The sequence below is a fragment of the Siniperca chuatsi genome, linkage group LG3 (assembly GCF_020085105.1).
Source record: "Siniperca chuatsi isolate FFG_IHB_CAS linkage group LG3, ASM2008510v1, whole genome shotgun sequence".
Taxonomy (NCBI): Eukaryota; Metazoa; Chordata; class Actinopteri; order Centrarchiformes; family Sinipercidae; genus Siniperca; species Siniperca chuatsi.
This window is the reverse complement of record NC_058044.1, coordinates 6,966,165-7,036,881: the sequence shown is the minus strand read 5'-3', so window position 1 is coordinate 7,036,881 and position 70,717 is coordinate 6,966,165. Positions and strand designations below refer to the sequence as shown.

Sequence of the window (70,717 nt, the reverse complement as noted above, 5' to 3'; positions counted from 1 at the left end):
ACTTCTCATTCAGTCATTTCATACAAAAATATGGGGAAAATAGAGACAGGGTTTAATTGGTACACTTGCAATAAATTGCTACTGTAACCTCTTTCTGTACACGGCAGTTCAACTCAACATGCAAAAATGTAAATTTGTCTACAAGAAAACACAATTTAACATGTATTAAGAATAAAGTTAAAAGTAATAAATTAATATTTAATAACATTTTCTCTGGTAATTACCAAATTACATAGTTCTCTCCAGGAAATCCAAGAAATTATCAGGAAATTACAAACCCATAAAATAAAGTAGGCCTGAAACAATTACTAGATTGACAGAAAAGTAATTATTTTGATTATCAAATAATCAATTTGTTAAGCAAAAATGTCAATTATTCTCAGGTTCCAGCGACTCAAATGTGAGGAATTGCTGCTTTTCTTCAGCTTATCTGATAGTAAACTCAATTTGTTTAAGTTTTAGACAAAACAGTTTCATGACATCATCTTGGTCTTTTGGGAACTGTGATGGCATTTTTTATCTATTTTCCAACTTTTTTTGTAGATTCAATGATTAATCAAGAAAATAATCTGCAGATTAGTCGATAATGAAAATAACTGTAAATTGCAGCCCTAAAATAAAGTTTTACTGAACATTTTGCTGCTATAAATACTTCTGTAGTGCTTCACTCTTTGTCCTACATTTTCTACAGTCAGGGACATGCGACTAACCTTCATCTACTTTTTAAATAGAAATCTGTGGGTCGACTACAACATTAGCTGAAGCGTTTTACTCCCTGCAGCATCTCTTTCACTTACAGTCAGCTGATCTCTGTTGGTGATTTAATTGTTACCAAATGTGTCCTCACTTGATGCTGTTTTCTTCAGAGCTGAAATGATTAGTCTATTGACTGATTAGTCAAGCGACAGAAAATCAATTGGTAACAACTGTGATAATTAATCTTCTACGTAATTTTTAAGTAAAAATTCCAGTTCATGTGAATATTTGCTGTTTTTCTTTGTCTTCTATGATTGTACACTGAATATATTTGAGTTTTGCACTGTTGGACTGATTAAACAAGCAGTTTAAATAAGTCATCTTGGTGCTTTAGGAAATTGTTGATTGTTGAATTGATGGGCATTTTTCACTATTTTCTGACATTTTATGGATCACATTGTTAATCAGTTAACGGAGAAAATCAATCGATAACAAAAACAATAGTTAGTTTCAGTCTGTCCCAACATTGTCAGCAAATTGCTCTGAATGTCAGCATCTAACAAAAAATATATTAAATAAATATGTATATAGAAAATGTAAAGATCTCGAGAGTCTTTGTGGCATCTGAAGGGCTGAAACTGGGTCACTTCAGATTGAACTATAATGAGACTTAAGGGTGACTGTATTATCATAAAAGCCTCTTTTTGTTTCTGGATTAGGATGATGTGGTGAGACAGAATTTAAGCTTTTGTTGTGCACTTTGTTACAGATTGCATTTGTATTTATTGATGACATTTGACAGAGCAACACACTGTTGGACTGACAGACAATAGGCAGACAAGCATTCAAATAAAACATTCAAATTGGCTTTAAGTCAAGTGGCTTTGAAATCTTCTGACAAAGTGCAGCCTGTTTTGAACTTGTTTAAAGCTGACACTTAGAAATGATTAAGCACTGGATTTGTTGCGCTGGGCTCATATTAATAATTTTCATAGTATAAAACAACTCATGAGAAAACACTGATCTGGTCGTGAAATTAACAGTAACTTAGATCGAGTTAACAACAGTCTCAAATCTACGGTGGCTGAGAGAGCTCAACACACTGAAACTTGATGAAAACACAAGCAACTTAATAAATTATCTTCATGACTGAAAAAAATAAAACAAGCAAATTAGAAAGTCACAAACAACAGAAGTTTCTGGGGGGTATTAAATGTTAATATGCTTATATAATATAATAATATTTTAATACTGGTTGCATTATATTCAGTTAGCCAAATAACTTCCTGTGTAAGGGTTTACATGTTCTCATGTATTGGGGAGGAAGTGTGAAAATACCAATGTTATTCGACAGGAAGAGAACCTTTTGAAGTTATCCAACAACTACTTTATTGGCGACTGCCATGTTCACAACAACAAAACTTCCTGTTTTTTCACAATAAGAGCCCCCACTTCCTCCCACTACATGATAACATGCAGGCAGTTATATTGCAAACTGAATATAATGCAACCAGTAAACACTGATGAACATAGTACTAATTAGTAAAAGGCAACAAATAGGTGAAGTGGGTATCTGTTGTTAAAACTAAAATAAACATTCTTTGCTAGTTTTTGAACATCATTATTGAGCAGTCGATGTAATTCATCAGTTTTTACTGTCCTGTGTAAATTTCTGTTGTGTTGGAAGTCGTAGCATTTCTGTATTTGCTTGTGTTTTCTGTATCTGCAGCGCATTTCTTTTAGGCCACATGTGTTGTCAAATTTGAAAAAGTGTTTTTTAAATTTGCTTGTGCTTATAATATATATATATTTACATTTGTTTCCCTTTTTTTTTTTTAATGCTGCCTATGTTTTTGCCATAGTGGTGAAGATCTTTCTTTCATTTGCTTGTGTTTTAAGTTGCAGTGCTTAGAGCTGTCAGGCCACCAACTTGTATAAAATGTGACATCAGAGTAATGGTACCATTACATTTATCAGCAATTTTACAACCTAAAAAAAAAAGCACAGCAAAATACACACAAATACAAATCCTTCAAAAAGGTTTCTCACGCATACATACATTCCTTAAGGGAACCTCATTCTTAAAATAAATACATATTAAAAGCACAAACATCTTCCATCTTAAGGCACTTTGGGAATTTTGAATGTCACAAATGCACAAAAGCAAATAAATACCAAATTTCATATTCAGTCATGTAACAAGCTACATGTCAGCATACTACACATGGTTACAGTAAACAAACTGTCTTATCAAACTGCAGTTTAACAACAGGCAGGAGGCAGCGGTCATAAGACAACAGCAGAACATCTGAATCAGGTTCAATCAGGGATGTACCGAACCCACCTGAACTGTTAACATTTTTATGTGAAATAGAGTTTACTCACCTTTTTAGAGTAATATAAATCTTAAATGATTATTGAATCATTATTGCATCATGTTACTATGTTATAAAATGCAGAAAGGATAGACTTGACTTGAATATTTGATTGTTGTGGTGTTTGTTTACCTCATGAGGATCGACTGCAGGCACCTTGTGTTGTTGAGTTTTTCTTTCTGGATTCACTTTAAAACTTCAAAATCGAGATTTCAGGTCCCGTGCAGACCAGGTCCAGAGTTTTTGTTTGTTTGTTTTTTTTTTAAATCCGAGTCTAAAGAGGTTTTTAGTAGCCAATCAAAGAGGTCCAGTCAGGAAAGTTGTGAATCTCTGCGGTCTCGCTCAGCTGTTGGTCTCCATGTGTCAGAGTCAACTTGTAGCGTAGACGCACCTTTCGCTACAGGAAAGAAGGAAAAATGTCAGATTCTTAAGGGACAAATGAGACAAAAGGAGAAAGTGTATACTAAGTCAACTGCGGAGTAAAACAACACGGCACCACAATAAATGTAAATAAAATCATAATTATAAAAACAAACACACTGTGTGTAAGTAATTATTCTTATATACAAGTACTTAAGTTCTTTTGTTTTATGTATTATAAGTGTCAGTGAAGTAGGGCGTTATACCAGTCACTAACATGTAAATGTTTCATGATCATGTAAATCAACAGCTCTCCCCAAACTCACCTTCTGAGGATTAGCCAATAGGAGGATTTGGGAGATGGCAGGCGGAGACAGAAGAGGGTTGTAAGGAGGTAGGTGTGTCCCTGAGGCAGGCTGAAGTTTCACTAACATGGTCTGCAGGAGGTTTAAGACTGACAATTAACTGGATATTCAACTCATTAATGAAAAACAGGTCATTACAGCTCCAATTGCTGAATGCTGGAACAGACCGGGGGAGGGGGGGAATGTGCATAAAACATCAAAAAACAAAGAAAAGTGTTAAAAAATATATATATATTAATAGAGGGAGTCTGACAAATCTGAAGTGGATGTCTGGTTCCAGGAGGGGGCGCCAGTAACACGATTAACTTAAAACACACAATCTGTATAAAGGAGCATCGACACATCAGCACTGGGCAGCTTTATAACTGAGACACTACCGGCGGGCCAAAGGTCAAATAAGGTACTTAAATGTGAAAACTGATATCATCATGGATTATTTTCCAATTGAAAGAACGTACAAGAGACTAAATTCAAGCGACAATAAGACCACAATAGACAAATTATTTGCATGGTTGATTATTTTTCCAATTCATCTGTTGTTTAATCTAGAGGATGTCAAAAAGTACTAAAAATACCTATATTCTTCATATACGTTTACAGCCTATCTACAATTTTGTCATCCTGATTGGCCATACTGTAATTTTAATATGTTGGTCTATTCTGTACATACGACATCTATTGCATGTCTGTCCATCCTGGGAGAGGGATCCCTCCTCTGTTGCTCTTCCTGAGGTTTCATCCATTTTTTTCCCATTAAAAAGTTTTTTTGGGGAGATTTTTTCCTTATCTGAACCGAAGGGTCTAAGGACAGAGGGTGTAGTATGCTCTGTAGATTGTAAAGTCCCTTGGAGGCAAATGTGTGATTTGCGATATTGGGCTGTATAAATAAAATTGACTTGACCTACCACAAGGTTCTCAGGTTGTTAAAATCTTTAAATTGCTTGTTTTGTCCAACAAACAGTTCAAAACCTAAAACGTATTTAATTCACAATGATATAAAACGTGGAAAAGCTGCACATTCTCACATTTGAGAACCAGAGAATGTTTTACTTTTTTGGTTGTTCAATGACTTAAACGAAAAAAATGTCAGTCATACATCAGACAGTGCAGTGAGTTTGAGATCCCATCCAACTTTTAAAAATTTCACTAGGTTAAATCTCTACCACTGTCTGGTACAGACGACACTCACCCCCACTTTGTTAAAAAACAAAAACTCATTCTATATGTTATTTTGATAACAGATTCTGAATACATGTTTGGAGTTTATTACCTTTGGGACAGCAGCTTGAAACAGGAAGTCTTTCACGTCAAAGGCAGATGTGTTCACTGTGGAGATGACGACCACAGCAACACCTGGATGACCCGGTGGAGAGTCTTTGGCAAAATGGAGGGAGACATGGATACCGCCCTGATCATATAAAGTGATTGGCTCAAGATTACCTACAAACAAACAAGAAAAAGACATTTAGACAGGATCTGGAGGGCAATAAACACATAACAGTGGAATAGTTGTCAATAAATCATTAGTAGTAAAATAGCACTATGATACACAAAGTTAACACAGCTGTTTCTCCATATAAACTGTAGTTTCAGGAACATACTGGATTTGATGGTCTCCATTGGAACAAAGATGTTTTTCAGGACTTGTGGGGGACACAAGCTCTCCTGCAATTTCTCTGGAGATCCCAACACTTCGTTGAGTGATCCGGACCCTGGAAACTGCTGATTGTGAGGAAGTGACCTGGCAGAAGAAAAGGCATAGTGATTTTACTAATAATAAGGGTACTGAATGGTGCCAGAGAACATCTCCATACAGTAATAACAGAATGTATTGTATATCTTTGCATGTTCCCTTAATGCAATAACACATCCTGGACTAGAGCCTGACTGATGATGGATTCTTGAGGCAGAAACCAGAACTTGAGAATAACAAAATAAGTAAAACAAATGTGTCCTTTTTGTTTACACAAACACACAACACAAACAAAAATTATGTGAACAATTAACTTTATTATCCAAGATGGCAGTCCATGTAAAGATAACACTAGATTTTGAACAGTAAACATAATTGAAAATTAAATTATTTTAAATAAAAACACTGAAAACTATATGAGACCTGCATTGAGAAAAATGTGAGTCAAATATACGGATAAAAGCTGCCAATAAACATTCTTTGTTACGGTTTAATGCTCTGCAATTACTTTTTGCATATTCGCCAACACACATCGGCAGTCTGATATTATTATTATTATTATTATTATTATTATTATCATCATCATCATCAATTCTGGCAGACTACTTTCACATGTATTAATGTTAAGCAGAGTTTTCAGCTCTGAACTAACTAATAAGCATTTACACCCACAGTATGATCACTATCTACCTTCCTCTTAAAAAAATCCTTCTTACAAAATCATTAGAAATGTTAATGATTCACTGGCACATTCTATAGATTAAACTTTGCATAGGAAAACATTTTTTAAACTGGTCTTATGCTATTTCTAAATATCTATATGCTACATCCAAAGCAGTCTACAATGGTTTTTGATCTACCTAATGTCATGTAGAATGTAGGGGTCTGCTCCTTTCTTTTCTCCATCCTTACCAAATGTTAGTCCCATTTGATGTAGCACCGTTCCCCCCACATCCACGGGCTCTCAACAACAGGCCTCTCCCTCCATTCTGCTCAGCATTCTTCATCTGAATGTCTCCATTAAGCTGTCAGAAAAAATAAACTGTGTTAAACACTCTTCTTCCAAATAAAATCCCCCTTAAACCTTCATCTTAAACTGTACATCCAAGACTCACCTGCAACAGTTCTTCATAATACGACCTTGAAGTCTCCTGAGTCTGTTTTGGGACCAGATTATCTAACTCTGTAATTACAGGACGCCACATCATTACATTATGAAACATATTCATCACTGTCAGAGAGAACATACTAGAAATATGAACAAATGCAGGCCTACCTAATCCATTAAAGTCCTGGTCAGCCACTGAGTGGAAGGTACTTTCCAGAAGAGAGGAAAACATGGGTGAAGAGGACAGTGGTGAATCAGCTTTTCTGTGTGTCTGTGGAGAGTCCAGTGCTGACAGGTCGATGAGGTGGTAACTTTTAATCTCTCTGGGACTCCTTGGAGCTGGAGGAAAAAGAAGAAACAGGTTCAAAAAACAAGCAGAGCCAAACACAAGGTCAAGGTGTTTTCCACAGAGACTACTAACAGGGGGGAAAAAAGGTGTACAAAATGAGGCCTACCATTATTTTTACCCTCCATTTCTTCCTCACTTTTACTTCTTTCTCTTCCACCGTTACACTCTCTCCTCCCCACTTTCTCTTTGTAGGCATTTACTACAAGTGTTAACTCGTCGTTGGCCGCCAGGATCTGTGCCAGACCTGCGTCATCGTCCATCGTGTCGCTGGCCAGGCGGAACAAGCTGGGCCTCAGCCGATCACAGCGCTCGAACAGGGTCTGCAGTGGGCAGAGGGAAGGATCAAATCTTACACTTCCCCACACACACACACACACACACACTCCTCTGCAGTGAGGGGATATTGGTGGGAAACATGCATTGCTCAGAGAAAATATTTGCATCTTGTTGGGCAATCTGGTTTTGTTAACGTTTGTTAAAAAATGGATATGAATTAGACAGCATTCACTAAAAATACGAATCTCTCTCTCGCTCTCTCTAATGAACTCTTCACACAAGAGAGAGAACAGCATTTATCAGTTGTACTAAAAGATAAGTGATAAGTTGTGTTACACCAGATTCACATACGGTAGATGATAATGTGGATAACGTGTGTTGAAACTCTGATGAAAACTACCAGACTTTGGAATGGTATTTATTCATCAAGGTGTTTGAATGTGAACATTGAATGTTCCTAGTTACTATGATGCATCAATCAGCCAACGATAGTGAGCATGAATGAGACAGCTGACATGAGCGTGACTTCAGTGCTCTGCCTGAACAAAACCTAAGCTTCATTAGTCCTTAAAACCATAGTATTATTGTTAATGGGAATAATAAAAACTAGCCACAGGCTGAATGTATTCACTGCGAAGAACACAGGATGTGCAATCCTTCCTGAAATGAATGCAAACATCTTCATAAAGGCACAACTATTTCAAAAATCGTTATGAAGGTATAAGGTATAAAGGAAAAAGCAAATTGGCCTCTGCATCTAACACAACTTGTAAAAACTGCTGATATCCCAGTAAGCCTTGATTTGGTGAAATACGAGCTAAATTTGTCTGAAAAGTGGAAGTTCTTTAGATATGTAGGTTACATATAACTGTTGTTTCAACAGCATTTACTATGTTTCAATGTAAAGCAAGACCTAACTGCACCTTTTGACCTGAAAATCAGCAAATCAGTGCTTACTGATTTTATGTTTTCACAGAGAAGAAATTTGCAGTTAGCCAGTAGAGGGGGATAGAAGGAAAACCATCACATGCCTTCCCCACTGGCCTCCAAAACCATCTAGCTTTGCGGTCAGCTGGGTGATTGTTTGTATAACGTCCAGCATACCTTCATGTCATCACTCGGCTGTAACAAGGTTCCAGTGATTGTGTGCTGGTCCAGTTGTTTTCTGAGCTGTTTGGTGCTGCTCTCCACCTCCTTCAGAGTAGATTCACGCTTTGACACTTTCTCTGCCTTCTCCTGCTCCTAAAACACACACACACACACACAAACAAACAAATGAATACCAAATTTTTACAAATGCATGCATTGCAAATATGACCATCACCACCACAGCACTCCTCACCTCTTGGATGGTACTTTTAATGAGTCTGTTGGCAGTTTCCAGGTCTTCAGGACGGGCACTTTTCAATAATCTTGCTAATAGCTGATGATACAGAAACACATTTTAGCAGAATGAAACTTAATGTTACATTAGCAGATGTCCTATTAAACACAAACACTCACCTTGGCCTTGTCCTCCTGGTCAAAAACAGATTCTGTGGTTCTTTGTGGTGGAGGCGCCATTATAACTGTGTCTGGCAGTTTGGGATCTTTCTTCACAATACCTAAAATAACAGAAAGAAGCAGAAGATGGTTTTATTCTTGAGAGAAGGACATAATGCTAAGCAACAAATTCATTTATATCACACCTATATTTTTACATTCTATGCTATATTGCTGTACTATATTACTACATTATCTCTCATACTATATTATACTATATTATGTTAATATGTTATGCTGTTGTATTACATTATATACTATATTATATTTTCTATTATATTTCTATATCAAAACAGACAAACGTGTCATTACTTAATCATATTATGGTATCATGTCATCATCATGTCACTTCACTTGCGATATTACTGCACTGTTAGTTTAAGTACATCACTGGTCGTGGGTACTGTATGTGTACTGCTTGCCTTGTAATTTTGAGTTTAATTGCTTTAATATAGTTTCTATTGTTATTTCTATTCTTATTTTTGTTTTATATACTTGTAATTATTTATTTATTTTACTATCTGTACTCTGTATTTAAGTCCTTGTGCTGCTGCAAGACCTGAATTTCCCCTCTGGGGATCAATAAAGGCTTATCTTATCTTATCTATCTGTAAACTCCTAACATATCATGTGCATACCCAGTTTTAATTAAAGTGTTGATCAGGCTAGTCTCAGAGTTTTGTTGGTGTTTTGTGTGTATGTTGCATCCAGACCTTGTTTCTTGAGCATGCAGTAGGCTTCCTGAATCTTGGGTTCTTCTTTAAGCCAAAGAGTCCAGCCGTAGAGGACCTCCGTCACTCTGTCTTTAACTTTCTGCGGAGTCCACGCACCAAAGTACTGCTCAGAGAAGATCAACCAGGTCAGTCACATCAGTGTCATTCCTCAGAAAGCAACTTTAACAATCTTTTATTAGTCTTTAACTCTGAGTTTATAACAGGTTTAAATAAGTTCCTTGTCCACATTCTATGATGTTGATCTCATTAAGTTTTCTGTTGTATTTCTTTGTAAAATTCAAACTATCTAGTTTGATCTTGATTCTAGAGTATACACTTGGATTATTCAGATTCTTTATTGACTTGTCTTGTTTTTAACCTATACTTATAGCTATAACTATTTTCAAAAATATAAAACTAATAATTCTTGTAATTTACTATCGTAGGATATTTATCCATCCATTGAAATTTATGTTCCTATTGTATGATGTGTACCTTTTGGGTTAATCGTTTTATCTGTATTTTTCTATTATATTTGTATCTATTTGATTTGGCCCTGTACATGTATTTATATGATACATATGTAGTTTATTTGGTTATTTGTAAATGTTAAGGTTTTCAACTGGAAGAGTTCTGTATGGTTTGGTTCACATTCAGAAGAACTCATTGACTTTCATTTGTTTATTTGTATGAATTTACCTGATGAAGGTCTGAAACGTTAATATACTGAGTAGGAGCGATCGATAGCGTGCAGGATTTTTTCACGGGTCATTGATTAAAATTGGTGTTTGGAGCTTTAGCTTTGCATTTATGGTTGCCGTCTTGCTTCTTTTTTTAACACTTGTTTTGTATTTTCCCCAATGACTTCTTAAAACATATTTTTTTCCGAGGGATTATCTTTTTTATTATTATTTATTTTATTTGAGTTTTCTGATTTTATTCCAATTGTCTTATTTCTTTTATCTTTCTTTTTATCTATTTTATTATAAAATGAAACACCATTTGATTAGATTTTATATTTAATTTTACAATTTTACTTTGCTGCCTTGTGCGACTCACTTTATAACTCGCTTACCCTAACCTTAACCATCACAACTAAATGGCTAACCTTAACCCTTACCCTCACCTAATTCTAACTTAAAACCCAGTCTTAACCTTAAAACAACCCTTTGAACTTGTGAGGACCGGCCAAAATGTCCTCACTTCCCAAAAATGTCCTCACTCTGTAGGTAAAAAAAACGTGTTTCAGTCTTCACTATGTAGCAAATACACGCACACACACACACACACACACACACAGACAAGTCTCAAGTATAAAACACACAAAAATATGATAATTTAGATAAATCTAGCCTGATGAAATCTACTCAGCTGAAACATTGCCAGTAAAGTCAAATGATAAAGAGGAGAGATTTCTATTTTGTAAGACAAGAATATGTGTGCTATCATTGCCTTTTGGCCAATTAACTCAAGGCAGATAAATACTCAGGCTCACACAATTCATTACCTTTGATTTTAGATTTTATAATGACAGCAATGAAATGGGATAAAAGAAGAAAAAAAAAAAGACTAAATTTGCTGAATTTTTGAATTTGCTTCCAGCTACTGAGGACACCTCTGTCTCTTTGATTTGCAATACCTTTGGTGTTAAGACTTTGATGAGCTCATTGAGAAAGCGAAACTTGGCAACCTCGCTGTGAAACCTCTTTCCACAGTTGTTCATACATGCCTCGAGAACCTGGAAAGCACCAAATCAGAATAAATAATTACCAACAGATGCTTTTTCAACACATGAAAATGAAAGAAAAAAAGTATTTTAGTCTTACACAACATAAAAGAGAGAGAGAGCAGATTTGTCACTGCATGTTCGTGGTTAACCACCTTTAAATGTTACATGACATGAGGTATGTGAACCTCGAGAAGTTTCACTGAGTTACATTTTATAGTGAAACACTGCAGCTCTCTTTAATAGTATGGACGGCAAACTGTGTGGTGTCACAGCAGATTCAATCCCTCCCGTCCTCCCATAAGGTTAAAAGAAAGACATTTGTTTTTCAATGAATGGTCTGCACCTTTTGAAGGATGCTGTGATAAATGCTGAGTATGCCCATGAGAAATGGCATTAAATAAAAACAGGTGTATACTGCATGTCCACACAGATACCATACTAGGGAGATATTGCTTCTTCTTGCAGCTGACTTGTTAAAGGATAAAAAGTAGGGCAAAATGAGTTGCTTGTTGCTTCTAAACTTCACAGATGAATACAATGAAAACAGATAATAAATAGACTGTGTATCATCTGTGTTATATATGTAGAGATGAAGAACCTGATTACTTACAGTAAGAGCCTGCAGAGCCTCTTTCTCCTGTGGCGATTGGATTTTATGGGCAAGAAGACGAATGGCTTCTTGTGGGCTGAAAGCAGAAAATGACGATTTAAGGCACATTAAAATGCCTGAGTAGACCGGGAGCAAAGAACATGTTACGCCAACATTAAAAGAAGTATTCACATAGCCTGCACACATTACCGTGCTTGAGTAAAGTAAAAAGAAATGGATGAAAACCTAAAAAAAGTTGGAACAAAAGAAAATAGATTTTTTTTCCCTCATCCATGCTGGCTTTACAATTTACATTACATTTTACAATTTAATTTAATAATTTTGAAAATAGGAAAAGGGTCCAAAGGGGAAAAGGTGAAGCAGAGTTCCTCCTAACTCTTGCACAATGGTGAAACTGAGATGCTGTGATCGCAACATGGATGTGAAGCAACTCTTTCTCAAATGCCACAATTGCAGAAGCAATTGGACTCCCCTGAAAACTTCAGCTCAGGTTCAAAGCTTGAAGATGATCTGAAAATCCACGCAGGGTTGTGTGAGAGCACATACAGTAATGTAAGTAAAAATAAGGGAAACCTTTGATGAGGTGCACAGACTGTGTTCAGCTTACCCGTCAGCCTCTTGGTTGACGAGCTGGTAGAAGCGCTGGATGCAGTCCCATCTGTCCTCCTGATTGTTTGGGTCTGTGGCCTGGACTGGAACAAGTACACCAAAAAAAAAACAAAAAAAAAAAAACGGTTAAACGTCCAAAAACTATTTTTATAACGTGCCACAGTTAGATCAAATACATGCAAAAATATGCAAACAATTACAAAACAAATCTTCAATTTAATGAAGAAGTGAAAATAAAAGACAGACCTACACAGAAAAATAGGGAAACACTGCCTATGTTGTACAGAGTATACTTGTAAGGTGTGGAGAGTAGCTATTGAACATATTCAAGTACAGCATACACTACAGTACGTGTGTATGAGTAGTGTTTTTTACAATTACGAATAATGTTAATTGTTTTTTCCAATCGTAATTTCCAAGATCCCAAGGTGACCTCTTCAAATTGTTTGTTTTGTTCGACCAATGGTCCACAGACCAAACTTTTTGTTGCTGTTTTGCTTAAATAATGACTTAAATTATTTATTAAATTGTAATTTTCTGCCAATCTACTAACTGATTATTAACCCATCACTTCAACACTAAAGTAGTATACTTTCACTGCTATTTTACTGGTACTTAAGTATTTCTATTTTGGCTGACTTTACACTTTTCTCCACTACATTTATCTGTTGATTGGAGTAACTATTTACTTTGAATATTCAGATGATGCATTGAACATGATAAACTCATTGGGCCACCTTGAAAACAAGCATTTTGACATTATCTACAGAGTTTACAAAAAGCAAAGAGGATGATGATGTCTTTCATACTTCCTAGGAGTTTGAAACTTGAACTCATCTGAAGGAAACTACCCAAAATTTTGGATGAGGCTTTCACAAGAGAGCAAATTACTGCAGCACTTGTAGTTTTAACTCCTCAGCTGAAAAGCCAAGTATTCACAATACTTTTAGCTTTCATATTTAGGTGCATTTTACTGCTTATACTTGTTTACTTTTCAGTATATTTTTAAATGCAGGTCTTTAACGTGTCACTGTGTATTTCTCTATCGTGGTATTGGTACTTTCCTCATAATATATCTGCAAACTTAATCCAACAAGTGAAGAAATGATAAAAAATCCTCTGCCACAGTGCGCGCGCACAGCGGGGGCGCAGACAAAGCATAACGCACGCTCGTCAGGCACGCGCACGGTCTAACCAACTTCCTGTTCCAACTAACACTCTCTGCATAATGCCAAACTTTACTTTTTTAAAGTTAAAATAAATCGACGCATTCAGAATTTATTCGCAAATATAACGTCTTATTACAGTAATTAAGCCCAATTGATGCCACGAGCCGAACGTTAATGTGACGTTAGCAAACAAAGCAGCGACAGTTATGTCAGACACGGGATGAGGAGATAACGTTAGCTAATTTAGCGTTATGTCGGATCTAAAAGTTAGCAAACACAAGCAGCTAAAACAACAAACAAACATTTCTATATTCCCCGTTTACTTACTGAGCAATGAGTCCAAAGTTGCCTGGCTGTCACCGGTCGCCATTGCCGTCCGTCTCATGCAGGTCCAGAGATATTTACAGGCTGATTTGTGTGCGTCTTTCTGGGTGAAGCGAAGGTGTCAAACTGCCGCCTGTCACAGTGGCGACATGTGACAGTCACGCCCAGGCACCCTCCTGACACACCAGCCAATGCACACACCTCCGCCCCTCACTCAATACATCAGCGCTCCACTCAGGGGTGGAGGAAGTATTCACAGCTTTTAGTCATGTAAAAGGAGCAATACCACAGTATTTAAACACTTTGTCAAAGTAGAAGTCATGAATTCAAAATTTTACTTTAAAAGTACAAAAGTATTACCATCAAAATATACTTAAAGTACCAAAAGTAAAAAAAAAAAAAACTAATTATGCAAAATGGTCCATTTCAGAATAATGTGTATTATGATATTGGATTATAATCCCTGATGCATTAATGCTTACATCACTTTAATGTTACAGCTGGTAAAAGTGGAAGTTTAACTACTTTATACACTGCTTCTTTTCCTTTCGGCTGTTCCCTTTCAGGGGTCGCCACAGCGAATCATGTGCCTCCATCTAACCCTGTCCTCGGCATCCTCTTCACTCACACCAATTAACTTCATGTCCTCTCTCACTACATCCATAAATCTCCTCTTTGGTCTTCTTCTAGACCTCCTGCCTGGCAGCTCCAACCTCAGCATCCTTCTACCAATATATTCACAGTCTCTCCTCTGAACATGTCCAAACCACCTCAATCTGGCCTCTCTGACTTTATCTCCGAAACATCTAACATGAGCTGTCCCTCTGATGTACTCATTCCTGATCCTGTCCGAGAACCTCAGCATCTTAAGCTCTGCTACCTCCAGCTCTGCCTCTTGTCTTTTCTTCAGCGCCACTGTCTCTAAGCTGTACAACATCGCTGGTCTCACCACCGAATTTCATTCTTGCTGATACTCTTTTATCACACAACACACCTGACACTTTTCTCCACCTGTTCCAACCTGCTTGCACTCGCCTCTTCACCTCTTTTCCAGTCTCCATTGCTCTGCACCGTTGACCCTAAGTACTTAAAGTCCTGCACCTTCTTCACCTCTATTACTTTATACACTGCTAAACTTGGGAATGTCCCCCATTATCTTATCTTAACCTAAAATAATGCATCATATTTGTTAATCATATTTTGTATTATTAATCTGAATCTGCAAAGTAACCAGTAACTAAAGTATCAAATACATGTGGTGGAGTAGAAGTATAAAGTAGCAGAAAATGGAAAGTGAAGTACAAGTACCTCAAAATTGTACTTAAGTACAGCAGTTGAGAGTAAATGTATGTAGGTACTTTCCACCACTGCTTACATGTTAATGAAATAGTAGTAATATTTAAATATTATATAACTCACTGAGGCCATTCTGCTGCATTTTTAGACTTTGAGTACATTTAGCTGATAATGCTTCAGTACTTTTACTTTGTTTTAAGTGGTACTTAAGGAGTATTTCTACAGTTTGGTATTGCTACTTAAGTAAAGGATTTCAATACATCCTTCACCACTGCAAGTTACACTTGAAGCAAACCTACTGCTTACAATATATTGCACAGATAAAATCAGTAGTAAAGTATCCTTTTCTTAAGTAAAATTGTGTTTTGGACACTGTAAAAATACTCCAAAATACTGTTGGTATTTTCCAATACAATGATCTAAAAAGAATCCATTACAAGTAAAAAAAAAAAAAAAAAAACTTAAAAAAACAAAAACAAATATACTTATCAAAATTAAAACTGACGCCTGGGACTGTGGAATTATTATATCATCATATTATTGAATTCTTAATACTGATGCATTCATGCGTAAGTAGCTTTTGACTGTTGTAGCTGGTTGAGGTGGAGCCAGTTTGAACAAATTTCAAAAACTGTTTAATTTTGGATGTAAAATCGTAAACAGTAAAGAAATCACCAACTATAGCTGTCAAACTAATGTAGTGGAGTAAAAACTACTATATTTCTTTGGAATTGTACATCAAAACTGCACTTCAGTACAGTGAGTTACTTTCCTCCACTGAATGGATCTACTTCATGAGGGTATCAATGTTTACATTAGACCACATGTTGTTACATGAATAATGATCAGTATTAAATGCACAAAGCAAAAATTACACAAAGCAATTATTTAAAGTGATACCAGTGATAATAACTACTGGTATTTGATATTATCTACAAAAAAAGAAGTGTTTTGACAAAATTCAACACAACAAAGCTTCCAATCCTCAATATGATATCCTGTGACAAGACAGTGAAACAGCTGGGTTTAAATTCAGTGTTACATATATATTGGTTAATTAAATAGAGCTATTACGCCAATCAAAATAATTTATGACTGATACTTTTCTCAAATGTATTAGAGCTACTTAGTGGAATGTTTTTGTGTCCTAAAGCAAAACTGTTTGGTATTTATGACTTGAGTGAGTGAGTGTGCATTAAATGTGTGCGTTGAAAGTTCGTTACAAATGATTTGCCGGAGAAAGCACAAGAACATTTGCATAAAAATCCCGAGGTACTTCCCATCGTTGGTGGCATGTCACCTGCACCTGTAAAGTCTCACAGTACTGAATAAAAACAGACAATGTGTGTAAAATTGTTTTTTTTAACTCTTTTATAAAATATTTGTAATAATTCAAGTATTATTTAACTTTTATCAGTGTGGTGCAGTTCATTTTAAATGTGTCCCAGTTCGCTTTGGCAGAGTCACCAGGTGGTTGCATGGAACTCTCAACATACAGGCCGCGTCTTTGACAGCAGCCTCTTGTCTTCATCAGGTTCCCATCAGTCTGTGAGGTGACAGGCTGTCCAGCCTTTAACTAGTCTCTGAAAGCAGCACAAGTTTCTGGAATCGATGCCTGATCTCTGCAGGCCCCAAAGACACCATCATCTCAGCTACACTGGGCCCCTGCTGCAGGTCAGAGGAGAGGAGAAGAGAAGATCAGGGGTCAGGGAAGTAATGCAATCAAACCAGACAGTAAGAAAACAGACAGTAACCTCTGTGAAAAGCAATCAGAATCTACTTCCTCTTTCCATATTCCCTCTCTGAATATCTGCAGGGTTCCTGTGGTGAATGAGTCACTGTAGGTTTTCCTGAGGCTGTAATCATTGCAATCATTTTAAACACGCTATTTCAGAGTTTAGCTTAGTCATGCTGTGGACAGAAATAAAAAGACATGCAATTGTAACAAGGATCTATGAGTCTTTCTTTTTGATTATTACAGCCAAAAATGATTGAATTTGCTGAGGTGGAGTTTAATAATAAAATTGCAGAATTGAAAATTGCAAGTGAGCTGTAAAAACTGATGAAGGATGTTATTAGTTCCTCTGAGAGTCAAAATGATCTTAAAATAGCATAGTGCAGGTGGTGTTCTTGAGGTAGACAAAACAAAACTTAACATAAGAAAACAAACAAGACTCAGAACTCTGTCTGCACAGAATCCGCACTCAAAGGGTCGTCTAGTCCGATGAGACGCATCTTGACCCTGTTGTGAGCTGTCCCAGACACCATGACTCTTTTCAAACGTGTTAGATTCTATATTAGCCAAAAACAAGATGCGCATGTAGTTGGAGCACCTTGGAGATAAGTCTGAGATGGGAGATGAGCAGTATCCAGTTAGAGCACAAAAGGAAACTTGGAGCAGGAAATGGGGGAAGCAATGGACACACACATTTCTTCAACTGTAGTAGTCTGGTAATTAATACACATTGTCAAAGATTAGCTGCGTGACAACAGTCTGGAATAAAAAATGTCTTGTTGTGTGAGCATAACAGCAATTCTGAGATTTGGAAACTAGTAATCTGCACTAGTATATATACTAGTATGCACCAAAATACCAAAGCAAATTCCTTGTATGTGAAAACCTACTTGCCAATAAACCTGATTCTGAAAACCTGGCGCCTACATTACCAACAATGCAACTCAACCACCGACAGATCATTTCAAAGATTCGGGTGTGTTATGCTAGTGTCAGCTAATGTAGCCTCAAGCCGCTAGCCTCAAGCAGAGATGAGGAGTGGACTACAGAGGTCTGTTAAGCTCACTTCTTTCTAACTCCACACCCCCAGATTCTTTTTCATTTCCAAACTTAGTAGTTTGCTGACATGAGTCAATGTATCAGACTTCACACAGCTCCCTCTGGAGCCACAAAAATCTTTATACAACTGCAGTAGTACAATGTGCAGTAGTACTCCCCAAGACCTGTAAACAAACTTTGATGTGTAAAATCGGTGGCGTTTCCCTATAAATAAAAACCTTCAAGAAAAAAAGGTAGAGGAGAGAGGCCACTGTTTGGACGATCACTTCTTAGCTAAAATATTCACAAAAGGCTAGATGCCGTCAGCATTTGTCAGACTTAGTTCAGCAGGCTTACACATCATAGATTTTCTTAATCTGTAGGTAATGAAAGCAGTAGGTTGTCATGTAGAAAAAGCCTTCTGAGTTTTCTGTGATCAGGAAACATTGAAGGCTCAGTCAGTCACACACAGCTGGGGATGTGTGAGGAATGACTCAACACACAAACAGAGCTGCTGGTGAAGCTCTGGGTTAAAGTTAGTTTGAAGTTAAGTTCAACATTTCCTCTACCAAACCAATTTCAGGTAGGAATTACTATCAATCATAAAAATGAACATGAGGTCTTCAGGTACCTGCAGACCACTGAGAGCCAGACGCAACAGCTTCATCACTTCTCTGTATTTGGTGGCTTTAGTCTGCTTAGCCAGAGTCTTCAGATCTTTACTGAGTCGGTCCACTGCCAGCTCCTCACCTCGCTCAGCTATTAATCTATAATGCACAGACACAGAAATGTTCATAATCCTACTAAAAACAGTGTAGTTGTAAGGTTTAGTGAAATGTTCCATTGTTAATACTACATACCTCAGCACTAATGAAGCAATGTGCTGGGCTTCTGCAGAGAGTGCTGCCACCTGCTGGCTGGAGAAGGAAGGACGCACCCACAGGTAAGCGTAAGCAGGACTTAAAAGCTCCTTAATGGAGGATATGTGACCCTGTAGAGAAGGGAAGAGAATAGTTTCAGTATTACTGAAGAGACATGGGAGCAGCAGTATTGAGAAATAAGAGTAGAAGTCACATCTGATTGTCTGTATAAAGAGACAAATTGGTAAAAGTCTAAAAAGAAAGTTACTGGGCTAGTAATAAAACAAAAGGTCGGAAACTGAAACTAAAAACATTTATCACTTTCTCCCAGCAATTACGGTTTCTTTATTTACATATGGGCCGGTTTCCATGGCAAACAGTGTCTAAATCCCCTAAAGTCTTTGAAGGATAACCCAGATGATGTTCTGCAAATTGAAACTATTTGCAAAATACATTTTGTCAAGACCATGTAAATGTCCAGGGCAAGAACTCAGTTAACCCACTGATATCAATTAATTTTATGGCTTCCACATACCAGAACATTTAAAGTAATCTATCAGCCTGACTTACAAATCCTCCCATGTTTCCTTTTTGCTCTGAACTGTTTCATACATCCCCTTGTTTGAGATGATAATATTAAACATACAGTAAATGCAGTTAGTTATTGTACAGAGATTTCTGGCTGGAAGCTGAAACATGCCGTTGTTTCCTAAATCCTCCGTACAGTGGTTACGCTATGCTTAGGTTCTGCAACTTTCAGTCTAAGCTATACAGTTACCATATACACATACTAAGAAACTTTAAACATCTAACATTTAGCATGTTGAAAATATGGTATGAACACATGGTAACATGTTATGAATACATATTCGTAAGTATGCGGTTATGGTTACCTTACGAAGATGTAGCACCCGCCTGATATAATCCTCATGCAGTACTTCTTTATCCTGGATCTCTGCTGTATAGATCTGCTGGATCTGTTCCTGCAGATCTTTTATCAGCAAATGACACTGCTCCTCATCTTCAATACGGTGTTGCAGGTGAATTCTGCCACAGTTAGAGAGATTATTGATATATGAACTATGACCTGTATAACTTAGAGGTAAAAAAGAATAGCCATTATAGCAGCCCTGTGAGGCTGTACATTAACTACCAGAATAAAACATGATGGATGAAAAAAAAGACAACTTTGCCAGTTTTACATTGTACCACAATCAGGTAAAAGGTTTAGGTTTGGCCAAAGGGTGGCAGCAGAGGAAGGCCACGTTGATACCAAAGGGTTTATCATCTGTACGGTAGACATTTAAAGCAACAGTTCAGCATTTTGGGAAATGCACATATTTACTTTTTTGCAGAAGAGAGGTAGATGAGTAGATTGATACCACTCTAATACCTGTCTGGCAAATATGAAGCTACAGCCAGCAGCCGATTAGCTTAGCTTAGCATAAAGAGTGAAGGAAACAGCTAGCCTGGGTCGATCACAAACCAAAGTGTAAAAACGACAGTTTGTGGTTTTGGGGGGTTAAGTGCTGGAGTATTTCTTGGCTGACACAGTGACTTCCTGAAGTCTCTGCTGGTGGCCTAGCAATCTCACCACAAAGAAAAAGTCAAGCACATAACCCCCTGTAAATCCACAACGAGTTGTTTTTACATGTTTTTGTACGGATGAAACAAACGACATGTAACATATAAAAATAGTGAGCTTCAGAGGTGCTGGTAGGCGGATTCTGTTGCCCTTAGACAGAGACAGTATAGATGTTTCCCCTTGTTTCTATTTTCTTTGCTAAGATAAGCTAAGCTAACCGTGTGCTGGCTGTAGCATCATATTTAGCACACAGATATGAGTGGTATTGATCTTCTCATTTAACTGTTTGCAAGAAAGTGAATAAGCCTATTTACCAAAAAGTTGAATTGTTCCTTTAAAGTCAATGTAGAGCTGAGATTGATGTATTTGACCTGGTGGTGGCTCTAGATGAGAAGTCCAGGGGAACATCAGTCATTACGACTCATCCTCTGAGTATGATTTTCTGCATCAAATTTCACGGTGATTCATTGAATATAACTGGCAAGATATTTCACTCTGTAACAAAGTATTGGACCAACAGACATCCCCATATGCACAGAGCAACACTGCTAGCATGGCTGAAAATCCAATATATCCAAGTCACTGATAAGCTCAGAAAAGGGGAGCAGTAAGAAGCTTTTATGTCCTGTCATTATGAGAAACATGGCAACACAATAGAAAAGAGAAAGAAGAAAGACACGGAGGGCGGGTTCTGACTTACCTGTTGAACTCTGGTAGTTTTTCCAGGTCTAACAGAGCAGAATGTGTTGTGATCTTTGAGGGATTAAACTCAGAGATTAGTTCATCTATCCTCCGCCCCATTTGATTGGCTGTAAACCAACATAAGTAATTTAGAAGCATGAAATTGTTCTCATTATATTAATCCTTTCAGAACTGATCAACATTTTTTTTTTTTACTGTTTAAAGATGTAATTTTAAATACAACATATGCGTGAAACTAAATGCAGTTTCTTTACATTACTTGGTTTACTGGTAACTAATTTTTCTCTTTATTCCCTTTCTGAAAACTCTTCCATCACTCACTGTTGAATCCAGATCCACAGTTGGTTGTGATGTCCAGCAGAGCCTCTGGCAGGACTCCGTCTCTCTGGAAGCTTTGAATGAATATATCCCCCTGCCTTTTGGACAGTTTACTGCCATCTTTGTTCATCAGAAGCGGCAGATGTCCAAACGTGGGCGGCTGCCATCCAAGAGCACGGTACATGAGGAGATGTTTGGAGGTGGAGATGAGCCACTCAGACCCCCGCAGCACATGACTGATCCTCATGTAATGATCATCTACTATGTTAGCAAGGTGATACGTGGGAAAACCATCTGCTTTTATCACTACAGGGTCTCCCTCCACCTAAAAAAAAAAAAAAGAGGACAGAGGGTATGAAAAGCAAAAGTTATTCAATCCCATCAGACATTTGAGTTTGTTTTTTAGAAACTAAAATTGTTGTTAAGCCATGTTTGCAATGTCAGTGAAATCAAATGAGTACATTTAAATTTAATGTCAAAAATTGTATAAAAACAGCCATTTGCTTGCTGAGAAAGTGATAATTGATGGTCCTCACACCTAAAATGATGTGTGACTCTGAAACAGAGCGTGTAATCACTACAAATCTGACCTGGGCCACCTCATGATGATTCCATCCAAAGATCAGATCCTGAAAAGGCTCGACACCTGCATCCAGACGAAACCTGATCACATGTGGCACTCCCTGAGCCAGTTTCTCCTGGACCTGATTGGCCCGAAGATGACGACACCTGTTATCATACCTGGGGAGTGAGGGGAAACACAGCCAATGCCTTAAAGCTTACAAAAACATCCTGAAGTCTGGTTTTATGTTATCTTCAAGTCTGTGAGAATATGATTTAGGTGAAACTGTAAATTCATGTGCGCATTCATGTTATCTAGTCACCTAGGTGTCTGTCCCGTCCTTAAGGCCTCTTTTTTGAGCAGGTCAAGTCTCTGAGCGCTGCAGAAACAGTAGTAGGCGTGATCACTCTCGACAAGATGCTGGGCTGTCTGACTGTAGAGGTCTAGTCTCTGAGACTGCAGGTACGGCCCCACTGACCCACCTCGACGAGGACTCTCATCTGGAGGTACACCTGGAGGTGAAAGTGAAAGTGTAAATGGGGACATAATAAACCATTTCAACATATCATTTTATTGTAATATTATTCAGTCATTTTGCTTTAACTGTTACTGTACTAATAATATTAATCCATGAACTAAATAACCCATTAACCGCGTTTCTTACCAGCCCACTCCAGCATGTCCTCTATGGACTCTGCAGCTCCTGGTACCAGCCTGCTCTGATCAGTGTCCTCCAGTCGCAAGATGAACGAGCCTCCATACTTCTTGGCAAAGATGTAATTGTAGAGAGCAGTTCGGAGGCCTCCAAGGTGCAAGAAACCTGCAGCACAGCACAATATATTGTTAGAACATCAGATGCAGGACAGAGAATGTTAATAAAGTGAAACACTTTATGAACTGAACAGGCCTTTTTCACAGCAGACATTTTGACTTGTCAAAGTAGGAAAAACACAGCTGTACAATACAGGCGCTGAGGGTCACTGAATTGACTGGACTAAAATGGCAATATTTAATCCATGTTTTACACAAGGCTTTTGAAACAAAAGTGTGGTTGAAAGCTACAAAACTACAATAAAATAATACTTTTTTTGTTTCTTATGTACATAGTGAGAATGACAACTGCTGTAGAAGACAAACTGGAGCAAGCAGGGACATACAGCCATTTGGCTAGAAGTTGGCTGAGCATACTAAAGCACAACTGTCATCCAAAGACAGACTCTGGACACGGGACTGCTTTTCAAAATGCTGCCAGTTAAATTAATAACTAAACCTGTGTAAAATGTATCTAATCTTCCTTGGAATATGACTTAGTAAAATATAAACTGGATCACATATCAGTTTAGCACCCAAACCCATATTTTCAATCAAGGACGTATAATTATTTCTCAGATAAATGACTCAAAAAATGTTAATGAGGAGTGTTTGATTTGTTGATCTCTGATCGAAAAATTGGTGCTGTGGTAAAGAGAGGAAACTGCAGAGGGTATATAAACAGAGCCCACAGTTCCTTGCCATTTCTAAAGGTCATTTTAACACTAAGTATTTCGGTGAGGACCTTACCTGTGGGACTGGGTGCAAACCTGACCCTCACTTCACCCTGAACCGTGGAGCAACATCTTATAACGGCGGCTGTCAGCTGCAGTTTAACCCGTGTGTTTCTGACCGCTGTCAGCCGCTGAACACAGCTCTGAGTAAACAGCATCATATGAAGTTTTATAGTCGCCTAGCTAGCTAGCTAGCTAGGTAGGTAGCTAGGTAAGTTAGCAGTCCAGCTTCGTGAAGGTTTACGACCGTCACTGAAACTGCATTTCGATAGACGATAGCAAGACGATCACACGAAACACTATAATCCTAAAGGTTGTCCCTCACATGTGTGAGTGTTGAGCGGCGTTTGTTTTGGTCAAACATGATGTGAGTCCATTGAGGAAGTTTCTTCTTCGTCGACAAAGGACCGGAAGACGAATTGAGCGTCCTCAAAGCGCACACTGTCACCCAGCGGTCATCTCTTCTTCTTCAATTCTTCAATTCTTCAATTTGACCCATACTTGGGATTAAAAGTCAGGATATTTTGGCTTCTGACGAATCAGTTTTGACCATATATATTTTTAATGAGTCAACTTTATGTAACTTTATGCTAAATTGCTGAACAACACCTTTAAGCCTAAATTCATTCATTCTTTCAGTGTGGAGCTGTTTAATCACGTTTTGGTTTATGAAATCAAAAAACCCCAAATACTGTACATGTTCATTATTACCTTAATTTCGAGTGGATAAAATCCTCTATCACTGTATATGTAATTATAATGCAATTGTTCTGAAAAATCAATTTAGATACTGTTTATGTAAAAAATAATAACAAGACAATAACTTCTGTTTTCTGGCTGAATCAGCAAAGAAAATACCAGACCAATCAAGGTTTCATCACATTGATGCAAAAATGATATAAAAATCCATATTGCCATAAAGCAGTCTTGCTTATTTATGTGTAACTTTATGAAAGGGAGGGCTACCATGGTATAAACAGAAACTCTGACGGTTGACAAATTTATATCACCTGACTGTATATATTGTCATATTGCCCAACACTGACCTTCATAGTAAAATCCTTAATTCCAGCATTTCTAAATTTAATTTGCTGTCTGTCCTCCTCATACCTGCTCACACTATATGATTACAGGTTTAACAGACTGTTAAACCACATACTGTAGGGATTAAAGTTAACATCCTCTCTGTTTTCATCTGGCTTTTCCTAAATGTTTCACTGACCTTGTTGTTGTGAAAATGATACAGAAATCTTCCCCTTAACTTAGAGTGCCACTTTCAACACCTCTAAACCTCACTAATCAACAAGTTATATCTCCTTTTTAATCTGCTCAAAAAACCTAAACCTCATGGTCACTCTTTGGTGTCTATGTGGATTAAACAAATTAAATATAACATGTTAATTAGTGAACTTGATAGGTGCTGGTACAGGTGGATTTTATTAACTGTGGACAGAGCCAGGCTAGCTGTTTCCCCATGTTTCCAGTCTTTTTATGCTAAACTAAACTAACCAGCTGCTAGTGGTAGCGTCGTACTTAGAGTACAAACACGAGAGTGGTGTCGCTCTTCTCATCTAACGCTCCGCCAGAAAGCAAATAAGCACATTTCCCAAAATGTCGAACTTTTCTTTGACATAAAAATACTAATTTGTGCAGCTTTAAAAAATGAAAAGCTAAACATTAGTTTATATACATTTGTTCAATATTCTTTCAAGTACAATATCTCTGCCATGTAATTCTTAAAGAGTTATAATAAATCAGATGGACTCTGACTGAAATTCTGATATATTGTGACACTGTCATAATCTGTGAGTTATATCAGTAACAAAGTGTCTGTGGCGGTTGTGTTCTGTTCACACTTTACTGTAAGAGTGAGTCAACCTTTATACTGGATGAATCACTTCCTACAATACTGAATTAAGTTTGTTTGAAGCCTCATCCTGTCTGATCAACAAACCAGTTTAACTTGATCTGTGTGTGCATGCCATAGCGTAAGTGTGTGTGTGTGTGTGTGTGTGTGTCTGTGTGTGAGCACATACACATGAATAACAAAGAACAGAACGGCTTGTCTGTCACTGTGATGTTTACAGTCCACATTTTGATTTTACAATGACTACTTGTTTAGTATTTGCTTGTTATTTAGGCATTTAAGCAAACTGACAGACAACCCTGAAATAAATTCTGGAAATGTATCACATTTAAAGCCTTAAAAGAGATCTCTTTTAATGGCAGAACTGTTTCTGGTCAACCCTTATTTTGGTTTCTACACATGACGGCTTGGTTGGGTGCAGTATAACCACAGAAAAGAAGAAGACTTCCCTTGACAAGCTGTTTAAAATTCAAAATAAATCCATATTAATGTAACTTTTATGTTAATAATCTCTCTACATGCTAGGGGAGCGTGCCGGAAGGAGAAGAGCCAACCTTGCCCTGCCCCCATGTGAAGCAAGGAGGAATCACCCATCATCACCTGTGTAATTGCCACAAGACAACACACCCTTCAGCTACTGGTACACCTGTGTCTCAGGTGTCAGGAGAGAGAGAGAGTGCTGAACACTTGAACAGCTCTACAAACAAGATTTGGTAAGCGATTCGGCTTTGATTTCATGTCATTTTATGTCTGTCACTGCAACCTAAAGGATCCTATCATCAATTTTGAATCTTATGTCTATGTGTACTTGTACTTGTCTATGTCTGTTATGATTGATATTTATTCTTATTTAAAGAAAGATTAGAAAATGAAGAGCAATAGGGCTAAATTTCTTATATACTGGCAGGTCATACAGTAACAGGTGAATGCCGATAATGTTGGAAATCAGTGAAGTTATCAGTTAAGGTACCATAATCTGGTCCTTTTTGTTGTGTGAGTGTGTACCAACATGCCGTTTGGGGATTTGAGCCGTGGGAATAATAAATTCTGCCTCATTAGACTGGGTTAGAGTATGTATGGGTTACTCTTAAAAGAGGCATTCTCCTTACAGAATAATATCTAATAAAAAGGTGACTTTCTAAAAAACCTTTAGAAGAAAGAATAATAAAGGCATTATGGGAAATTCAGCAGACAAAATGACTGGTTTGTAACTGCAGTTGATGAAATGAATTCATCTCTCAGTGAGGAAAAAACAGCAGAGGAAGAATCATTCAGACCTAAAGTAAAAGTAACAACACCACAATGGAAAAATACTCCTTTAAAAAGTATTATTCTCAAAATGTATTAAAAGTATCAAAAGTAAAAGTACTCTTTATGCAGAATGCTTCCTTTCAGAGTGTTATATTATTATACACATTATATTATCATTATATTATTTTCACAGCATTAATGTGTACGCAGAATTTAAGTGCTGTAGTTCATCAGTGTAGTCAGTTTTAGCTACTAAATGGTAGTTATTCTATAGCATTGGATCATAGTTTATAAGATGGCTATATGTTTTGCATGTAAAATATTTAGCAAAGTAACTATCAGTGTTAAATAAATCATAATGAAGTGGAGTAAAAAGTTTAATATTTCCCCCTGAAACGCAGCGAAGTAGAAGTATAAAGTAGTATCGTTAACAATTTTAACATCTAGGGAAAAAACTGTTTTAGTCCATCACAGGTAAATTAACATTTATGATAAACTGCAATAACAAGACATCTGTAATTTATAGTTCGTAATGTATATAAACTAACATTGAAATTATGTGTTTTGACTGTGTACTCAACTTGTGTAACCGCATTTTATTTTATTTTGTCAAAGTTCTTTCAATCCCCATTCAATTTTACTTCTTCTTACATAATATGGATTTGTTTTCAAAACTAAAAGGGAAATGAGAGGAGGGAATATGTTTGTGTGTGTGTTTGTGTGTGTGTGTGTGTGTGTGGATATGGGTTTTCATTTAACCAGCCTTATTGGATAAAGATTTACAAATATTTTCACACCACTTCTGTTAAGCACCCGCTTTGGAAATAGCAAATTAGTCACAAAGAAAAGTGTTTGTCTTTCACCTGCCAGAGCTACAAATGTGCGAGGAGGAGATGATCCTGAACAAACACTTAAAGTTTAACAAACTATTTATTCTAACAAAAGGATGTATGTTGCAATATATGGCTCTGAATCAATGGGTGAAAGTGTTGAGAGGAAACTTATGAGTGTGTGTGTGTGTGTGTATAAATTATGCTGTGGAGACTTGTTTTCACACAGTCACATTGTGGAGACACACCCCTAATTTGGGGACAAAAAGCTGATCCCCCACAAGGTTAACTATTAAAGCTGCGCTAATTCATATTTTTATATTAACAATGGACCAGATGATTATTTGTAATGTAGTGACAGAAGTCACTCGTAGTGACAAACACGCAGAGATCTATCACCTGAGTCTTTCAGTCTATTTTGGATCATTGTTTTAGTTTTATGGCCTACAAACTCATACACTACCTGCCCAGCACCAAACAGCAAACAGACAAAGTTAATGACTAGATGGTGAAGCATCAAGCAAGCTAATGAGCCACATATTTAACTGAGAAGAGTGAATATTGGACTTCATCAGGTGGACAGAAACATGACTCAATTGTAATCAAGTTCAGCCAGACAGCATTGCAACTAGCAAGTTACAATGGTAACGTTTGGCCATGGCTGAGAGTAAATTTACAACATGAGAAATGTGACAAATATCAAACTGCACATCTTGGGATCATTGGTTTGAATAATTCGCCTTCACTTAACAACTACTATACAATGAGATATTTTCTCAACTTTTGAAAAAGAAACTCCCTTTTCTTGTGACATTATTTGTCTAAAATAGATACATTGGTTATAGATAATATTGACAGATAACAATAGAAAATCAGCCATAGATGAAGGTATTGGCAATGACTACTGTAAGTATCATTGTAAAACACGGTATACTTTATTGCAGGGTCATGTACTTGTTGTCTTTGTGTTCATTGTTTGGAGGTGAATGGTGTAGAGTTTCAGCATTCCACTGATGCATCTATTGTAGCGCTATGTTAAAGGTCACTTTATGGCGCTGACTGTAAAATATCTGACAGCCACTCCCTGATTCCGATCCGCCCACAGGTTCAAACCTTGATGTCACATTAGCGTTAAATAGCAATGACAGCGACTGGACAACAATGGTCGGACTAAAAACGTGTAAAAAAAACCTGCTTATGTAATATAAAAAGCCTCGACAGGCCATGATTTTGAGGGCGTGGCCTGCCTCTTTGATAATGATTACACAACATCAATTATTTCATGCTATACTTGCTGTCCTCATACCAACATGATTGGTGATATTTTTGTGGTTTTTGATATTTGAGTTTACCTTAGACGAAAGAGAACTATGTGATTTCTAATTTTCTTTTACTCTGCCTACTCCGATTGGAATAAACATTAGTAAACATCCACCCTTTAGTCTTGTAGTGCTTGTTGGTGTTGTGGCTGACTGTGTCACTTGCTTTCTCCGATTCCTTCCCCAGTGAATTTCACCGCAAAGCCCTTTCATCCCATGAGACCTGCCACATCATGAGATCACAAAACCTATTCCTACTGGTTTACCTAGTGGGGTGCTCCTTTGGTAAGAGCAGATTTTGTGTCTTTTCTCTAATGTATAAGTGTCAAGTTACAGTCAAAGGACATATCCACCCTTAAAGAACAAGGCTGATGAAATTCTATATTTCTGTTATTGTCAACAAATCTCAATAAAAGCCCAAAACCAACAATGAACTGATCCGACTAACAAGTATATCCAGAGCCTGTTGTAGCTTGAGAGCTCCATTGTTGTCCAAAGAAGCCACACTGTTGCACTGGGTGACATGTTCCTTCATTACAATGAATTGATAATCGTACATATGCTGTCCTGCTGCCATAAATACTCACTAAAACACCAAAATGTATATTATTCTGCTGCTGAAAATAGTCCACAACAAATGCTCTATTTCCTCCTGTTTGTATAATGTTTGCTAAAAACAAAAGTGCACAGCTGTTAGAAAATGATTTAGGCCTTTAAAAACATTAAACTATATGTGTTTGGCCCTAAGATTTACTGCAGACAAGATAAGGAAATATTGAGAGACCAACTAACGCATTGTTGGTTTGGATAAAGATGGTGTTATTGAATATTTTTCATATTGTTAACAAATCCCATGAAAAGACCAAAATCAACAATGTTTTCATCTGTCGCTCAGTACTTTTCAGACTTTTTGGTATTCAGCCCCAAGCACATTTGTTCCTACCAAAGATGTAAATTTTAAATTGGTCATAAATATATAGTTTTTTTTTTTATAAAAACTGTTGGGCACTGTAGTTTTTAGAAAATGTTACTCAAACGTTTTTGCGGACTATTTTCAGAAGCGGATTTATACACATTTGGGTCGCTAGTGAGTATTTATGGTAGCAGGTGATGGTGTATGTGGGATTGACTCAAAATAAGTTGCAGTTGCAGTGCTACAGGGTGACATTCATGTGTTTTCAATGTTTTAATGTGATTTTGGAAAAACAATTGAGCTCTATCGCAGAGAGGAATGAACTACTATATCAGACTTTGGATACACAGACAATACTTGTTAGAAGGATTAATTCACTGTTCATTTTGGTCGTTTCACTGGATTTATTGCGTCAAATACTTGGTCAGTGGCCAACGCTTCAAACTATGAAGCTGTGGGTACCCCTTAGCTTCACTTTTGCAGTTACAGGGCATGTCAAGTTAGCAATATTATATATGCAACAGCCGGTTAGACTTTCAAAATAAAGCTTGCTGAGAAACATTTCTGCACATGTGGTTAACGTTGTGAAACGGTCGCAGTTTGGTTAGGTTTAGGCACCAAAGCTACTTGGTTAGGTTTAGAAAAAGACCATGGTTTGGACTTTTCCTTTCACGTCCGTCACGTGATGCACACTGGCCCAAAAAGACTTGTTCCCATAAACTTGCATTGTGAAAGATGCACTGTAAAATGGTGGATACATTTTTTTGAACGTCGCAACCCCCTCGAAATGACTCGTTTCACTCTCAGAATTGAATCCATTCGGTCAGCTAACATTTGGAAAGTCGTATTTGACGCGCTGGGAGTGAGATCAGGCTGTTTATTTACAATGCAAAAATTATAGAACGTTGCCAACATTATCCTTTAAACACAAGTACTTTTGCTTTCTGGGCCCATTTTGTTATACAGCAGTATGTTTTTTTCTTAATTTCCCTGATATGTGGGCAAATACAGACATCAAGATCATTTCAGTGCAGATAAAATGGAATTTAGTAGCTAAGAAAAATTTGGCAAATGGTACATGAAAGATTTTGGAGTCAGTCTCTCAGAATCAAAATGCATGAGCTTCTTTTTAGATTCACCATTTTGACATTCAACATTGAAACAAGACAACCATTATTTTATATCTTCTTAATTAATAAAAACGTCCTAAATATGTCCAAATGTAGTTTGAGTATTTCAAATTCTAGTGTCAGCTCTAATAGTGAACTATGTCTTCTCCCAACAGGGGCATCACGTGCACAAAGGTAAGATCAGGGAGTTGAAATAACTCAGTGGAAAAAGACATAACAATTTTATTACAAAGCCAATGGAGCATAAAATGTTATTTTCCACTTGTAAAGACTTCACCCTGTTCTAAATGTAATGCATTATCTCATGTTTTGTCATTCAACGCTTGTCTTGCTGCGTCACTGATGGGAATGTACAGTAATGCAACCTGCACTACTGGAGAAACCTGTGGTCAGGTGAGTGAAGCTGTCACTTACTGTACTTATTGCCAAAGCATTTTTATCTAAATATGCACAAAACCAAAAGGCTAAGGAGAAATTACCCCAAACCCCCCAATACCCCACAACTGTTCACAAGTGCTGCATCTGTTTTCTTCTGATTATGTTGATGAATTTGGATTTATGATCATAATCAAATCCCTCCCAAAGCTACGGGTACAAAGTCACGTTCTGACTTAATCAAGACAAGACAACTTTGAGCAAGTTATCGAGGGTGATTCAGTGAAAGATATGGCATGTTTTTGTTTTTCAAAGCTGAAATAATACATCTAGTCTTCTTTCAGTGTCAGCAGAGCAGCTTCAGGATTTGTCATTATTTCACAACAGAATATTTGAAGTTTAATTTATTGGTCTCTGTGGGGAAATTCACAAACGTAGTGGGCAGCAACTCCAAAGTCTCTGGTTGAAGGAAATAATACTGAGAGTTTTCTATTAGTGGTATTATACCGAGTCATGTGGTGTGAGAAAAATCTTGCATAAAGATGGGAAGAACATGCAAAATTCATTCAGAGTGGACCAGGGATGATATATGGCCCCAGGACCTTCTTGCTGTGATTTAGCAATATAACTACTAACCTACCATGACAACTTTTAAGTCTTGCTCGTGAATTCGCTGTCACTGTCTCAGGACTCTTGGAATGACTTGAATGTACAGTAGCAAAACTTCCCAAAATCACATACTTCAAGATCAAGATCAAGATCAGTTCTCACGTTCTCAATGATCTAACTGAGCTTGATAAAATAAACCTGAACAGAGTTTAGCGAAACATCTTTTAGTCCACAGGCATGGACTGCATAATGACAAGACAAAGCAAACAATGGATTTGTCTGCAGTGAATACCAATGTGGTGAAGCATGTGAAGATTTGCTAACACTATCAAAGGTGTTGATGCAAGATGTTCATCATTACTGTTGTCTGTAGTGTTGATACTATCAGACTCCAACCCCCTTTTTTTAAAAAAAAAAACAACTAATGCACCAGAACATTACTAAAAAAAAAGTGTCTTCAAGCCAGCATCATGTTCATTTACAGTTTGTGTGAATGTTGTAAATGAATTGTGTTATTTCTTGTAAATCCCTTCATTGTGAGCCAGATTTATACATGTTTCTAGGAAATTGTCTGTAGCCAAAAAAAAAAGAGTGGCCTAAATCCAGCATGCTTGGTTGCCAGATTAATGATGAATGACACAACAAAATCAGCTTTAATATACTTGGGCAGATTACCAGGGGCGTCTCTGGTCTAGCACTAGCCCAAATGCTGCTAACGCAGAGCTAATTAGCCCAAATCAGAAAAAGACCTCGCTTCCTAATCTAGCTGAATTTGCAGCCATGTTTGGGCCCATTCATTCCTCTGGTGCCATAATACAGCCGAGTGTGCTGACAATCAGCCACAACCTGCCTTGGCTAACTGGAAACATACTGACAGAATTTGTTCCCATATTGACTTCTCATTGTGAAGCAGATTTGTACATGTTCATGGGTAATGTCTGTGTATGTGAATAACAGAATCAGCTGTAATATTTGGGCAGATTCCTTGGGTCACCTCTGGACAAATGCTAGCCGAAGTGCTGCTAATGTGGACCTAATTTTCAGCCCAAGTTAAATTTTATTGTCTACCACAAAAAAAAAAGTGGATGAATTTGGCATTTAGTATGTAAAAGCCAGAGATGGCTTCCCTTCAATGCTGGAACACAGGCATTTTTTTTTTTAACAAAATAGCACATTACATTCCCAAATGTTATGAACTGGTTATATAATCTCAGTGTTTAAGAGCTCTGGTGCAGTTTCTGATGTCTGAAAATATCTGCAATAAAGACAATCCAACATTTCTTTGGAAAGAAGCTTTCTAGTTGCCTCCAAAGTAGGTTTTCAGCTTGTCTTATATAAAATTGTTTCCTCATTGCTCAACTTTTGCTGATGTCATTTATTCCAAGGTGTCAGATTCAACCTCGCACTTCCTACAATGTGTGGGATTGCCATCAACAGACACAGGAAGAGACTACATGCAGAGGCTGAAAGGAATGCTTGAAGCAACAATGGATGTGTACACCTTCATGGTAAGGCTGAAAGTTAAAAACAGGAGCAACGCAAGAAATGTTACAAATTCCAACCCGACCAGTTGGTGTTGCAATGCTGTTTTGTTTTCTCTCACGGAGTGACATTCAGACTTTCCAGACTGTGACAGATTAGAAGTCTGGTGACTTTTGTAAAGACTATTCTGTTACTGAATGTTAAAAATGTATTTGTGCGCTTGTATTAATAGCTTTTCAGGGATACACATTCACCCGCATAATATAATTACATTTCAATGAACTATCTTTCTACCTCTCCTTCCTCTCACCCCTTGATTTTTTTACACCCCTTCATCACCGCAACCACAGAGGTCCAGCATGACCGGAGTGCCCCTTCTCAGCCTGGAGGAGGCGCTGGCATTAAACCCCGGAGCAGACCCTCTCCAGAACGAAGCCCTGATCCAGATGTGGATGGAGGTCAAGATCAAACCGCTGTTGCAATCCATCACCAAACACTCCCTGTCCTGCCTCAGCACCAAGAATTTCAGCTGCTCCACCTACCAGACTGTGTATGTCTGATTCTCTGTCTACCTGCCTGTTTCTGTTACCTTTGTTACAACACCTTCTCACCATCCTCTCTCTTCTTGCAGGGTGAGGGAGCTCAGTGACTATTATTCTGAGATGAATCCAGTCAGACAAAAGTGGATCTACACATTCTTTATGTACCCATTTCTGTCTGGAGACAGAGTAGCTGGTAAAGCTTTTATGTTTTTAATTCAACTTTAGGATTAATTTAGATAGCACACACCTCCACTAAAGCTGCACATTCCACTGAATTTGTTATTTTTGTAATAGCTCCAGCAACACTTATAGTATAAACAACAACTTGCCTTCTCCATGCGTCTTGGAAGTAGGTGAAGTTGTAACAGAAATCCCTACTCTGCATTCATTTTAGTAATAGAAAATATTTAGAATTTTTATACATATATGAAAAGGGGTTCTCCGCGCATCTTCCAGAAATGTGCAGCTGAATCAGGTGCCTCTCAGAACAAACCCAATGTTTCGACACTACTGTGTCTTCATCAGAATTTTTTCTTTTCTTTTTTTTTTTTTTTACTTTTGATGAAGAGTAGGGTCAATTATCTTGACTGATTGCAGCCATGATTTTTGAAAAACTGCTTCATCCTGCCCAGGGATATTAATAAAATAATACAAATAAAATGAATAATTAATAATAAAATGTAATCAAATCGTACAGAATTATTCTGAGTTGATGCATGCATGTGGCATCAAAATGTGGTTGTACATTTAAGAGTAATGAAGGTTTATGTAAAATTATCCGCACCTACAAAAAATTGGCAGAATATTATAGGAAACATCACAAAAAAAGTTCACAGTAGCCTATATGCAGCACAATATAAACTAAATGTTTAACTGACACATTAAGATTTTAAGATTTGTTAACAAACAAGATTATTTATCTCTTCTATATTTGTGTGTGTGTGTGTGTATATATATAGATATATGTGTGTTTGTGTTCACTCAGTGTGTTTAATCTCTGTATAGGTTGTGTGAGCCAAGAGGAGAGCAGTGAGGAGTGGTTAATGAAGAATTTTGGTGCCTTCAGAGCAATGGCCCGAATTAAGGACTTTTCAACACTCAACATGGTCTTCAGTGGAGTGAGTTAACATGAGTTTTCTTCAAGATTTACGGGATTTATAACACCAGTCAACACAGTCACAGCGACAGAGTGGGGAGAGTTTTTATTTAGTTCAAGTGAAACAGTGGAGTTTTAAGTCTATCACTGCACTTATAGCCAATACATCATTGCTTTGTCACACATCTACCTCTACCTCTGCATCTGACTCTCTTGTCCTCCTCTCTCCTGATCTTTTTTCCAGTTGGAGGTTCTTCACCTGCTGACTCCAGTGCAGAAGGCCGAGCTGCTGCTGAGGCCCACGGTCTCAGGTTTAGACAATGGCACCCTCAGCCTGGTCTTCAATAGTTTGTTGACAGGGGACTCTGGCCTTCCCCCCATTACCATCCCTGGAGAGGCCTACAACTGGACGAGCCCTGAAAACCCTCCTACCTATCCTCCACAGCCCACATATAACCCATACCCACCACCATCCCCAAACAGGCTCAGACAGGTACTGTAATGTAGCATGGATGTAGGGATACTGCCAGGTCTTTAATGCTATAAAAATCACCTATCACGTGTTTTAAAATTCAATAATACTGTGAAGAATCTGAAATTATTTAATTTGTTTTAGATCAAAAAGTGTGAGTCTGCTGGTGGTCTAAATCTTGATTATCTTAACGGTATTTTGTGCTGCCAAATCTTTAAGATTTTTTTCAGACTTCTAGGGGAAATCCAAAAGTTTTTAAATATGTTAGGCATTTTGGGGATATATAACATTAGCATATTGTGTACAGGTAATGGGATAGCCATAAAAAAAATAAAACACAGTATCTTGGATTTCAACATTTCACATTATTATATTCCAAACCATTACAGCTTCTATGAAGTGGTGGAACAAACAGACACTGAATGATATAGGAAATATATATTTATATATATGTATTTTAATATTTAAAGCTGCTTTAACCAATATTTTTATATTAACAATGGATCAAATGACTGTGTGTAGCTCAGCACTGTGTGTTGTGGCTCATAGTGATGAACACAACCACAGAGAATTATCACCCAAGCCTGCAGTTCCCCTCAGCTCTACAGAGCGTCTTAACGTGTTTTAACTCGTTGTTTTGGTTTTATCGCCGGCAACATTACTGTTTTGGTTCACTGTCATCGGTCTCCTTAAAGGAATAGTTTGACATTTTTGGAAATATGCTAATTCGCTAATTTTGGACTACCTCTCCTCTTTTGTCACACTTACAGGTTATAAATGGGTTCATGATGGCTCTTAGACCCATTAGAAGCTTCGTTCATGACTTTGTGTCTTTCACACAAGAGGTACAAGCTCTCACACATAAACACACATGCACACAGACTACATAAACTGACATGCAGATGTATTCACACTGTACACCTGCCAAGTGAAATGACTCCTGACCTGCTGTGTTTCTCCAGAGGAACATGTCAGAAATAAGAAGCACCACTCTGACCCAGTTCCTGCTCAACTTTACTCTGGCTGAGCTGGCAGACATGTACCGGCCACAAAACACATCTGTAGATCCAGAAAGGCCAACGTTTGATGTGACTAATGTGGAGGACTGGTACCAGCAAGTTGTGATGCCGGTGCTACGGAGGTTCTTGCCGAATGACGAGGCCCTGATGCAGCAAAACATCACCCTCGTCTTCTACCAAGTGTTGTAAGTCAAGCTAACATTTTTGATTAGTATTCTTCATCCCCGAGTATTCATTTATTATTTTTTTTATTTAGGTTTTGTCAGTAAAGATAGAACTAAATGGGAAACAATTGCATTAGATGAATCAAATTTAAAGCTCCTATAATCTTAATGTTGGCTGAGTTCCAGCAATTACTGCTACACAATGCAGCAATTAGCTTATCACCAAAATGTAGCTCTATGTAGTTTTTTAGCCTCTTTTAGCTCATTGTTTCAGTTTTACTGTACTGTTCAGTCTCCAGCAGCAGCAGGCAGCTGTTTTCAGCAAAAAAAGCTCCATAAATGCTACCAGCCTAGCACCAAACTGCACATAGACAAAGTTAGTGACTAGCTAGTGCAGAAAGTGGAGCAGCTAAAGACCCTGATGTTTCTCAGGAGTTGGAGACCAAAACAGAGCCAAAAGGAGAGTGAATATTGGATTTAGATTTGTAAGGTGACCAGAAACATGACTCAAAATTAATGCTAATGTTGCTTTGTGTCTTTTATGTGTAAAAAGGCAATTGTTTGCTAACCTGCTAGCCGTAGTAATTTCATAAAGCCAAAATGTGTTGAGGTTGTGGGTTTGTCAGCTTGTTGTGAAGTTCCTCTGCTCAGTAGTGGCCAAAAAATAAAACAAAAATGAATGCAGCTTTAGTTAGTGTAACAGTCTCACTCAATCCAGGTCAGTCGATATGTTTCTGTGTTGTAAAATGGTGTATTATAATGTCTTTTGAATGTATGTTTGTGTGCAGCTATCTGGACCATAGTATGGACAATGAAACCTTTGTAGACCTGGATGTCTGTAGCATCACTCTTGATAAGAACCCTTGCGGGGTGAGGCTTCCTTTTATTCATTTTTTTTATAATTAATCAAGTTTGAATGTTCAGAATTTCATTTAAACTTACGTGAACCTTTCCTTGTTGTCAAAAATCTGCTTGAAAAGTCATCTTATAGAGTTTTTTGTCTTCACATAATTTTTTCATCCTACCAGCTGACTGATGCAGTGGAAAATGTGGCCTATGTTTTGCACTGTGCTGCCCGTACCAACCTGACAATGTCCGAGGCGACAATCATGAGCTTGATTGTAGAGCTGACAGAACATCTGAACTCACTGATCAAAGAGTTATCCACAGCAGTGAGTATATCAACCACTCTATATCTTGCTTTCCCTTTTATTGAAACTACTGCAGTGCCCATTCGGAGTGGGCTGATTGCTTGGCCCCTGGAAATGGTGCTTGCAGCATTCTCGAAAACTGCTAATGCGATCGACTTCACACTTGACACTGCACTCCCTGGGGTCCTCAGCAATACACCCACCAAGTGTGAAGTCGATTGGATGGACGGTTGTCGAGGTATGCGAAGGACAGTCATACACCCATACCTACATACAAAGATTCCTTCCTGTAAAGTTTGATGATGCTGCTACAGCACCACCTATTGACCAAATGGCACCAAATTTGTCATGGTCACTCAGACATCACATCTACACATGGCCACCAAATGTGGTTGCAATAGCACAATGTGTTCAGGAGATGACATTTTATGTAATATGAGCCCTGACCACAGCATTTGAGCAAACTCCCAAAAAGTAACTTTTTCCAGCATGGTCTAGAGATGTTCTGTACCAAATTTGGTGACGATTGTTCAAAATTTGTAGGAGTAGCAGCGAAAACACAAATTTGGACAAAATTCAAAATGGCAGAAAATCTATCTAGATGCAAATGGGTGTGATTTTTATGGATATATTCGTCCGGACCCACAGAATCCAGAAAAAAATAATTTGTTTCTGAGACGTACAGTTCAAAACGTGAAGTTTGATATTATAGCGCCACAATCTGGCCACCAATTTGACACTACACTCCCTTGAGGTCAATTGGATGAACTGTTAAGAAAAATCAAATGACATACATACATACATACATACATACATACAGAAAGACAGAGATTCCTTCCTTTATAGTTAAATATTAAATAATTAGTGAATGTAGCTTCTCAGTGGATCATAAAACAGAATATAAGCCTGTTTATAAACATTACTAATCTGCAAAACTTACTGCTGTTCTCTGGGTAGTGCCTGTATTACTGTCAATGAAGTGTCAAACAATTTGGGAATGATGAAACATCTTGCATTTCTGATTTTGTGGTGGGGTCTTTGTTTTATTTATATCACAAACTGTGCCTTTAAAAAATACTAACTTGAGAATAACCTATCAAAGTTTAAAATCAGGTTTTTAAAGCTGAATGTAACAAACAAACAAACAAACATACACACTGCTTTTAACATCCGTAGATAGAGACAAACAAAACCTCCACCATAGAACTTGAATTATACTACTAAGTAAGTGCATGAGCACTGGGAGACACAATTGTGGAGTGAAAAATGTCTCCTGCTGAACTACTCTGCAGCCTTACAAATGTTAACTCCTACCTGGGAGACTCAGTGTTTTGATTAGTCAAGCCAGGAAACAGGGAATGCCTGGGAACAGGACCCAAATACAGACTAGCAGGTAGAGCTGGTGCCAATCAATTTTATTAAAAAAAATAAATAAATAAAAATGGGTTACACTGAATTGGCAGGCAAAAGCAACTCTCAGCAGGTAAGCAGTCCAGAAACACAAGCAAGCAGGCAAAATCCAAACTCCACAGACCAGCAAGGTTAAAGGACACAAAGACTCCAGAACTAACAGATACAAGAAACCAGGGTGCTTGACAGAAATACAACAACAATCTGACACTAAATTACTGACTAAATACGCTCAGGTAGGGGCGCCAATGAGACACAGGTGAAAACAATGAAAGCAATCAAAGACAGGAAGCAAAACTACCAGACACAAGAGGGACAGAGAATATTACAAAATAAAACAGGACATAACAGGACAAAAACCCATTACACACATCTTTATTAGACGGTGTAGTCCCTCATTCGTCCAGGAGTGTTCTATCGTAGAAAAGGTTTCAGTCGTAGTCATCTGGACACTGTTTTCAGAATCAAGACGTTTTGGCTCCCATCCGGAAGTCATTCTCAATTGTGAAAAAATGGGACGGGAACTAGAAATTTAAGTTACTCTGTGTTACATAAGCCCTGCCCTGAAGGAATCTGCCTGAGTAGCTATTAACAGATACTCAGGCAGATTCCTTCCTCAGGGCAGGGCTTATGTAACACAGAGTTTTTCACAATTGAGAATGACTTCCGGATGGGAGCCGAAACGTCTTGATTCTGAAAACAGTGTCCAGATGACTACACATCTTTATTGTAAACTACTTTATGTGTGTTTGTTTGCCTGCTCATTTTACTACACATTTCAAAATTAAAATTAAAATCAGTGCTTCCTTACTCATTTCCTCCTATAGAACTTCAATGAGGTGGCGTCCGACTTTCAGCAGATCTTTGTTGAGGCGGACTCTCCCTCTCTGACCCAGGAACACCTGGAGGACCCGAACTTCATCGAGCTCTGGTTTCAGATCAAACTGATGCCCCTCCTGCCTGATATATCCACAGGCCTCCTGTCCTGCCTCAGCACCAAGAACTTCTCCTGCCCGGTTTACCAAACCATGTGAGTTCACAGGTTTGAGGAGATGTTTTTTTCCACACACACACACACAGTATGGTGTATTAAATGTTTTCTTTTTCTATATGTGCAGTGTGGCAGCACTCAGCAAACACATGAGTTTTATGGATGCTGATCCGATGTACAGTCATAACATCTATGAGCACTTCATCTATTCCTTCCTGCTGCATCACAACACCTCTGGTAAGTAAACTGTTAGCAGATGTAGCAGCCTTTAAAGGGTACAACAGAACAAGAGAAAAGTAAAGGAACTGTGTATTTACCCACTTAAAATAATCACCAGAATCTAAATTTCTATCCTGCAATTACATAAAAATCTTAACGTGACATTTTGGCAAATAATAGAAGGACAAAAGTCTTCATTCATGCAAAAACAAAAAATTGTTGTGAAATAAATGTAGTGGAGTAAAAGTATTAAGTAGCATGGTACAAGTACCTCAAATTTGTTCTTAAGTAAAGTACTTGAGTAAATGTACTTAGTTACTTTCCACCACTGTGTTTCAATTAAATTCAATTTTATTTATACAGCAATATATATATATATTCATAACAGAAGTTATCGCATTGCACTTTTCCTATACAGCAGGTCTAGACCGTACTCTTTATAATATTGTTTCAGATCTTTGCTTTCTCTTAACCATGAATAAAAATAATTATGTCAAGACAAAGGGTTTATACATGCAGTTAATTTCCTAAATATACATTAATTTTTGCATACATGTGTCAGACCCCCAGTGTATCTCCTCAGCCAATCACAGTGCAGAATGGCTGAAAAACAACTTTGGTTTCTTCTCAAGATTTGCCTTCATCACTGACTTCTACAAACTCAACCCAAACTTCTCTGGAGTAAGTCTGGAAAACCTGACTGGCTAAAATGCTTCATCTAAAACTGACTTAACTGAAGCCTGTACCTTATTGTAACTCATTTCTTCTCTTTTGTCTCCTGTCCAGCTGGAGGTTCTTCAGCTCTTGTCTCCAAAACAGACAGCAGAGATGCTGCTATTGCCTCTTCCTACTCCACCTGAGAAAGACTTTGTTATCAAACAAGTGTTTGACTTCCTATTGGAGTCCCCCGAAGACAGGAAACTTCCAGAGGTCCTGCACTCCCTGATCGAGCTCGCCAAAGAGGTAACAGCTTTGTAATGATACAATAACTTAAATTCTTTTGGAAAGTTTTAACTGTCCTGGATGATTAATAGTAAAATATTCAATCTCTCAGGTCAATCCACCCTGCAGTGTCTACAAACCCATGTGAGTACTTTCAAATGGTTTTATAACTTAAATTCCAGCCAAATTCTATTTTGTTATTTTGTTTACATTAGCCCAGAAGAACTTTTTCACAGCAGACATTTTGACGTGTCAAACACAGGTGTAAGTGATAACACCTGCTGCAATGCATTGCATGGCACTAAATGTTGGAACTGAATCATCATTAATGTTATTAGCTCCACCTGTGCTTTTCCTGCTATGACAAGTCAAAATATTTGCTGTGAAAAAAAAAGCCTGTTAATCTGATTCATTTGGGAACAAAAATGAAACAAGAGTCCTCTGATGCTAGCAAGGATGTCAAGAGTTTGGTCATCAAGACAGACAGCAAAACAGCAGGTAAATAGGGGTGGCTGACATGGAACAATTACTCTATCACAGTACATGTAATTTTATATCATCAAATCAATATATATCACAATATATTTCATTTTTTCTGGAAAATGTACTGTATAAAACACACAGACAGGAGTGTCTATTTTGGTTAATACAGCAAATGAATTACCTTACTAATCAAAATATTAGATCACAATTGATGCAAAAATCATATGAAAATGAAATATTGTCTTTCAAAAGTGGGACATGATAGAAAGTTTGGGAACCACTTCATGAACCAGTTACTTTCAGATTTATCAGATGGACCAAGGCTGGAAACAAACAGCTGGATTGTTTTTGGTGTGAATCTAGGATTTTTTAAAAACATTATTCTCGACATTGTGAGATACTGTAAGGCGTTTTGGGACCATTTCGCCATTCTCTTACAACCCAGTGCACTTATTTGAATGAAAAAAATCTAGCACGTGTAGCCAATAATTCTCTATCACTATGTTCATTTTGATGCAGATCTGGAATCAGATATAGATTTTAATAATTTTAAAAAACCTTTCTGTTATTTATATATCAATTTTAGAGGATTATGTAGCCTTAGATGGGGGTATGACCTCTTTAAATGCTTTCCAGTTAAATGTTTTTTTGTTACATTTGTGTGTCAGTTTTGAGAGATTGTACGGAGCCAAACCATATCTGCCACTAGACATGGAACCTGTCACCTGGGCTGTCATAGATGACCTGATAAACATCGCACCAGAGGGTCAGTCTCTTTTTCACACACACACAGAAAAACATACAGGATGACCATAAACACAAAGTCACAATGATAGCCAAGATAAAGCCTTATTTTTATTTTTTAGATTGTATTTTATGTGTATTACAAGTGTTATCATGTGCACGCAATAATTGACTGAATATTTTTTATTTTTCAATTTGGACAGAATGCGTGCCAGAGAACATCGTGGTGAGATTTCTTGAAATTTGCTCAACTTATATTTCCAATGAATCTATTTACCTGCATTTTATAGCTCATGTTTCAATGTTTCCGATTCATTATTTTAATTTTCTTAAAATGTATTAAATCTGTCATTCACAGTGTGCAGTAACCCAGTCCAATGGTAAGAGCTCTTTAACACGTCAGCATATAGTCTCATTTAATTACTCATTACATTAGTACTTATAGAGCTAAAATCATTTGAGATTTGTTTTTCTCTGCTGTTTGACAGGTACTAACATCTGCAAAGGAATTAACAGGTATCCCATTTGTTATGATTTGTATCCAAAATTACAAATAACTGTTTCAAAAGTCTCTGTACTGACGTGTATTTGCTTTTTAACATGTATTCACAGCTCTGACCTGCACTCTTACATGAAAACATCTATGGAAGTTTCCTGCAATTTTACCCTGGAGACATATGCATGTGCACAGGTAGCTAACTATTATATTGCTACTAGATTCAAAAGCGTCAAAGTCAGACTGGAAATACAAGGATTTATTTCATAGAATAGCTTCTATGCAGCATGCTGACTGTTGTAAATTACTAAATGACCACTTACTGTCTCACACATACAGCTGGAGAACTTCACAGCCAATCAGCTGGTGTCTCTTCTGAAGTGTAATCTGCCTGGAAACAGCAGCCACTCCAAAGTGCTGTGGAAGATGCTGCTGACTAAGCTATCCTTTGTCTTGGACCCAGCTCTGGACATCTTGGCTAACATGGTGAGTATCTTTTTAACCCTCTGATGAACATACACATCCTCAGCTTCAGGATTATTAAAGTAAATAATTCAAATGTAACTGTTCAAAAATGGAGGCCAGCTCCAATTAACACAACCTATAATGATTCAATCAATTGATCTCCCCTACAGTCCATGACCATGGTCGGTCCATCAGCGACGGAGGTTTTGGATGTGATTGGGGAGATCAGAGTGTCGATGCTGACTGATGAGCAGCTGATGAACAGCAGTGTCATCAGGAAGTGGTTCTCTGGCCGTCTGAGCAGGTTCCTGCCGTCTGCATCAGGAATGTTTCTGCGCTGTCTGAGCCGCAGAAACCTCAGCTGTCATTCATACCAGCAAATGTAAGTGATTGACTCCCTGACCTTGTGTTACAGATCCTCTTTCATCACGACATGCATATTACTGTGTTGCACACTTGATGTTTATATCTAGTTTACTGTTTTGGTTTAAGAGGTCAGGATTCCATTGAACCCTACTGTCAATGGTGAATGTGACGCTAGGGTCACATTATTATCATCTAACATGCTAAATCTAAGCATGTTAATATGTTAAAAATACCAAGAAATGTGCACTCAAACGTCCTAGAAAACAGTGCATCTTCTGTTTTGACCTCATGCTGCACTAATGGGTGTAACTAAATAGTCCAATCAACAAAGGCATTGCACATTTTACATTACTGTAGACCTGCCTTTCTGTCTGGCATATCAAATCAAACAGCCTTTAATAGCCCATTGGTTTACACGTACAGCAAGTTTGTTTGTTTGTTAATGTCTCACCCCAACATGGCATTCCAACAGCAAATACATCACATTAAAGTCGTACTAATCAATGTTTTTATATTAACAACGGGTCAAATGACTACGCGTAATGTAACGTGTAGTGTCACTCATAGTGATGATGACCCCACAAAGAATTGTCACCCGACTCTGCAGTTCCCCTCAGCATCTTTCAGCTCATTAAATGTATTGGTTCACTTTCATGGCTCTCATCAACATTGTTTTCTGCAGCAGCAGGCAGATGTTTTCAGTGAAAAAGCTCTGATAAACCCACTGTACGCTACCGACAGACAAATTAAGCGATTAGCTGGTGAACATTGTGGAGCATTAAGCAGCTAAAGAGCCTGATAATTCCCATAGAAGTTAGTAGAATCCAAAACAGGGCTAAATGGAGAGTGAATATTGGACTTCAATCATTTATCAAGTGGACAGAAACATGACTAAATTAATGCTAATGTTGGTCTGTATCTGCTGGATGTGTAAACTGTTTGCTAACATGTTCACCATATCAACTCGATGTTTTTACAGCTTGTTCTGTTGAGCCGAAGTTGCAAAAAAATTGTAGGTTTAACGAAGTAATTGTATCATTTCATGGGACTTTTTAAGATCATATGCTAACAGGATAATATTAGCATTAAAGAAGAAGTTCAGCTTAGGCTGACGAAAGTGGAACAAATTAAGCCCGATAATGTAAATATGAGCCTGACAAGCTGAGTCTAAGATGTAAATGGCCACCATACAGACCATTTAATATAGGTTACAATGTGGCCTCTCATGTGATGTCACTTTCAGGCCAAAATGTATTTATTTTTACCCAACTGGTGGAAAGGATAGTAGAGATCAATTTTGTTTTTTAATGTGTAATGAGAGTTACAACGTCATGATTTTTGGACCATTTTTATTATTAAATTACCCTCAAAGAGATTAAAATATCTCTCATTCTGTCCTTGATTTTATTGTTAGACTGCAGGTATTTATCCATCATTTTGATGACATGACGTCAAAACAACAGCATGTGGTCTTCCAGGATTTCATCCTCCGTTTCCTGTCACACTCAGGTATCTGAATGACTATAACGCTGTGACTATTTTCAAATCTATTTCATATTTTTAAACTTGGATGGACTTATAAGTTTAAAGATGTGTTAGCATTTACAGATATCTCTTTATCTTCATGACTTGGTCCAGGTTCAGGCTGTGTGTCTTTCTCCAACGGCAGTGCAGAGTGGCTGATACAGAATCTGGGTCCATTTTCAGCATTTTTGTCCCTCAATGAGCTCCTGCATCTCAACCCACACTTCAACCCTGTAAGATTTCATTTCTGCTAACATCAAGGATTTAGAAAATTGACTAATGCTGTTATTACCTTGTTATTTTCAGCAACCGTAAACTTTATTTTGTTCCCTCCCTTCCATTCAGCTGGAAGTCCTACAACTCCTGACTCCAAAGCAGAGTGCAGAGCTGCTGGTGTTGACAGACAAAGACGTCATCATAAATATGATCTTTGATTACCTGACTGAGTCTCCTGACAAGGGGAATATTCCCGAGTTCCTGTTCTACCTCGTCATGTTCCTTAAACAGGTAAAAAGAGTAACATGATTCCTCTTTATTCAAACTTTACACTTTGCACTGCTTGTTGAAAATAATAATCTTTGTTTTCTGTATTTAAAGGGAAACCTTTCCTGTTCATCCTACAAAACACTGTAAGTTAATTTATATTTATGTTTATTTCAGATTTTATATTGATTATTTATAAATAATTATATCAAACATAAAATTGTGATGTTAATCCCACATGTTGCCGTTTTAGGTTTACCAGACTGGACTTGGCCATGGCAACAGTCTCTCTTGATGTAGCGTCATCCATCACATACAGCAAGATGACCTTATCCATGCACATACCACCAGGTTATTACGTTGTAATGTAAACTTATCATTGAAATTAGTATTTTAATATGTAATTTCTGAGCTATACCATAAGCTAATTTGCATTTACTTATGCTTATATTACAGGTTGCATCATATACGTTGGAGAGGTAATTTAATGTGATTGATATATTGATTAATATTTGATTTTCACTCTTTTTCCCTGAATATTGTTAGTCTCATATTGGTTTTATGATTGATGACTCATCACCATCTTCATATTTTTCTCCCCCAAGTGCAATGTTACCATGGCAAATGGTAAGCTGTCTCCCTGCTTAAAAAGGTCATTTATAAAATAATTCAATATTTTAATGTTAATAATCACCATGAATTCATTTATTCCTATTTTTCACAGAAACAGACATTTGTGTTGGAGTGAACAGGTAGGATTTATAAATCACTCTCTGGTATCTTACTTTGAACTTGTTTAAACATTTTGTGTTATTATACTGTCAATAAATGTTTGATGTTCTTTGTTATTTTGAAACTACAGCACAATGCTGCAGCTCCACCTCGACAGCGGACGGATGAATGGAAGTTTCTGTGACTTTGCTCTTGAGGAATTCGCTTGTGCCTCGGTAAGACACCAAAACATCTTGGATCAACAACTGCAATAATATTACTGTTGTGTGAAATTGTTTTAATGTGATCTTCAGTATGTTTTCTGATCTTCCTTCAATATTCACCTGTTGTCATTCTGCTCTTTCTTCACACAGCTGTCAGCGTTGAAAGCAGAGGATCTGACAGCGATGTTGGCGTGTAGTCTCTCCTCCAACTCCAGTGGCTCAAGACCTGTCTGGAAGCTTCTCCTCTCCAAAGCCTCACATGTGCTGGATGAAGCTCTGGATCTTCTAACCGACACGGTATGAATCGGCAGTACTCCTCACTTCACCCTTTCCTGATCAGAACTAGACACTGGATGCTTTTTTCTTGTAGACTCTGGACCCCAGAAATCCTGCAGTGTCAATGGTTTTGGACTCTATACGAGAAATCCGATTGGACACATTCAGCATGGCCAGCCTCAATGATCCCGCCTTCATCCAGCTGTGGTTCAAACGCCGGCTTCGTCCATTCCTGCCCGCTGTTTCCCCTGAATTCCTTTCATGTCTCACCACAAAGGAATTGAACTGCAGCACCTACCAGCACATGTAAGCTCACACATTTACTGTCACCTTCAACCAAACTCAGTACAGATCTGAGTCCATCTCTTGTGTGTGATATTGTCATTAACCTCATTTCATATCGGAACGCAGCATCCAGATTTTGAGCGATCTCCAGCCACAAATGACACTCCCCAGGCAGATGTCTGTCTACACACATTTCATCAAGGTTTTCCTGACCAAGAATAACACCGAAGGTAGGTTCTCACATTTCAGTAAGTAAGTTTATTTTGAGTGTAAAATCACAAAGTGTCTCAGTACAAGTTAACAAAGGTTTCATAAATATTTTTTACTACAGTAATACTCATACTCATAATACTGTAATACTCATTGTACACATGAAAACAATTGTTGAATGAAAAATGAAGGGACAACTTTGCCGTTATTAGATCTTTATAGAATGAGCATAATTATACCCACAACACATGTACTGTACAGTATGTATGAGGATATTGAAAAACAGTATTGATGGAAAGAGTAATGCCTGCACACAGAATCCAAACCACATATTTATTAACAAGACGTTTCAAACAAAACAACTTTTCATATGACGAAGGTTAAAGGTCCTGATGAAGACCCAACTTGCGTATTTGAATAAATGTGTGGTTTGGTGGTCAATGTGCAGGCGTTTTTCTTTTCATCCATTTTTAGATCATTACTGCGAGTGGGGCAACAAAAAGAGTCGCACTACATAAAAGGCCATGTTGTTACCTAAAATTATTCAGCTGTACTTCTTCAGCCACATCTGTGCTTACTGTACTGCATGCTACCATGTTGGCAGAATGGGAAGTACAGGAAAATGTCCTGTTGTTCATGCAGTATTCCAACATGGCTTCCCACACTGCTTGTCACTGTTGTCATACCATTTCTTGGAAAAGTATCCATATTGCGTTACATATATACATATCTTCTTTAGCCATTTGTTAATTAAGTTTAGTCACAAGCTATAAAGACGCAAGTCAAACAAACTGTGTAGGCTATATAGTTTCTTTAGAATTACCTGAATCAGTAGTAATTGTGTTAACATTGGATTCTTATTTAGGTACACTTAATTGTATTTTGGCTCTGGTTTGTTGACACTTCCACAATTCTTGCTATCAAGTGGGAGAAATCGTAGCCATCAGAAATGTATCTCCTACTCGTAATTGCTACTAGGACTTTTGTTGCAGGCCACCCACCTTTAACTCTCCCTGTATTTCCTGCTTTAAAATAAAGCCAAAATGCAAATAAATAAATAAAAATGTAACATTGCCATGTTAACTTTAGCATACTAACATTTAGCGTGTAATTTTTATCATGTTGCATATTGTTGGGCACCATGAATATCTGAATGAAATTTCATGGCAATCCACCAAACAGTTGTCAAGACATTTCACTCTGGATGTACTGTAAAGCAACACCACAAATTTGGCTAAGAATAGATACCGGTGTTATCCATAATCCATAGCATCATTGCAGTGATGTACATCTTTTCTTGAGATACCAACAGAACCATCATCCTCCAGTAAATCACAATAGAAATATACTACAGTTAGCAGGGTTTCTTGCACATGATGCATATATAATGTATACAGTGAAGTGTGTTCTGTGTGTTTTTGTGGTTCAGACCCCAGCTGCAGCTTGCACATTAACAACAGTGGAGAATGGCTGCAGAAGAACTTGGGAGGTTTCTCTGTCCTCGTGTCCTTTCAAGACCTGCAGATGCTCTATTTGAACTTTTCAGCGGTACTTCCTGTTGCATTGTGACTGCTGTTATTATGTTTGTTTATTTGCTTGTTTTTTGTCTCTCTTTTAACCACCTGTGTTGTTGTACATATATTTGTCTGTGTGCAAATGCAGATGGAAGCCTTACCACAGCTGACAGTCAGACAGCTAGCAGAGGTGTCCGCCACACCTGGCCAGCTCACCTCTCCTACCCAGGTTACCATGGTGATGAAACACATCCCCAACCAATTCCTCCCCGCGTTCTTTGATGACTTCTCGCCTGCTATCACGGTGAGTCTCAAAAATATCAATTTTCATATCAATATCTTGTCCTTTATTGGAACCAGGAAACAATATCTACTAGTTATCTAAAGTAGAAGATATCATAATTCATACATTTCCTGTGAATGTTTTGACATGAATTGACATGGGAGAAACCCCATACCTTTTTACACTTTGGTCTGATTACACTTCTCACAGAAATGTGAGAAGAAGGTGCAGTTAAACTGGCACCACCTAACTAAATCCTATTTCTTATTTTTAAAACTAAAGCTTTTTTCCTTATTTTTTCCCCTTATTTTGTCATTTCTCTTTTTCTGCAGGCTAATGAAAACATGTTACCCTCTCCAGTGAGGTCAGCCATGTTAGAAGTTGTGTTTGATCGTGCAAACCTCTCAGATCCCTCAGTTGGTGATTCAGTCGTGTTGCTGTGGCTCAACAACCGACTGCGCCCCCTACTGGTCAACCTGTCACCGCTCCATGTTGCACCGTTCTTCAGAATACTGGCCGAAAGAAACTGCAGTATCCAGCAGCAGGGGTAAGTGTAGAGCCACGAGGACCGAAATAATGATTTAATTTTACTGGAATCAAATACATTTTTAAATCAGATCTTTTTTGGTTTAATAAAATGTCATTTGTTGTACCTCATCTCTGAAGTTGCCTCTATCGAATTCCATACAAATGTCAGATGTCAATGAATGGAGCCATACAGCAGAAATTATTGATTGTCTTATTCTTTTTTTCTTTTTTTCTTTCAGAGTCGAAGACCTAAATTCAACAATCACATCTCTCAATGAAGTTACACAGAAAAAAATCCACAACCAAATCATTCAGGCTCTCAAAGGTAAAGAAAGCACACTGCAAGGAAACAGTTTTGAGTGGTAATGCGTTACAAAATGATGCATTACTGTAATCATGTCTCTTTTTCAGTTAAACAGTTAAAATGAGTCATGAGAATAATTATTCCATTTGCAGTAATTGCATGACAGTTACTGATCTAACAGAGAGGTTGATGTTTAAAGGTACCCTGTGGAGTTTTTGATTACTAGTTGCTTTATGAAGCAATGTTTTTATGAATGTGTTCCCGCTTTGTTTGTAGCTTGTACACGAGCACGCAATAAACTTTCCTACCAATGGTTTCACGCTATTCCACTAGTCGACAGGTGGCGATAAAACAAGACTGCAAGCTATCAAACATGGACGTAAACAATGCAGGTTTCAAATAAAATTAAAAAAATCGCCTTTGCAAATGTTTTAGGGGGAACAAAATACATTTAGTACATTTGTCAGGCGTCAAGGATATACACAGTATGTTTTGGTGAGAAACACTGAATGTAAACAAAACTTTGCTTAGAAAAAAACCTCCTTTAAGTTACATTCTTATCTACTTTAACTTCTTAACTGGAGTGCTGCATTGAAAGATTACCCCTGTATATTCAAACTCATGTCAGAAATAAGAGCCATGAAAGTGGCTTAAAATTGTAAAATATACTTTAAATAGCACCTCATACTCTTCTAAGATTTGAAGTTCCAAGTAGTGCAGTCTTTTCAATCGTAGTACAGCTAATTATTTTACCCATGAAGTATTAAGAAATACATTATTTTGTAGACTGAAGAAAGGAGAGAGTAATGTAACTGTAAATCATTATAACTATAGGCTTTGATTTATGTAGGGATCATATAGATACATTCCTACTGTCAGGAATCGCAGATATCCCTACCAACATTTTCGCTTGTAATCAAGACTAAAACTGATTTTCATTTTTGTTCAGTTCCTTTTGCAATTAGACAAGCACAGAGCCAACACGCCTGTGGGGAAAGCTCACTGCGCATGCACAGAGTTGCTCAGCATCACTTTGTCCGACAAGAACTCATTCGTTCTCTCGTTCTTATTGAAACGTCAATTTCTATTCTATCTAGGTGGCCAATCTACTGCATGTCATGCATTTTTGTGGTAAGGGAAGGACAGTAAAGTCAACTAAAGAGAACATATTTGGAGCTCACACAGTAGCCCATACAGTTTATCTCTATATTTATATGTACTCGTGGTGACTGGGTATGCATATAGTTCTATTATTTATTTATTTATTTCATTACAAACTCCTCAGTGGTCAGGGGAGGGGTAACTCATCTTAAAATGTTCAATAAACCCTTACTTTTTTAACACCCTTGATGGTAGTTGACAGCAAGTAAATGTATATTGTTACAAAAGACAAAAAAGTCCATAGCCTCTGATTTAGCATCTTTGAAACCAAACCTGCAGGCGTCATTTTAACTCAGCGGATCAACATTTGTTTGACAGATGACCTCATTCACTCTCCCTCATTCTAGGACCGATACCTCTCCAGTGCTACGGTGACAACTACAACCATAGTTTCTACAGTTTCTTGGAGCGCTCCTTCCTGGGATTCCAGTTCCCCAACCTGACCACCTTCCTGTCCCTCATACCTCACAACAGGATGCATCAGGTGTGTGTCCGAAAAAAATACAGAGGATTAAAAGAAAGTTAGGAAGGGTTTGTTTTAGTGCTTGAGTTGAAGGATGTGATGAGTACATGAGGAAGAAGAGGAAGACATATTTAATCTTTGCTGTTCCTCTAGCTGGTGAACTCCATGCCTCCATCAGCTCTTGGGAATTTTCTCCGACGCCCTGACATCGTCGACAACGATGCAGAGCTCTGTGTGATCTACAACAACTACATCCAGACACCGATATTCCTGGAGACTGTATGTACCACACACACAAACACATACACACAGAAATGCAAAGACGTACTGATGATTCAATAACATTACTGTGTATATTCACTACAGGAATCTCTCCCGGCAGTGGTGCGGCGGCCCACACTGCCTTGCGTCTGGCCCGTGGCTCTCAGCAGCTCCAACAGGTCAGAGGTCAACGCCTGGTTTGACCGACGCCTTCACAACTACTTGGTCTTCCTCACAAAGAGTCTGATCAGCCCCAATACCACACACAACGCCTCCTGCCTGGCCTTCCAAAAGCTGTATGTATGGTTTTCACAACACTATCTGCTCATATGGATAACTTTTTTTATATCATGTCATTTTTGGATGTTTTCAGATCATGTGTTTTGGTTTCATTTTGTTTTTCAGCATTTCAGTTCTTGGTGAATACAACTACACTGTTGCAGACTTTAAGAGGCAAGATATGTTCAACACCATCAGGGCCTACCTCACCTCAGGTCAGTCTTCAGAATAACACAGACCAAACTGTCTTTAGGTCTTTAACAGTTTCGCCAACTAAGCGATTTTCTCGCTGGATTCGGCGACCTGTTTTTCAAAAAAGCGCCAAGCGACAAATCTAGTGACGTTTTGGGCAGACCTTAACTCTTTTCTCATGTTGTGGCTCTGTGGACTGACTATATTTAGTGATTGGGTGAGAGCAGCAGCACGTTCAGTCGACCAATCAGCAGCCAGACAGAAACGTGAATGAGCTATGAGTGTACGCACCTAACGGCCAATCACCGGTGGTGGAATGTAATTAAGTACATGTACTCATGTACTGTACTCAAGTACAGTTTGGAGGTACTTGCACTTTACTATTTCCATTTATGCTACTTTATACTTCTACTCCACTACATTTTGGAAGCCAATATTGTACTTTTTACTCCACTACACTCATTTTATAACTTTAGTAACTAGTTACTTTGCAGATTCAAATTATTAGTACAAAATATAAATCAACTAATAAATTGTGATGTATAACAATGGATTAAACTACCCATTAATAAAGTAGTTCAGCCCCACCTTTACAAGCTGCAACATTAAAGTGATGCTTACACATAATTATTAATACATCACTAATTATAATCCAGTGATATAACACACATCATTCTGAAATGGGTCATTCTGCATAATGAGTACTTTAAGAATATTTCGATGCTAATACTTCTTAACTTAAGTAAAGTAAGTAAGTAAATTTTTTATTGCAAGACTTTTTCTTGTAACAGAGTATTTTTACACTGTGGTATTGCATCTCCAACCACTGCCAATCACTGATCACCGTTGTTTGTCTGAGGAACTCAAAGGAACACTTTGTTCTTAATCATTTAGCTTGACTATTTAAGTTTTATTTTTTGTTTACTAGAGTGAGTTTATTCTAGTGTCTGGATCCTCCCTGTTAATGACACTTCAGTTCTACAGTCGATACAACCGTCTAAACAGTTCCAATAATATCTGATTTGGTAGCATGCTGTGTTGAATGTAGGGCAGGTACTGGTAGCAGAGGCATGTTAGTTTACAGTACTAAGATTAGTCTCCAAATTAATGTGGTGATATTTCATTGATGGCAAAATGTTTCATGTCGCACCTTCAACAGAAATTTTAATATTTTATTTAAGTAATTCAAGAGAACAAAATGGTCCACCCTGAAAAGAGTGTTAATAAGTCTTACTATATTTCTTAATATTGTTTTTATTTATTCTTTATTTATCTCTCTGGCTTCGCTCAGTGAAATCCTCCATGTAAATATTTGCAATTTGTCGTTCTAGCGATGGCGCCAAGGTGTTACAATCCCAGCGACCCAGAACTAAACTCCACAGCCTGGTTTGCTGAGTACATCGGCCCTTTCATGCCTTTCCTCACTCTGGAGGATCTTCAGACATTTGGATCTGCACAGGTACTGAACCTAATTGGGGAATCTTAAACTGCAGCTCAGGTTTTGTTCACTGAGATTGAAATTAAGAAAGAAATAGTTGAAGATAGATGGATTAATGATGTACAGACGTTTCAGTGTTTATACCCCACTCTCTCCTCTCTGCAGGTTATCCAGGTGTTCACAGTGAACCTTCTTAACATCGCCCTCCTCAATCACTCCGCTTTACCTCTCAACCTCACCAACTACTACACTGAGCTCGTTTATCAACAGGACAGCAACTTCAACCCCTTACTGTGAGTCTAAACCTATAAAATGTGTTTTACCTTTCAGCCACAAACATCATCACAAATACATACGTGCAATGTAACGAAGTACATTTGATCAAGTACTGTACTTGTACTTGAGGTATTTTACTTTACTTGAATATTTCCATTTTATGCAACGTTGTAATTCTATTTCACTACATCTCAGAGGTAAATATTGTACTTTTTACGTCACTACTATTTGTCTGACAGCTTTAGTTACTTTTCATTTTACAATTTTTCAAACCCTTCCTGTCCAGTGAAAAACATGTATATCCAAATTTGGTGATTTTGTATTTAATATTTTTCTGATAAACTGACAGATTAAGTGTTCCTTTATGGATTGAGAAAATTCTCCTACTTCTTAAGGTACAAAAACTATTTAAACCCCCCTGGATTAACTGGAAAATGCATTGTCACAAAACTGAAAACAGGGGTGATGATGCTTACAGACTTTTACTTAAGTGAGGTTTTGAATGCAGGAATTTTACTAGTAATGGAGTATTTTCACAGTGTGGTATTAGTACTTTTACTTAAGTAAGGGATCTGAATACTTCTTCCATCACTGCATACGTGAACGATACTATACCATTTGCGTGTAAACCGATTCCTCTCTCTCTCTCTGCAGACTTCCTCTGTTGTGTCGGTGTGTCGTTCCTGGTCCAGCTTTCAGCCAGCTGACTGCAGAAGAAAGTATGATAGTTCTGCACAACCTGACCACTCTCTGTACAAGCCTGGACCCACAGGTAATAAACACACATACATTAGCAGTATAGTTTTCTGCTGAGATGTACATTTTTCACAATCATACGGGTGACAATTTAAAGGAAAAACCTGAAAAAATGAGTGGAGAAACATAACGGATGTAGAGGCAGGGCATGAGGTGTCATGAGGTGTTGATGAGTATAAAAATGTTGTGAATATCACTAGATCTCAAAACAACTGAACACCATTAGAGATGTTGGGCCCACATAACTGACAAATCTCCACCTAAACACCAAATAAGGGAATATCTTTTGGAAGAATGTTGTTCATCCTTCGAGTAGAGTTTAAGAGACTTGTAGAATATATGTCAAGGAGCACTGAAGCTGTTCTGGAGGCATGTGGTGGCCCAACACCTGCCTATAAGACACTTTATGTTTGTTTTTCCTTCATTTTCACCCACTTAAATAGGGTTAGGCTTCAATAGCTGATTTCATTTTGAATCTGTTTCCTAGTTGGCAAAATACTGGGATTCGCTAAGTTCAGATGCGAATGAATCTCGTATCAAACCTTTTCTCTTTCCTTATTTTTCTTTTAGCAATAAGCAATGAACAAAACTTGAATTGAGCTGAAATTTAAACTTTTGGCCATTGTTGTTTCTGTAGTTCAACAAACAGAGATATAATCAGCTGATCTCGTCCCATCATTTTCACAAGAACGTCCAAATTAAACTTTTATACACATCATATCAATAATTTAAGATAATTAACTTACTAGTTATGAATCAGGACCTTCAGTATTTGGATCAAGTACCTTGTCAATAGTAAGGTTTGTTAGCGGACTACGTCTACTTTCTTATTTCAGTGAGTGATATTTTACGAAAACTTTGGGTTTCTGATTTGTTTCGATTTGATATTGGATTTGAACCTCAACCCTACATCTAAATATTCCATAGAAACCACAAAATGTACCTACCATGAAGGTATGAAGTTATTTCTTATTAGAAAAAAGTTTCTAAAGGTACAGGTTTGGTGGTTTTAATTTTTTAGATTTTTTTATTCAGAAGCATTCATGGAGTATTGCTGTTGTCTATCAGGTGGAAAAGCCTGGAAGTTCTGATTACTGATCACATTTCTTCCTCTGTCAATGTTTTTCATGTAAATTTAATCAGAAAAAATCTGAAATACTGGGAAGCTGTACTTTTGGCTTAGCCAGGCGCTCCGTCAAACATATTTGTCATTGATCACTAGGGGGAACCTGGTGAGGGATCACCACCCTCCCAATGAACCTCCTCAATGTCAGAAAGTAATGTTTTGGTTCCTCTGGGTACATAATTGTACTTTAGAAGGTGTGAATGGTAGGGGTACAAAAATGGATTTTGGAGTAAAGGTTCTACTTTGTACCTTTATAGGGAACTGCCCCAAGAACAAACCTTTGTACAAAATACAAACACTGCTCTACTTTACACAAAAATATACCTGCAACTGACAAAGTTTTGACTTTTCCGTCTGTAGGTTTCTGCAGCTTTGGCGGGTAACTTTGGTGACAACATTGACGCTAGGGTCATTTTTGCCCTCGGCAGTGAAAGCACCGGCCTGTCCACTCATCAGATCATGATGATAAAGCCTCAGGACCTATTTGCTGCCCTCGGCACTCTCAGCAGTGTGATAGGTTGGAATAAAGGTCAGGCCAATGCCATTATCCAGTCTCTGATGTCTTCTGGGATCCTGCAGGTAGCTGCTGTCTGTCTGTTGCTGTGTGTTTTATTGAACGCATATTTGATTTGAGATACCAAGGTTGTGTCAGTGAGCACACCAGTCAGAATGAAGCTGTCTCATCTGTGTGCTGCTTCCTTCCTTTTCCATCCCACCAGATCAACAGCGCATCATCGTTGTTTGTGCTGGGCTCTCTTGTTGTGGGTGTACCCGTGACAACGTTCAGCAGTATCAACGGCTCCCAGCTGCTTACTGCATCCAAAAATCCTTCATTTATGGGACACATGATGTCTGCTCCACAGATCGTCCAGCAGACCTTTGTTACTCAGGTATGACAGCTTCATTTCTGTTACAGGATTTTATTTGTATAGTTCACAAAAATCACAAATTTGCTCCAGAAGATATTCCAATTTGTACAACTTGTGACATCCTCTATCGTTAGACCCTCAATTCGGATTAAGGGAAAAACTCAACCTTTAATGGAGAAAAAAGGGAGAAACTTCACAAAAAGCAACAAGACGGGATTCCTCTTCCAAAACAGACAGTAGATGTCATATACACAGAGCAGACAAACATAACAATAGTAAAATTACAATATGGAGAAATAGAATGACAATATTAGGTAATTAAAGTGCAAGCATAAATGAAGGATATAGAGTGGAAACTCACAGACACATATATGTTTATTTGCATAAATACAGTAAAATAAGAATATGACAAAATAAAATGAGAGAAGGGCTAGATGGAGATAAATGAAAATACAGACATGCTAACATATACCTTAGTAACACATACGACCTCATACAGACATTACTTTATATCATGTAGTATACAGTACTAGTTTATTACCTAAACCTACATCCTATTTAATATGTTTTTTGTTGTAGCCCATGTGAGACAAAGTCTGATGAGTGGTGCATTCTACACACCAGTGTTAGCCAGTATTAGCCTGGCTGTGGCCTGTCTGTTTCTAAGTATTTCCTTTGAACTGTCATGTCCACAAGTGTTTAGGTTTTTGGTATTTCCACCATTGTTGATAAACCTTCAAAACTGTTTTTTTTTGTGAAAAGCTAAAGACTGCAGCTGTTTGTTCACTGATGCTAGAACCAGAAGACCTGACACCAACTATTATGCTACGTTCAAAGCCAAAACTAGTTTTGCCTGTGAATACTAACAGATGCTACAAATGCCAGGGGCCTGATTTAGACCGCACACAGAAGTCTTGTCATGGACTAATTCGCGTGAAGGTGGAGAATTTTAAGACTAACTTAGCACCCCTTTAAATCTTGTTTTTTGTTAACCTCCAATGGTTTAATCTCTCACCTCACTGTTGGGTGTAGTTACTGTGGTTACTCAGATGCAGACAAACACACACACACACAAGGCAAGCAGGTAGGATAAGGGGAAATTTACTGGAGGCAGTGGTCAGGAAAAGGCTTACAAGTTGGCAATAGGAAGGCAGTCCGAATAGTCAAACAAATCCAAGTGTCCACTGTCACCTGTGTTCCGGTCAGGAACAGGCAACAGGTCAACATACAGGAACAGATAACAAAGCATAGGCACAGGTACAGGCAGCTGGGTGCAAAGGCTATGAGTAACATAACAACACTGACGATCTGGGAATGTGGCTGAAGAGGTCAGAGAGGCAGAATGGAAAAAACAGGGCAGGCAGACATTGTGCCAGTTACAGGTGCAAAACAGCACAAACACAACAATCAGTGATGCTGTGTGTGGTCTGAAACAGACTTTTAACCTGAGAGGGCAGTGAAACACACATTTAACTTACTTCCCACATCCCCACCTAGATCATATCAGTGAACAGCAACAGTGAGACGATGATACAGAACGTTCCAGATGAACTGGCCACTGAGATCCCTCGTGTTCTGCTGCTGGGCTTCTCAAATACCGGCAGCGTTATCACCACAGTCAACAAGAAGAAATGGAAACGGCAGCAGGTAGGGGGATGCAACACTGAAACACACACTGAACATACGTACCTGCTGGACAGTATGTCATTACATACTGTGTGTGTGTGTTTGTTTTTTTTTAGGCTGAGTTGTTCTTTAATGTAATAGCTGTGGAATCTGCGACGACAGTGCTGGGAAGTCCAGACAAGTGAGTTTTTAAGAAGTTTTCAATAAAGCAAGAGTTTACACAAAATACCCAATCAGGAAATGTCCTGCAAGTGGGCTTCAAAATGTGCATAAGATACATGTGTGTGTGTGTGTAGTTTGTCATCCTCAGTGCTGCAAGGGTTCACATGCACTGGAGTGAGGACCATTCAAAAGGTGCAGATCAAGAAGCTGATCAAAGCCTGTCGGAGGAAAGGCAGGAACAAGGTCACACTGGTGGAGACTCAGGTGAGAGAGGGGGAGAGTAGTGTGTGTGTGTGTGTGTGAAGCAGGTCATCACTACATTTCTTAATATAGTCATTGAAATGCAGTTGAAACAAGGCTATACTGTTTGTGGTCCAGATGTTTCAAAATGGTCACTTTTTAACCAAAAGGTTCCTAGTTTTTTCACCTCAACACTGTTTCACCTGTAAATCACCAAATCACTGCTTAGTGCAACAATAAAGGGGCTATAAACAGAACTGATGACAGTTTTTGCTCCAACAGCTGACCTGCATGTACAACTACATTAAAGGAGACTCAGATGCCACCAGCTTCGACCTCTATCCTTCTGATATCCTGCTGTACTATGAGTGAGTTTAAAATGATTTGTGGTGGACTAAAGTTAAAACAGGTTTTGTTATAATAACATAACTGTCAGAACAGTTAGACTTAGTTACTGTCTCTCTGTATCTCTACAGTTACTCCCTGGTGCCACAGGCCAGCTGCAGGTCCTATTTTGAACAGCTGGCAGATGCAGACTTCTCCGTCTTCTCCTCCGCCCTCAGCTACAAACTGACTGCTCTGTTTGCTAATGCCAGGAGCTGCCTGGTGAGTCCCCGAACAACAGATCAATACGTACATCTCAAATGGCCAGTTTCCCAAGCTCTGTGCTAAAGTAACCTATTATATATACATAAATTTAAACTAGCTTTCTCAGAAATTTCTCAGAAATTGCCTAGTGTTGAATCAAATGAACTAAAGGAAGATTGAAGTAACTCCAGGACTAAATAAAGGTTTAAATTAAATCCCCAAGGAGGCCCATTTACTTTAGATTATTGCTGTCTGTCAGTGGAAACATGGATTATTTAGATACTTTCCGTGAAGACCAAAGAGCACCACCAAGCACCAACAAGTACACCACCAAAGAGCAATCCACTTATTATACTTATACTAATTTATATTATACTTATATCCACAAATTTTGACCAAATCAGTGTCCAAGACAATTTTTACAAATAAAATGCAGTGGGGATTATTTTACTTTTACTGTGTGTTTCAACATTTGTTTTTACCTTTGCTTTTTGTGTTTAAATTAGTCCAGGACTCCACAGATGGAAATTCAAGATGTGCTTCAGAAAGCCACTTTTTAAGACAATATTTATAGATTATATTCTATTATTATTCTATTAATATGCTAGATTAAGACTGAACTCCTGATTTAAATTGTACCATAAGCGCATAAACTATCAAAAATACATGTCAAATAAATGTTAAATGATTGTACAGCACAGTGTAAAAGCACAACTTTGAGTTTCAACAGTGTAAATGTAACCCGACCCAATTCAGATGGTTATTACTTCTGTTCTTCTAATATTCCAATCTGTAATTCATTTCTGTTCTTAATACTATTATTTTTTAAGGGTATAACAAACACAAGTTTGACTGAGGATAATATATCAGTGTTGGGAAACATGTGCTGCACTCTGGATGGGTCCTTCATCGAGAACTCTGACCCGTCCATCTTGGAAAAACTCAAGAACTGCCCAGACCTCACTGGCGCTCAAGTGACTGCTGTTGAAGCTTTACTGCAGAGCGGGAAAACACAGTACGGGTACGTCAACAGCAGCAATACATCTATTTTCAGTTTGTAAAACATCACAAAACCTCTAGTGTATGTCCTTGTAGTATCCGCAGATGTATTTCTTACCAGAAGCCTTTTGTGTCCTTTAAAATATCCACCTATTTTCGTCTGTTTCTTTCCAAAAAAGATCACAACAGAAAACAATTCTAAAAACAAAAAATAATAATTAAGTGACCAGTTAAAACATGGGTTTTTGTTTCAATTTCAGTTTGGTACATTGTTTTTACACTCTTTATTTTTCAATAACCAGATCTCCATCAACATGGAATGGTCAGACTCTGAAGGACCTCGGGATGTTACCGCTGTATTTGACTTCAACCTTTTATAATAACTTTGACAAAGTGAGTAACACATAAATACATTTAACATTTAGCAGAAAAGGTGACTGCATTTCCATTTGTCTGTGGCATTACGTCACCTGTCTGGTGTAGGATTTAGGTTGGTGATGCTTGGTTTATTTTGAACGTCGTCTGTGTCTGTTTTGTTCCTGGGTGCAGAAAACGAAGCGGACGTTCTTGAGGTACTTCCTGACAGTTATTAGGAGCAACGGAGTGGACAGACAGAAGAGGAGGAGGCTGAAGAATGAAATAAGAGATTCCATTATAAATAAGTCAAAGCGATCTATAGGTGAGTCTCCCTCCGTTATCTGCTCTGCTCATTTCTTCTTCATGAATTTACTATTTTAACTATTGTTTTTCCTATGTTTTAGTAAATGAGTGCACTGTAGGAAAGATCACCCAGGTGACTATCAGCGATGAGACATTCCCCTTCGACTATAATGACATAACCCAGTTCAACTGCTGCCTCAGTGCCACCACTGTTAAAGACAACTTGGATTCCATCACTGGGAAGGTGGACCAGGAGGAATACCTTAAGATTGTTCTCAGCAAGTTGCGAGAGGTAGGTGACGGGAGCCAGTGAAGATGTGATTGGTTTGTAAATTCCCTTTATTTAAACTGAGGAATAAAAGTTCAGGCTTGTTGGCAGTGGTGCTGGTTAAGTCAATTTATTAATAGAGCAAAAGAACGAATGCTGACCAAAGTGCTTGACAGAAAGATGACAGTTACAGTCAGATAAAAATGCAAACAATAATCATGAAAATCCATAAAGCCAACAGAGTGTGACCTGTCATGTCTTCATGATGGGTGTAAGAGCATGCATATTACATGCATATTATACCATGGTACTAAATTAATGCTCCAGTATTAAACTGCAGGTAAAGACAACAACAGTGAAGCTTAGCTAGGGTTATCTTTGTAACCACCAACAAAAACTGAAAAAAGAAAAAGAAAAATAGCTTCTCAGTGAGAACAAAGCAAATTTAATTTCAAATTTAAATTTTTGATATTTTTGTGAATCTGGACATCCAAATCAACTAATGGTCAGAGGACGAAAGAGAGGACTTTGGAACATTAACATTAGCCACAATGAAGATGGTAGTCAGAGTCAGGAGAAAGCTGCAGGAGAAAGGACAGAGGACCAAAGAGGAATGTTAAAATCAATTCGGTATTTCATTGGTAACCAGTGAAGTCGAGGGAACACAGAAAAGACAGGAGATGAAGCATCCTTCTTTTTAAGCTAAATGTTTAAATTAAATTTTCATTATCAACCATATTTGTTTATGTCCATCCCCTTTAAAATGTAAGTAGGACACTATTGTTGTTTGCATTTATAGTATTTGATGAAGAAGTATGGTAGTTAAACAAGTTTAATATTTAAATGGAGTATGGTCCGGGCAGAAAGAAATGATGAATCTAAACTGTTTCTAAGACGCCCATATAGAAATGGATTATATAACACATGATAACACATGATAACACATATAATACATAATAATGCATCATAAAGGTTGGCCAGAGCTTTGTTTTTGATTTAGAAAAAAATCTAGGAATTAAACGACAGTATTTTGAATGATTAACATTGACAAAATAAGATTTAAGAAAATATCTGCAGTGCAAACACTTAGTTGTAGTTTAAACATTTTTTTACTCACATTTGTGTTTTCTCTCCATTTTTCCCCTCATTTTCTGTGTGTATTTACAGTTGAAACTCCACCGAGAACTTTAAACAAATTAACTGACTCTGATTCTGATTCTCTGATGTCTTCCTACTGATTCTCGCATATTTATAGGCTTACCCTGCCAACTCTACCATCCCAGAGGGTCAGGTTCAGCTCTTAGGCCCAGCATCCCGTGTGGCCACTATTGATGACATCAACATGTGGAGTATCACTAAGATCGACACACTCTCTGCTTTGATGGACGCGTCGAACGGGCAGTGGGACCCGAGCCTGGTGAGCAAACAAGTAAACATGTAAAGTGTGTTGTGTATGTACACGTACATGCTTGTGTGTTCTCATGAATGAGTGTTTCTTCTCGTCCAGGCTAAGGCCATCATCTCTAAGTATCTGAGTAAGGAAGGGAACAAACTGGGCAGTGCTGAGCTCAACACCATCGGAGGAGCCAACCTGTGCTCTGTGGACACGAACGTTTTGAAGAGCATTTCCCAACAAAGCCTCAAGTAAGACGCCAGAGCCATGTGTGTGTGTTTGGAGGATTGTTACACTTGTATCATGAGTCTAAACAGAGTTTACCACTGTTGCTTGTGAAACCATGGGTTCACAGTTCGACTGGCCATTCATATATGGAAGGTGCAACAGTGCAGGTTTGGTTTCAAAATTGAGGTTAAGGTTGAGTCGATCCCTGAAGCTATGGAAATGCTAATTCCTGCAATTATATCAATCTAGCAAATAACAAATTATGATGAATTTGTTTATTGTGCTGTCATAATAATGGTAGTCAGCCCTGAAGGGTGTTTGCAGGTCATGCTGTGAGGGTAGGGCAGCATGTATGTAGCCTGAGAGGCAAAACCCAGAGCAAAACTCCATGTTATTATTAACTCCATGTTTAGAGTCCAGCTTAAAGAAATCTCCCAAAAAAAGAGAAAATAGTTTGCATATTACAAAATAATTTTGGTTATATTTAAAAATGAACATGAAAAATTAATACAATTATGATACGTTGATTTGTTGTTAAAGTTAATTGTGTTAAGCTCACTCAGTATCAGAATAATCACATAACTATACAGTGTACTTAATATTCAATATGATGTTACAGTTTTGGGGGAAAAAAAGTCTTATATCGACTAAAGTTTCGAAATCATGATAAAATGGACTCCTTTATGGGTTTAAAGACAAAAAGAAATGGGGATTCTCAAAAAGTAAAATTTTTACTCATTGGCTGGAGTATGAGGTTTTCTTGTCTGTTTGAAAATACAATAGAAAAGTGCCCACAATCAGAAGTCCCTTAAACTTTTATTAGCAATGTTTATTAGTGGGCTTCCTCAGGCAGGCAAAATGTAATAGGGATGATCTGACATATGAATGTAATTAAATCATTATGATGTTAGTGTGTGGGTACTTGTCTGTTGTATTCTTGTTGATTTCTTTGGTATCCAGCACCTGCTGTACCCACTGAGGTTTTCTGGATGTGCACACGGCTATTCTTGCCTATTTCTCACACTCAGTGTGTTTGTGTCTCCTGCAGAGAAGCCGACGCCCTGACCGTGTCCAGCTGCACCACAGAGAAAAAGAAAGAACTGTTCACCATCGCCAGACAAGCATTTGAGACAAACACCCGCTCAACTGTCTCTACTACTTCTTACCAGCTGACAAAACCTTATGTCGGTAGGCAAACAGACCCACACACACACTCACATATACATATACTGCATACAGAACAACTTCATTTGAACACAAAATGTTGACAGTGAACTCATTAATTTCTTCATTTCTTTACTGGCCTGTAGGGGGTGCAGATTTAGAATATGTCCGAAGTTTGGCAGCCTCCAATATCACCATGGACATGGCTACCTTCACCAGTCTGGATAAGAATGTTGTACTGGTCAGTGGTGTGTGTGTGTGTGTGTGTGTGTGTGTGTGTGTGTGTGTTTGGCAGTCAGCAATTGTAATTTTTTTATATTTTAGCAGTGTTCTTAGGACAGAAGTCTTGGTAAGGTACATTGTTTATGAGAGGTTTTAAGAGAGGGTACTTAGTACAGTTTTTGGCAGTTGCTACATTTGGACAAAATGCTGCTACCTGCATGCTTAGTTATGGCATGTCCAACATTAGCTGGTGTTGATAAGTTTTTATGTTCTACTGTATTAAAAAAGAAAATTAGTTAAATGAATGTCTAGTCAGGTGCCCACATGTACATTGAAACAGTTTTTGTTTGCTGTTATCATTCCTCCTATTCACAGTGGTCATTAAGAGATTCCTTAATATGATATATTAATATTAATATAATTATTATATAATTTTATAATATAATTTCCCTAATATAAGTGATGATGGACAAAATCCACAGTCCTTGCTCTGCAGAATTTGCCAAAATGTATCTGAAGTTAATATGAGGCTTCAGCAGTCTGTCAAATCAAGTGGTTTTTAGTACAAAATTCTCCCTTTGTGATTGTGTCTCCTTGCTGAGCTGTGGTGGAGGGATAGTAACATAAAGAGAATTTTGTACCAAAAAGACTGTAACTTTGGAAGTTGTCCACTTGATTTGTGTAACTCAGACTGCTGAAGCCTCATATTAACTTTGGTTAAATTTTGGAATGTGTTTTTGCACAGAACACAGTAGATTTGATCCCCCATCGCTTACATTGGCAGCATGTTAGGAAGAGATCTTTTAATGGCCTGTATGAACAGGAGAAATGATTACAGCAAGCAAAAACTGTTTCAATGTACATGTGGGCACCTGACTATTGTTTTAACACAGACCTGAAACATTGTGAACCTATCCTTTAAATAAGTGTGTGTTTATTTGCACACGAATATAACATTTCTGTGCTCTGCTCTCCCCAGAACCTGACTGTTAATGAAGTTCGGGGTCTTCTTGGCACCAACCTGGCAGATTTGAAGACCTATGAAAACCAAACGCTAGTACAGAGCTGGATCAGCAGGCAGCCCCAGTCACAGCTTGACATGCTGGGAGTCGGGTTTCTGGCAGGCAGGGTTGACTTAATAACCTCCACCGCCTCTACAACCCACTCCAACTCTACAGCCACCAGCTCCTCCTCATCATCAACAACTACTGGATCCAGACCCAGCAGCTCCACAGCAGGATCTTCTACCACAACAGGCGAGTATTGAAAAAGTTGCATGACGTAAAAACAACAATAACTAATAAAAAAATCTATTAAAAGAGTCATAAAAACATCAGATAATCAGATTTCTCCACATGATGAAGTGGTGTGAATGGGGCTGTAGTAAGAGAGATTCTCCATTTATAAAGAGTTTGGAAGGGGATGTCTTTTTTTCAGCCTTTCCAAAACCAAAAACACAAGCTGAAGTTTAAGGAACGGATTAAACAACACGTTTGTCTGCTCTAACATAACCTGCAAACGTTAGCAATTCCAGCTAATTAGCTTAACATGGTAACCCAGCTTTACTTCAGAGGCCAAGGAGCATTTGATTCTATATTATTTTGTAGGGTTACAGGTTACAGTTTAAAAAAAAACAAAACCTTCATGATAGCACATCCAGTGTGTAGTATTTCCCATTGTGTGGAAGCTAGTCCTTGATGATACTTTATCAGAGTGTATGGTAATGTTAGCGCCTCTTTATTACATATGGGTAGGGTTGCCAACCATCCTGTAAAATACTGAATCATCCCGTAATTGGAAACTTAAAGACATGTTCTGTATTGAACTGATATGGGACACGTCTTTGTTCCGTATTTTTGAGAATCAGTTCAGTACAAGTTACACTATTAAGACAGGGCGATTTGTATGAGATAGAAGGAAACCCTCCTGCTCTGTCCTCTCCCTCTCCCCCAGCCCTTGTTTCTTTATTTCAATGTCTTCTACCTGGATCATCAACTGGTGAGGATGCTTTTTGTCTGGGACCTGTTAGCTTTAGCTTCAGTCTTTAAGCATTATAACATACATGTAGCCATCACATGCATGTTTAAGACTGTCACAGGGTTCTCGTTTTAAAGTGAGACAGCTTAAAACGTTAAAGTCAAAGTGTTTTCAAAGAACTCATGGAGCTAACGTTAGTGTAATTAGCTAGCTAACTACAGCTGACATAATCTGTCAGTGACAGTTGTCATTTCAGCCGATCAATCAAGTAGCGTGCTTCGTCTACCTGTGTCTAAAATCAAGGACCAATTGTTACAATATTTCAAAAAATGTCGAGTGGTAAAGCTGCCACAGTTATCATTTTAAAACAGCATGTTGTAATAACTGTGAGAACAGAAAGCTTGACAGACATAGCAACAGTAACTAAGGGGGGTGGGGCTTAGCAAATGGTCAATAAGCAGGCATTGATTGAGAGAGGTCACTTTCAAAAGTTGTCTAAATAAAATGGGAAACTGCTTTTATATTCAATATATTGGAAATTGGAGATATCATTCTAAATGTAGTGAAGAATGTACATTGTTACTGATCTCTAAAGTGAGTTTGTGTGTCTTGTTTTAGGTAACAATGGTGCCCACATCCGATCAGATGCTGGCTTCTCCTTCCTTGTTGTCCTGGCGCTCCTCATCGCTTCTCAGCACATTCTTGTATGAAGAAACGCATGGCTGATTATTGTAATTGATAAATATAATTACAAGTACACTAATAGAAGGAAATACTGTAGCTTTGTGCTACATTGTATTGCTTACTATGAAGAAAGTATTTCATGTGCAATAACAATACAGATCTTTTAGTGGCAAGTATGTATGCTCTGAATCTTTTTCATGCATCATTTTTATGTATGAAAATATATTATATTTACTTTGTCTTTTTTTCCTGGTGGTTCAGTTGTTTTAAATGTTATGAATGTTGAATGTTATAAATGAAGGCTAAACAGAAAAATTAAGGTGGTTTTTGCTGTATTTGGGTTGCTGTAATCCTGTGTATCCATTTTGAACACATACCTTGAAAACGGCATGCCTGGAGCTGTATGAGATTAATAATAAATGCACATTGTATATTGTTCCACAGTCATCAAAGCTCACCATTTGCTTGGTCACAGTTTATTAATATTCAAGGGTTTGAAGGGAATAAGTTGTCACAAAGGGTCACATCATTTCATCTCTGCAGTAAAACCAACAACAAATGTAGTGACAAAATCATCATGAATATATAAGTAAGTCTGAGCTGTAAGCAAGTGAACACCATCTGTGTCTCCAGTCTAACTTTGTAAAACTCTTAAGGCAGTAAATAACAACTGAATAAGAGGCATGAGTAGACAGAGGCAACTTTCATTACTGTCAGATTCAGTATAATTAAATTTTCTGAATTTAACAGTGGTTCATTCAGGAGGAAACTGCTGTCTGTACTCTGGTTTAACCCTAAGAAGGACACCATATCAGTTAGGGCTGAAACTACCGATTATTTTTGATCAATTAATCTGCCTATTAATTTCCCACAGCCCAGGTGACATCTTCAAATGTCATGTTTTGTCTGACCAACAGTCCAAAAATCCAAAGCTGTTCAGTTTAATATTATGTATGACAATGAAAAACATAAAATTCTCACATTTAAGAAGCATGAAACCAGGAAATGTTGGGCTTTTTTGCTTAAAAAAATTACTAAAACACTTATTCGATTTTCAGTGCCAATTAGTTTTCTGTTGATCAACTTACTGATTAATCATTGTAATCGTTGCAGCACTAATATCAGTTATAAGCGTTTATACACGCCAAGTACAGTCTTGCAGGTAGGACAAGTGTGCTTGGCATCTTTCAGCCGGTCCACACAGAATGGGATGAGACAGCAACCTAAAACAAAGCTGGAGAGGACAGCAGCTAATGTCAGGATCATCTGTTCATACAATACACAGTATGATTTTAAACATTATTTTATCATTTATCTAATTATTAAAAAATAATAGTAAAGGATATACGTTTTCTGCATTTCACAAGTCTGTTTCTTATGATCTGCCATCATCATCATGATCTGTTGGGCTGTCGCTTCTATTTGGTCCAGAGTGAATGAGACCATATTAACATGCTAATGTTTGCATTAACTTCAATGCACAGATGAGCCCAAGTTCAGCTGAAGCTGCCACAACTATTTTGAGTTAAAGGAATAGTTCAGCATTTTGGGATATAACATTGTCTGCGTGTTAAGTTTGGACCTAGATCCAGGGAGCAATCAGCTTAGTTTAGCTTAGCATAAAGACTGTAAATGGAGGGAAACGCCTGGCTCTCTCCAAAGTTAAAAAAATGTGCCTCCCAGCACCTCTAAAGCTCTCTAATAAACACAATGTTTCTAAAAACAAAATTTGGGGATTTAGTTTGACGTGGTTTAACTTGGATCCATCCGCCCAGTACTTCTGTGCAGCATCTCTGCTGGTTGCCCAGCAACGCACTGTGACAATAAGAGTCACTGCACTCTTTATTTTCCAAGAATTAGGTATAGCATTTAACTCCCTTTAAAACACAAATAGTTGTATTTACATTACTGTTTGTATCCAGATTAAATAAATTAGATACAACTTGTTAATTAGTGAGCTTTTGAGGTGCTGGTGGGCATTTTTTTTTTAATTTGGACAGGGCCAGGCTAGCTTTCCCCACTTCCAGTCTTTACGCTAAGTTATGCTAATTGCTTCTCTTGCTAAGAGCTCATACTTAACGCACAGACACGAGAGTGGTATTAATCTTTTCATCTAACTCTCAGGAACAAAGTGTATTTCTTCAAGTACCCGTACCTCTAGCACCACCCCAGGTAAGCCTCTTAAGAACAGCAAATTTTTACACTCGCTCTCTTTCTGAGCCACCCAAACATTTTGTGGTTTTACAGCCTAGGGCCGCTAGCATGGCTCTACACTTTCCATCTTCATGAATATTATAATGGGGCGAATGTCGCTTCACTCCTTCTTACCCACAGAAGAAGAGTCCTCCACAGAAAAGGTAGGTGAGCAAACCAGAGGAGTAGTCCACCTTGGAGAGTACTGTCTGACGGCACTTAGGACAGGCAACCTGAACTGGACTGTCTCCCAATGGGCCGACTGTCACTAGCAAAATGAGGATTGAGAAGGCCATAGAAGTGAGGACAGAGTGGTGAACCGAATGACAATTTCAATAAAGCTACAGGAAATTATCGATATGTTATCACGGGGAACAACCAACTGGTCAAAAAGTGTTCTGTTGTACAGTAACCGGGCTCCTGCAAATCACAGACAGGATAGACTCACCAACAGGCACTTGTGCATTTGCCATCGTTCCTGTAAACAATTCATATCAAAGATGTAGGTAAATACAGGCTACAACATGTGCATACGTATATTTAAAAAACAAAACTGTGCTTGTGATCCCCATAATTTATTCACAAATTGACACTCACATATATAAATCTTATTTATCTTGTGTGTGTCATTAAACATGCATTAAACATCAGTATTTTGGGATTCAGTATCATTACTTGGTAGTGCAAACAACAATGTAACAAGGACAACTATCTAACAGACACCCACTAAAATCCTATAAATACGAACATAATCAGTTTAACAAAGGAACCGTAACTTATTACTACATAAGGCAGAGTACTCACAGTATGTGTAGAAGAATGTTTGCCTGCAGAGAGGACAGTTTTCCCAGTGCGGGCTACACCTTCCCTGCCAACCTTGTTTACTTCCCCAGAAGTCATGAGATTGTTGGAACTGACCCAACCCTTTTACAAACCCAACAGCAACCTTCTACAATTTCCTATGTTCTAGATCTGCGCATGAGAGCATGGTTTTATCATAGTTATAATTTGGGTGCACATTTGTTCTTTTGTCTTTTCTTGACCACCTCTTTGTGCACCGTGGTCAATCGGAGAAATGCTATTTTGTTTTACTCTGGAAATTTGTGTTCAATGCACTCATGTAGGTTTATACCCCTCACTGTTAAAGGAAATAATTACTGCTGTTGTCTTTTGTCCTGTCTCAGACCCCATTAAAATCCCTGTTTTTAAATGTAACTGAAGGACTAAAGCGTAAGGGCAAACAGTGTATGCAGTTA

At 37.9% G+C, this 70,717-nt stretch overlaps 4 protein-coding genes across 5 annotated transcripts; 1 reads left to right on the top strand and 3 right to left on the bottom strand.

Moving 5' to 3' along the window:
• Window positions 1–1,459: 1,459 nt before the first annotated feature.
• Window positions 1,460–14,157, bottom strand: LOC122872170 (ADP-ribosylation factor-binding protein GGA1-like). Its single transcript, XM_044188039.1, has 16 exons — window positions 13,922–14,157; window positions 12,424–12,508; window positions 11,817–11,892; window positions 11,117–11,215; window positions 9,478–9,601; window positions 8,726–8,826; window positions 8,565–8,645; window positions 8,327–8,464; window positions 7,053–7,266; window positions 6,766–6,936; window positions 6,605–6,672; window positions 6,402–6,514; window positions 5,398–5,537; window positions 5,067–5,236; window positions 3,758–3,868; window positions 1,460–3,468 (listed from the first exon to the last, which is right to left on the bottom strand). Exons 1-16 carry the CDS (start codon window positions 13,977–13,979, stop codon window positions 3,358–3,360), a joined length of 1,860 nt encoding a protein of 619 aa, XP_044043974.1. The 5' UTR covers window positions 13,980–14,157; the 3' UTR covers window positions 1,460–3,357.
• Window positions 14,158–16,567: 2,410 nt separating this feature from the next.
• ears2 (glutamyl-tRNA synthetase 2, mitochondrial) lies at window positions 16,568–24,000 on the bottom strand. 2 transcript variants are annotated; one of them, XM_044188012.1, is made up of 10 exons: window positions 23,884–24,000; window positions 22,679–22,834; window positions 22,337–22,526; window positions 22,043–22,193; window positions 21,456–21,777; window positions 21,133–21,241; window positions 19,741–19,894; window positions 18,848–18,978; window positions 18,619–18,754; window positions 16,568–16,882 (listed from the first exon to the last, which is right to left on the bottom strand). In XM_044188012.1, exons 2-10 carry the CDS (start codon window positions 22,692–22,694, stop codon window positions 16,787–16,789), a joined length of 1,305 nt encoding a protein of 434 aa, XP_044043947.1. In that variant the 5' UTR covers window positions 22,695–22,834; window positions 23,884–24,000; the 3' UTR covers window positions 16,568–16,786. The 2 variants fall into 2 exon arrangements, with proteins under 2 accessions (XP_044043947.1, XP_044043938.1); XM_044188003.1 differs by having other exon boundaries at window positions 23,575–23,985.
• A 1,955-nt stretch (window positions 24,001–25,955) lies between these two features.
• On the top strand, window positions 25,956–67,725 carry LOC122872151. Its single transcript, XM_044187954.1, has 65 exons — window positions 25,956–26,138; window positions 29,013–29,110; window positions 31,024–31,042; window positions 31,225–31,261; window positions 33,238–33,360; window positions 33,685–33,884; window positions 33,966–34,069; window positions 34,882–34,994; window positions 35,217–35,465; window positions 36,215–36,289; window positions 36,407–36,648; window positions 37,416–37,497; window positions 37,656–37,799; window positions 40,016–40,218; window positions 40,307–40,416; window positions 40,961–41,079; window positions 41,185–41,361; window positions 41,453–41,484; window positions 42,492–42,589; window positions 42,771–42,793; window positions 42,926–42,947; window positions 43,056–43,083; window positions 43,180–43,258; window positions 43,403–43,549; window positions 43,699–43,910; window positions 45,309–45,403; window positions 45,533–45,651; window positions 45,764–45,925; window positions 46,016–46,047; window positions 46,155–46,252; window positions 46,358–46,380; window positions 46,507–46,528; window positions 46,626–46,653; window positions 46,764–46,848; window positions 46,987–47,133; window positions 47,207–47,418; window positions 47,524–47,627; window positions 49,037–49,155; window positions 49,270–49,425; window positions 49,737–49,951; window positions 50,172–50,257; window positions 51,745–51,881; window positions 52,014–52,139; window positions 52,227–52,417; window positions 52,527–52,615; window positions 53,924–54,051; window positions 54,196–54,323; window positions 54,961–55,078; window positions 56,549–56,767; window positions 56,908–57,078; window positions 58,555–58,704; window positions 58,800–58,864; window positions 58,980–59,109; window positions 59,368–59,453; window positions 59,562–59,691; window positions 60,504–60,694; window positions 60,975–61,065; window positions 61,222–61,351; window positions 61,434–61,624; window positions 62,856–63,017; window positions 63,108–63,244; window positions 64,270–64,409; window positions 64,532–64,626; window positions 65,587–65,863; window positions 67,203–67,725. Exons 2-65 carry the CDS (start codon window positions 29,059–29,061, stop codon window positions 67,292–67,294), a joined length of 7,767 nt encoding a protein of 2,588 aa, XP_044043889.1. The 5' UTR covers window positions 25,956–26,138; window positions 29,013–29,058; the 3' UTR covers window positions 67,295–67,725.
• Window positions 67,504–70,394, bottom strand: LOC122872154 (lipopolysaccharide-induced tumor necrosis factor-alpha factor homolog). Its single transcript, XM_044187986.1, has 4 exons — window positions 70,266–70,394; window positions 69,910–69,939; window positions 69,597–69,729; window positions 67,504–68,502 (listed from the first exon to the last, which is right to left on the bottom strand). The coding sequence occupies exons 2-4, from the start codon at window positions 69,932–69,934 to the stop codon at window positions 68,394–68,396; spliced, it is 267 nt and encodes an 88-aa protein (XP_044043921.1). The 5' UTR covers window positions 69,935–69,939; window positions 70,266–70,394; the 3' UTR covers window positions 67,504–68,393.
• Window positions 70,395–70,717: the final 323 nt, after the last annotated feature.

What these genes read in the sequence shown, in the direction of transcription:
- LOC122872151 (XM_044187954.1), top strand. Translation starts at nt 29,059, where the DNA reads ATGAGATCACAAAACCTATTCCTACTGGTTTACCTAGTGGGGTGCTCC. An exon ending in TGCAGTGTCTACAAACCCAT is followed by an intron (nt 41,485 to 42,491) that starts GTGAGTACTTTC and finishes TTTGTGTGTCAG; the next exon opens with TTTTGAGAGATTGTACGGAG. An exon ending in TTCTCAGCAAGTTGCGAGAG is followed by an intron (nt 61,625 to 62,855) that starts GTAGGTGACGGG and finishes GCATATTTATAG; the next exon opens with GCTTACCCTGCCAACTCTAC.
- ears2 (XM_044188003.1), bottom strand. Translation starts at nt 23,719, where the DNA reads ATGATGCTGTTTACTCAGAGCTGTGTTCAGCGGCTGACAGCGGTCAGA. An exon ending in AAACTACCAGAGTTCAACAG is followed by an intron (nt 19,895 to 21,132) that starts GTAAGTCAGAAC and finishes TAACTGTGGCAG; the next exon opens with AATTCACCTGCAACACCGTA. An exon ending in ATTGCTTCATTAGTGCTGAG is followed by an intron (nt 18,755 to 18,847) that starts GTATGTAGTATT and finishes TGTGCATTATAG; the next exon opens with ATTAATAGCTGAGCGAGGTG.
- LOC122872154 (XM_044187986.1), bottom strand. Translation starts at nt 69,934, where the DNA reads ATGGCAAATGCACAAGTGCCTGTTG. An exon ending in AAATGCACAAGTGCCTGTTG is followed by an intron (nt 69,730 to 69,909) that starts GTGAGTCTATCC and finishes TCATTTTGCTAG; the next exon opens with TGACAGTCGGCCCATTGGGA. An exon ending in GGAGGACTCTTCTTCTGTGG is followed by an intron (nt 68,503 to 69,596) that starts GTAAGAAGGAGT and finishes TGTCCTCTCCAG; the next exon opens with CTTTGTTTTAGGTTGCTGTC.
- LOC122872170 (XM_044188039.1), bottom strand. Translation starts at nt 13,979, where the DNA reads ATGAGACGGACGGCAATGGCGACCGGTGACAGCCAGGCAACTTTGGAC. An exon ending in GTCAACCAAGAGGCTGACGG is followed by an intron (nt 11,893 to 12,423) that starts GTAAGCTGAACA and finishes TTCTGCTTTCAG; the next exon opens with CCCACAAGAAGCCATTCGTC. An exon ending in TATTGGCTAATCCTCAGAAG is followed by an intron (nt 3,469 to 3,757) that starts GTGAGTTTGGGG and finishes TCTTTCCTGTAG; the next exon opens with CGAAAGGTGCGTCTACGCTA.